This window comes from Ochotona curzoniae, unplaced genomic scaffold (genome assembly GCF_017591425.1).
Source record: "Ochotona curzoniae isolate NIBS_2020 unplaced genomic scaffold, NIBS_Ocur_1.0 scaffold_4506, whole genome shotgun sequence".
Classification (NCBI taxonomy): Eukaryota; Metazoa; Chordata; class Mammalia; order Lagomorpha; family Ochotonidae; genus Ochotona; species Ochotona curzoniae.
Window position 1 is genome coordinate 57,708,828 of NW_024467119.1, and position 72,089 is coordinate 57,780,916.

The following is a 72,089-nucleotide window of genomic DNA, read 5'->3' on the forward strand; positions in this document are numbered from 1 at the left end:
GGCAGAGGGAGAAGCTGACGTTCAGGCAGTCCCGCAGGAGCTCCAGTAGATAGCACGCAAGGAAGGACAGTGTTAGACGTCACATGACCTTATGGAGGTAGAACCTGAGGGATACTGGGTCTGTGCTTTCTGACCGTGATTCGTTATTTCATGAATTCTGTTCCTACAAGGAAGGATGAAGCTGGGCAGTGACTCACACAGGCATGCCTAGCTGAGGACAGCCGTGTAGCAGTATTCTCAGCTACGAGGGAATGAGTGCTGTATTCTAGGAGGATTATCTGGAAGGTATAATACCTACACTATATATATATATATATATGTGTGTGTATATATACATACAGCCTTCACTACAGAGGGCAGGCAGTCAACACAGCAAAAAAGTGTTAAGTACTGGATTAGATAACTCTATATTTCTGCGCTAGGACACTCTCATAAGGCATATTTGCATCTTGCAAGTTGTTTTATCATTTGGCAGCACCTAATATGACTTCACTATGCACTTACAGATTCATCATCCAAACCTAAGCTTTAAAATAGTATTCTCTTGGAAACAGAACAATTATTTTTCTTCCAAAGAGAATTTGTTATAAAGCAATATTAGACTAATTTTCAAAACATTTGCTTTCCTAGGTTTATGAACGTGAATGCGTTCGTATTTTTAAATACTGAATGCGTGCTTGCCCCTTTCATTAAGAACAAGCGTGTATGAAAATGAGCCGTGTTATTTTTACTTTGAAACATCTCTAGATTTCAACAAGTCTGACATTTTTAAAAAGGAGAATGCCACTTGACCAGAGCCCAATCTATTGGATGTCCCAAACATTTTCCTTTTGTCTACCTAGAAGTGATTAAACAGTGAATGATATGTTTATTTTTTTCATGATTTGCTTATCTTTATGGAAAGTCAGATTTGTAGAGTGAAAGAGAGAAAGAAAAATTTTTTCATACAGTTCTTCACTCCCTAAGTGGCCACTACAGCTGAGTTGAGCTGGTCCAGAGCCTGGAGCCAGGAGTCAGGAGCCAGGAGCCAGGAGATTCTTCTGGGTCACCCACATGAGTGCAAGGTCCCAAGGCTTTGGGCCATCCTGGACTGCTTTCCCAGGCCACAAGCAGGGAGCTGGATGGAAAGCAAGACCACAGGGATTAGAACTAGCACCTATATGAGATCCTGAGGCGTGCAAGGATGGGATTTTAGCCGCTAGGCTACCACGCTGGGCTTGATATTATCTGCTTTTGAAAGATTCATTGATTCATTCATTCATTGATTCATTCATTCATTCATTCATTCCTTATGGGATCCCAGCTCATGAAAGTCAAGAACTTTAGCCACTAGGCTACTACACCAGGCCTAATATTTATTTTAGTACCCAGAGTACATGGAGCCAAGTATTCGAGCAAAATTAGGGCTCATTGTTAAAAAGAGCATGGATATAAAGCACATGACGTGTTACATGTTCTATGTTTGTAGTTGAAGATAAAATCAACTTTTTTGTTTGCTTTCACTTTTTAAAAAAAGATTTATTTATTTTTATTGGAAAGGCAAATATACAGAGAGAAGGAGAGGCGGAGGGGAAGATTTTCTGTCCAATGGTTCACTCCCCAAGCAGCCGCAGTGGCTGGAGCTGACCCAATCCGAAGCCAGGAGCCAGGAGCTCTTCTGGGTGTCCCACACGGGTGCAGGGTCCCAAAGCTTTGGGCCATCCTCAACTGCTTTCCCAGGCCACAGGCAGGGAGCTGGATGGGAAGTGGGGCTGTCGGGATTAGAATCGGTGCCCATATGGGATACTGGGCACATGCAGGGTGAGGACTTTAACCATTACACTATTGCACCAGGGTGCTTTTATTTCTTAATACTGCCCTAAACTTAGCTATCAGAATAAAATAGATATTCAAATCTAAAGGATTATGAATTTAAACTAGAGTGTTCTAGCTGGGAATATATTGTCTTCTGAATTATCTCATGATTTCAGTGTTTTAGTGTTATTGCCACCAATTCTACCAACACAAATAATTGATGGATTGGCATCGTTGCCTATCGTAGTGGGGACAAACATAGCCTCATAGAATTTTGATAAAGTTTTGAAGAGAGAAAACATGCCAGATTTTTTTTTCTTTTTGACTTTTTAAGGTCACATTTTTGATGGTAGAACTTGGGGAACACGTGTAATGCAGTGGTTGAGATGCTGATTAAATGCCCAAATGCCATCCTTGAGTGGCTAGTGTGAGGGTCAGGTCTTCCTTTGGTATCACTTCCTGCTCATGGAACCTTGAGAGACAGGAAAGAGTAGTTGAGTGTCTGACACCTATGTGGAAGACACAGATTGCATTCCTGCCTTCTGAGTTAGATCACAACCCTATGGTGATCATTTTGGGGGATGACTCAGTGAGTGGAAGACTTTTGTTCCCCTTTGTCTGCCTCTCTACCTTTCCACTATTGTGAAAATAACTATATGCCAACTTTTACAATTTCTGTGTAGGGACTTGAGAATCTTGAGGAAAGAGCATGAAAGATTCTTGGATCGTAAAATGTCACTCTGTGTTAGCCTCCGTGAAATTCTGCTGGGCTTTTACAAAAGTGTTCACATGGATCTTCAAGTCCTGTGGGTAGAAAGTGTTTTGAAATTTTAGAAAAGTCAAGTTTATAGATGGTAAGCTGTATTTGAGAGTACCAACTTGTCCCAGAATGGCAGCCCTGGGATGTTAGCCCCTCCATTGACTGCCTGTCGACTTGCAAATGCTTGCTGATTTTTGTGGAACTCAGCCTTTTTTCTTGTGCTCACTGTGCTTCATGAGTCTGTAGGAAGGATGAAATAAATGTGATGACAAAGACAATTTAAACAGACTCTGACACATAGGAAATAGGTTATGATTTTCCTCATACTGTTTACCAAATGTTTGCACAATAAGCACCATTCCACATGCACCTGCCTCTTAGGCGAAGGTCAGAGGTTAGTGAAGAAGAAATGATGAATTTGACTTTGTGTTTTATTGAAGCATTCCCACAACTGACTGCTTATGCTTCTTTTATGTTTGTGTATATATGTATATGTATCAAGATAATTATTCTTCACGGATCACTTGACTACTTCAAAGTAAAATGATACATAAACAGTTTGCTAAAAAGGAGACAGCTTTGGAAAGTACCTAAGATTCTATTTAATACAGATGTTGAAAATTATACTAGTCACATAGTATTCTCAATTAACTCATGATTGCTAGGGTTTTTTTTTTCTACTTTTCATGTGAAAATATGGCAATAAAATATCTGTATGATTATCTGAGTAACAAAAAACCAAGTTACAGCAGAACATGTAAACAATGCTCATAATTTCCAGATTGTTTATCTGTATAAATAAATAAATATTTGGCACCTACTACATGTCATCGCTGTTCATATATTATGAAGAAAATGGCAAGTAAAAGTAGATGATGTCTTTGTGTAGATTTTGGTCTGGTTCTATACAGAAATATAATCACACCAAGAAGGAGTTTTTGTGCTCTGAATAATATTGTGTTCCAGGTGGACTTCTTGGAGGAAATGCCATGTGATTAATGGAATAGGTGGAGAAATATCTACCACGTGGGAAGGATTGAGGTTCCAGACATGAGTGTTTTGAGTACAAAGCTGGCCTTTGTTCTTGCTTTGGTAAAAGCAATAGTATCTAATCCATGACCTGAGAAGAGTTAAATGGGATGAGATGGCGAGTTAGGGAGAGTGCTCAATAGAGTCAAACCCTAAAACTACAGACATAAGCCCTACAAGAATCTTAAACTCTCCTGTGAAGTCTAATTATCAATTCATGTTAGAGGGTTTTGAATTTACTCAGACACTCTTTAGAGAGGATCGCATGTAGTTCAGAGGAGGACTATGAAGCTGAAGAATCCACAAGACATCCAGTCACAATTAAGGTAAACCCTCAATTATTCATTTTTGGGAGAAGTTCTTGACACAAATAACAAATTTATTAAAGGGCAGAGTTTATTCTCCTGTGCACTTAGACTTTTTATTGTATTATTGTGCTTTGATCTCTGGTGTATAGATTTTAGGCAGAGGAAGTAGCAAGAATTATGCCTGATATGGGACCAAAAGGATAATTTTTACAAAATGATGCAAAATTGAATTTGTAAGCAAATGATGAGAGAGTAAGTCCATGTTAAAGAAGTAGTCAGTCAGGGAAGGTAGAATCTTGCTGACCATGGTGCAGAAGGTGAATTTCACTCTAAAGGAAACGGAAAACATTGAAAGTACTTAAATATGATAATCATTCATTTTAGCAGTAACCCTGTCAAAGAACATGGAAAGTGTATACGCACTTTTTCTGCCCAAAAGTATTTAGAAATATATAATAATGGCTCAGTGAAGGATGCTATTGAAGGAGATATGAATTAACTCTAAGTTTTCTTGCAAATCAGTGTTTTTGGATTTGCTAAAGAGATGTGGGTGGTAAGGAAAGGACATATCTGCTGTTTTTGATAATCTGGAAAAATGTACATGTGATACACACATAAATATAATTTTCTGATAAATATTAAAAATTTTCAGGCTGAATATTGATTTTTTTTTCAAAATCCTTCCTATGTGCAAGTAAAAATTTGATTACTCTGTGGAAGTGTTTTCAAAGAAACCACACTAGGAAGTAGAGGACCTCCAAAGCAAGTCCTTAGACTCAAAACCAAACATTGGTAATAAAAATCATAATCAAATCTATAGAAGAAAATGTGTATCAAGGACTATTCTACATTTCTTTCATTATTTTAATAACATTTTATATTCTTATTTGAAATGTGACTTTTAAGGTAAATGCTAGAATGAGGCACAATTAACCTAAGAGATGTTGAAATATATAATGCTAATTAATGTTCGATCAGTTCTCCTGGAGAAATGGCAACACAAAAAATCTCACCCACAGAGACTATAAATGCATCCTGAATTCTTTTGCAGAAATTTCGAAGGATAGTTCTCAAAAGAACATACACATGTTAGTTTGACACATTATATGCACACACGTGCATATACATGCATGTATACACACATATATCACATATATGATAAAAATAAGCATATTTTTTCAGAAAAGATAATGATTTGTTCCTATGTAGATACAAATACTAATACATCAGTTTTGAGACAAATTAACAATAAAGAGCTTGTTTTTTTCTGTTGTGATTGCAATTTCACAAATTAAAAGAATATTATTGGGATTGTCACAACTATGAAAGTATACATTACTTTATTTTTTTTAACACAAATATCAGAGAAATGTCGAATTCTGCATCTCTCTTCTTGAATTGAAACACTATCTTGTACACTTAAAACTCATGCTCCTGACTCAGACTTTCTGGCATTTGGAATTCCAGTATCTTCTTTACCCACATTTTCCAGCCTTTCACATCCAACCTAAATAGAACCACCAAGTTTCCTGGTTTTCCAGCTTGTAGGTGGCATCTTAGTCTCTCTATCACATGATTCATATTCCATAATGTTTTCTGCATGTAATTGTCCATATTCACTAATTCTTTTTTCCCCCTAGAGAACCCTTATTAATGTATATAGGAAATGAGTACAAGGAAAGATATTCAACACCAGTAGCTATTTAGAAAATACAAATTAGAACTACATCAAAATAATTTATCAAAATGAGTAAAGTAAAAAGAAGTGATAATGACAAACATTGGCAATGCAGAGGAACTAGAGAATCACTGAGTGAATTACAAGTGAATATTGCTGTTGAGAATGTAAATGCTCTTGCCATTCTGGAAAGCTGTTCATTTCCTGTAAAACTAAGCAAGCAACTATTGCAAGTTGCATGGATTCTTTAGATTGTTTTCCCAGAATGATTAAAACAAATGTATTAAAAAAAATCCGTTTACTATTGGTCTACCATTTTTATTCAATCAGTCTAAAGTTGGAGACATCATAGCTGTATTTATACAGTTGAATGGTTAACAAACTTGGTAATTAGTTAGTCACACTGGAATGACTTCAATAAATTTCAAAGGTGTTACGTTGAGTGAAAACTCAGTCCTCAAAGATTGACTAGTGCATGTTCCATTTATGTAGCACTCTTAGCAGGAACAACTTGTAGAAAGAATAGAGGTTTCAATGGTTTTGAAATTGGAGGGAGGGGAAAGGGATGCACATGCATAAAAAAAGTTTGTTTTGCTGATAATTGTTTTCATTATGTTGATTTTATCAGTGTCCATTATCTGGTTGTTACATTGTATTATAATTTTGCAATAGTTGCCTTTGGAGAGAACCGAGCAACACATAGTATATTTGTATTATTTTTTAAATTGCGATAATAATCTATATACTGAAGAAATTAATTTCTCATCAATTATTGTATTTTTTTGCTAGAGATGAAGATTCTTTATTAACATTGTTAGTAACACACATATCAAGCTTAAAAAACATGTATTTGCCAGATGTGCCTTTGATATGATTATTTTGAATTTTATTTTTGATGATATTTACATAGTTGATTAGGGTGGGAAGGTCAAGGATTAGTGGAAAGTGGATGAGACCGGTGTTTCCAATGTTCTTTTTCTTCTTCCTGTATCTGGGGAAAGAGGAGGGGGAAAGGGAGAAGCCACACCCAGCCTCTGTTCACCCTCAGTACCTGGTATTGGGGAATGGTCAGTGTCAAACCAGGGTATCTTATGTGGAGCATGCGCTGAAGGTATCTGCTCAGGTGGCTTCAAGAAATCTGAAAAGCTGTCGACCTCACTGACCCAAGGATGAGGAAATCCTTCTGAGATCCGTTGGCTGACAGTCTGTCTTAGAATCTCCATCTGCCCAAATTTTTTCTGTCAAGTTTGGCTGGGGTAGATGACCAATTTTTTCTGCTCTCTGCAGGTCCCAGTGGACTGCCAAATCCTCCATGTGCATCAGGGCACGCCATCCACTGCTCCATCTAAGCTACTTAGCAGGCCCAGCTACGACACATGCACTCCACTCTACGGTTTGACTGGAGATCCTGCAGTTCTTCCCATGGTTGGAGTCCTATGCCCAGCAGTTCAGTCTGAGGTATCTCCAAATTTTTCCATTTAAGTATATTTTCAGCAAGCAAATTTTGTATGCATATGTATATACACATATTATTAGGTTTATATTTCAATATTTGCATGAATTGACATGATAGCACACAGCATTTTTATTTTTACTTTTGGCTTCCACATTAATTGAATTTTGTGTCTTGAAATATATTTTGGTTTTGTATGTTGATATTATAAAAGTACAATTGATGGTGTGATAATTTATGAATTGCAAAATCTGTTTATTTCTAGGAGAGTCTATTGATTTGCTTTTTATTTTTTAATGTTTTTTTAGATCCATCCTAATGTTTTAAAGATTTATTTTTATTATTATTTTATTGGAAAGGCGGATATACAGAGAGGAGAGACAGAGAGGAAGATCTTCCGTCCAATGATTCACTCCCCAAGTGAGCGCAACAGCAGATGCTATGCCGGTCCGAAGCCAGGAGCCTCTTCCAGGTCTCCCACGCGGGTGCAGGGTCCCAAAGCTTTGGGCTGTCCTCAACTGCTTTCCCGGGCCACAGGCAGGGAGCTGGAAGGGAAGCGGGGCTGCTGGGATAGAACCTGCGCCCATATGGGATCCCGGGCGTGCAAGGCGAGGACCTTAACCACTTGCGCCACCGCGCCGGGCTCCATCCTAATGTTTTAAACCTGATTAGATTTTACCAATATTGTTTCAGAATCAATTATCATAAGATTTTTCTCATTAAGCCTTACGATGAACTGGAGTATAAAGATGATTTTTCAAGTGGTAAATATTCTGAATAAATCCATTTGGTCATACTTTATAAATTTTTATATATCTTAAAAATATTTTAGAATATTTAAAAAATATTTTTGATGATTTTAACAATGAGTTTATAGAAATCTTTATCTGATATTTTGTGATTTTAGTTTGTTTTTGCATAGTTAATATATCATCATGATGTTTGAGAATATTTTTATTTTCTAGTTCCTGGTGGAGTCTATAAATTTGTATTCAGATACAATATTTCTTCTTTTAGGAAGAGTGAATAATAAAGACAGGCCCTTAAACAGTCTCTACCCTCTCTCTTAGAGTAGAATACAGATCATCACAAATCTAGGGTTCACTATAATTAGCTAAAATCTATTTTAATTATTATTTCCACTTTTACACTGCTAATATGTAGGAATGAGATTCTTCATTGTTTGCAAGTGTAGAGCTCTTCAAAATTGCTTATCATTAACATGCGTGTAATCCAAAAAGTTGTATGTAATATTCCTTGACTTATCTCATTAAGTTACTTCTAACTTTTCTTCTAGTGTAAACTGTCTTTTTGTAAAATTCCTTTTTACTGTGTTTGCAAATTTTTACTGAATTGAGAGGAGCATACTTCATGTTTTTGATAGTAAAAGTCAAAGAAGATAACCATACTGCCCTCCATCCCTTTAATCTTTGCATTGGCACTTTCAATTTACTTTATACATACAGGATTGATGCACCACTAAGTATGATGTTCACTAAGAAAAAAAAAATAGAAAAACTGCTCCACAGGAATATAGACAATGTGGAAATCCATTTTCTTCTCTACTTGTCCCCTTTTGACTATTCTCAAGAAACATTTTGTACATACAGATGACGCTTCCACCTTTGCAATCATAGTTCTCAAAATACAACATGCTTCTGATTTCCTCTTGGTTACATCTTTGGAGTTGGTACAAATTCTTTTTGATTCAGTAAATTAGAGGTTTACTTGAAATAATCTTGACTCTTGCTAATACTGACCAGCAGCCATAAAGAAGGTTTGATTGTGAAAAATAGTCTTTATCATTCCTTATTATATATCTATGTTGGTAATAAAATAATAGGGCCAAATCAATAGAAAATGAATATGAAACTTTAAATCAAAAAGAAATAATGGTAAAGCAAAATAAGAAATTAGAAGTTGATAGCAGCTGGTGTTTAGCCTATTGTTCAGGATTCCTCTGTCCCATATATCCATCAGTTCCATCTTCAGATGGCACCTTACCATCAGTTCACAGCAGGGAAAGTTGGGACCTGAACTATGTTTTTGCCTCCTTGTTTTAATTGCAAGCCTTGGTCACTGCAGGCATTAACAAATAAGGGTTCTCTATCATATTTCTCTCTCTCTTTCTCTCTCTCAATTGCTTGCTCTATTTCTATCTTTATCCCTTTGTCTATCTCTTTTTCTCAAGTAAGTAAGTTTTTAATATATCAAATGAAACAAATTTGGGCAAATTAAATCTTGTATAACTGGGTCATATCTACCATGATTTCAATATCTGAGACGTACTAGATGCTCAATAAATATTTGCTCTCCCAAGTGATAAGGATTAGAGTTAGCAGGAAACAATGATAAGGAAACTAATAATATATGCTGCTTGGAGATGAGAGTCTGAAGCAAGTTTGGAAGTCAAAATGGAGAGTGAAAGACAATGGTTTCTAAAGATGACAGTGAGATGTTGAGTCTTGGAACTGTACTATGCCCAGAAAAAAAAAACTATAAAAAAGAATGAAAAGAAATTTAAAAAATTGTTTTAAAATAACAGTGCTTTGGCAAGCTTAAAGCATAAATTGCTCATTAATACAAGGATAGCTGTTATGTTCACATGCTAATACATGTTTTGTAAGTGAAATAGTGAGCAGCTATGGAGCAAATGCATAGCCAACCTCAAACAAGGCTGGTAAAGGTACACAGCAATTAGAGTTTACTTGGCATATTTTCCATATTTGACCCAGATCTCTGTTGTCAGTCTCTGGACAGACTCTGCTCCGTTTCCCTGGTAGCATTAATTGCAAAGTCTTTCTAGTTTCTCTAATCAAAACCTATCTATGCATCTGAGTCCTGATGCTTTGGCAGGACTAAAACCTCTGTTTAAGCCTGCGCTATTAGGATTCTGGAGAGGACAGTGTGAAGGGTGCCACTCTCCGGTGTTGCCTTGATCAACCCTAATTGAAAGTGAAACTTCGCATATATTGGGAATGACTTCAGCTAGCAATGGGAGAACTATTCCAGACAGCAGGGAGCTGGAGGCAAATTGCTCTGGGGAATATCTTCCCCCACAATTATACTGAACCAGCCCAGGTTACAACTTTCTGTCACCTTGCATGTTGTTACTTGTTAAAGGGGGATGGGGGGTCGATGTCCCTTGATAAGCCATGCATAATTTGTCACAAATTATTTAGACTTTTCCAGTTCATATATAAAAGTTATATAAGTTTTAACATAGGGAAAAGTGGAGCAAAAACCACTGGAGCAAATGTGATAGAAAATGTCAAAAGATGCCACAGCCCTGCAGGGCTCTGGGCTTTGTGATGGTGAAAAGGTGCTTCTGTATGACACAGTGCATCGTACAGATGGAGCTTTCTGAGGGAAATAAGAATGTGACATGTATGGTACACAGATAATGAATTCTCCTGATGGGGTAGAGCAATAAATGGTACTGTAGAAAAAAGTGCTCCATTAAAAAAAATTTCCAGAATTTTGATACAATGTTATGCAAATTCTCTACAGAAAAGACATAAGAACTGTGTAGTGAGGTTTGCTAGGCAGTTTTAAAAATGTTGGTATATTCATGTGTCTAAATCTCATAGTAACTAATAAAGCACAAGGTCATATATTTTAATGTGTTTTTCTGCAATCCAGTTTTGGACTTGGGGATCTTTCTCTAGCTCTCCCTCCCTTTCTCTCTCTTTCTCCCTCTCTCTCTCTCTCTCTCTCTATATATATATATATATGTATATATATGCATACATCTATCTAGTATTTAACCTTTATATAAACATTATACATACATGTATACATATACACACAGATATGTATTTGTATATAAACATATATTTTGCATACACAGATCTACATTTGTCTGTATATAAAGTGTATGTTCTATTGCTGCATACATTATCCATATACAAGTACAATGCTGAGAGATCATTTTTTAGAAGATAATCATGCTGGGCCCTGCACGGTGGCACAGTGGTTAAGGTCCTCACCTTGCATGGATCCCATATGGGCGCCGGTTCTATCCCAGCAGCCCCGCTTCCCTTCCAGCTCCCTGCCTGTGGCCCGGGAAAGCAGTCGAGGACGGCCCAAAGCTTTGGGAACCTGTACCCGCGTGGGAGACCCGGAAGAGGCTCCTGGCTTCGGACCGGCATAGCATCGGCTGTTGCGCTCACTTGGGGAGTGAATCATCGGACGGAAGATCTTCTTCTCTGTCTCTCCTCTCTGTATATCCGCCTTTCCAATAAAAAAATAATAAAAATAAATCTTAAAAAAAAGAAGATAATCATGCTAACTGAGATGGAGTTAAACCTCATTTTGGTTGCATTTTCCTGATGGCTAGTGATCCTGAGCATCTTTTCATGTGCCTATTGGCCATTTGTATTACCTTATTTTTATATTTTATATTACCTTATTTTTATATTACATTTGGAAAATGCCTGTTCATATGCTTAACACTTTTCTCAACTGGATCATTTAATTTGTTGTTCAAGAAACTCAGCAATAACAAATTAAGTGGTCCAGTTGAGGAAAGCGTTAGTTATATGAATAAGTGGGCTAAAAGTTACTGTAGTATACTCTCAATAGGAATGAAAACTACCACAACCAACAACTATTATGAAAAACAGTATTGAGACTACTCAGAAATCTGAAAACTTACCTATCATATTATACAGCCATTATACTCATGAGCAATTGAAAATTAGAAGATGAAAGAGGATCTTTACTTCCATATTTATAGAAGCTCAATTCACAACAGCTAAGCTATGAAATCAACTCAGATGCTCATTAGCTGAGAACTCAATAAAGAATATGTGTCTGCATACTTCTGCCACAGGCTACTCCTTCACCCTGTGGCACAGACATTCCATTTGGAAACTGGCTCTAGTCCCAGATGCTGTACTTGCAATACAGCTTTCTGCTTATGGACTGGGAAAGGATGGTTCAAGTCCCTGGGCCCCAGGACCCACTTAAGAGACCCAGAAGCTCCTGGTTCTTGACTTTGGATCAGCTGAGCTCCTAGCCGCTTGGGATGTAAACCAATGGATAGACCTTATGTTTACTTCTTCTCTCTAAAATCTGACTTCCAAATAAAAGTTAAAAAAAAATTTAAATGTTGCATACACACACACACGTAATGGGATACTATTTAGTCATAAAAAGAGTGAGATCCTTCTTTGCAATGACATATATGCAATTGGAAATGATTACACGTAATGAAATATATCAGTTCCAAAAAAACGTATTTCCCCTGATTTGTGATTGCTAATATACAGAATCCAAACAGTGTAATGTATAGGAGTGGAATTGACATCTTGAGATTTGATTATTCTTTATAGTCCTTTTCTATATTCTTGATGAATTGTAGTCTTTCTATTTTTTAACTTACTGAATTCTTTGTTTGGTGGAGGATTAAGTCTGTGATTATGAAGGAAATCAGACGTATGTCATTTCAAAAATTAAACAAAAGAAAGAAAAATTAATGGAGGATGGGAAACCTCACATTCTTTAAACTATATATATAAAATACATGAAACATGTTCCTACCTTATAACTAAATAAAGCTGGAAAAAAATCACCAAAAGAAAAATTCTGATACAACAATGTAAAAATGGTTTTATAGTCAGAGCATCTGTTATAGCACCATAAACAGATAAATCAGTATCACACATTTTTCATAATAAAAATCAGCTGCTTACTTAAAATACACAGGTGTATACATCATCTATTAGAAAAATAGCACCCTGTAACATCGTTGTAAAAATATTTACTTGATTCATACTATATGCTAAGCCTGTAGAAAAAACATGATTTTTAGTAACAGTTCATTTTCACGGCTCGAAATGTAAATAGGTTCATCTAATTGCTTTTCTGTTAAGTATATGATAAGGCTGTTTCTCAGGCTCCTTTTCTTTTTTGCTATTGATACTGCTATTAATACTCTTGCAAGCACACTACACAGACACAGCCAGACGCACATGTCTGCACGTAATTCTCTGCTCTCTGGTCACTGTTAGAAGCAGGAAGTTGTTTATACAAATGCTAGTTTTCGGAAGGCATTGTTTCTCTATTCTATACTAACCAATTTAAATTTTATTAGAGTCAGAGAATTTTTTTCAATTGGTATCACATCAATGATCGTCGTTACTCTCTAAGTATCAACTACAGAAAGGGTGCATCTTTACCTGCACAGAATCAATGTGACTAGAGTTCAACTACATTCCTGAAGGTTCATCTTGGATGTAAAAAGCAACTTCAAATAAATGACCCAGAGGTGATCAATACAGGATAACAGAGGCCTGTTTGGCAAGGTTCACAGCATTCTTTCTTTGGAGTAACTGCCAAAGGTCAAAGTGTAAACACAAATGGAAAATACTGAGGGCATTGAAGTTGAGTTGCTCAAGCGTTTAGTCCAGAACCTATTTTATAAACGTCTTAAGCAATCAGTGACCTGATGCTCCTAGCTTGTCAAATGTGAAAAATGTAGCATCTCTCTCTCTCTTTTTTTTATGGCAATCAATTTTAACCAAAAAAATTTCTTTCTACAAATCTGTCTTACATGCCTGCAAAAATGTGTATATAAATTTTTATAAATATTACCTTCAATGTAGTTTTCTTACCATTTCTTTTACTACAAACACTGGAAATCACCTTATCTATATTAAAAATAAGCAGCCATGTTTATATGATATCAAGCTTAAAAACAGTAGAACTGTTAACATTAGGGAAAGGTAGGTTGTACTGGTCATAGATAATTAGACTGCAATAACAAAAGAAAGAAAACACACAATTGCATCTCACATTAAGAAGAAATGTGTTATTCAGCATTCCAATTTGGAATAGAATTCAAGTTCCAGAGTTGAGAAAAATGCTTAACCTTATGAATATTCTGAGGTGTCACTGAGTTATTGCATGAGTTATAGAAAACAGCCCAACAGAATGAGCAGCTCAAGGCCTGGCGTGATTACCTATTGGCGAAATACCTGCCCTGCATGCTCGGGATCCCACATGGGCATCCGTGTCCTGGCTGCTCCATTTCCCTTCCAGCTCCCTGCTTGTGGCCTGGGAGAGCAGCAGAAGATGGCCAATAAGGCTTGTGACCTGACATCCATGTGGGAGACCTGGAAGCGTCTCCTGGTTCCTGGCTTTGGATCAGCTCAATCCATTGCGAACACTTGAGAAGTGAACAGCAGATGGAGGATCTTCCTGTATCTCCTCTCTGTATATCTATCTTTCCGGTGAAAATGAAGTAAGAAAAAAAATGAGAAATTCAGCAATGGATTCTTGAAGCACATCAACTCACACTTATCCTTGTTGTTGTTCTAATCTATTTCAAAGCTTCTATGCTGATGGTGTTATTTAGCAGAGACAGTAATGGACTCCCCAAGTGGCTAACCAAATTAGAGCCTGCTGCCAAAGCTGCTGCTGAAGTTCAGTGCAGAGATATCTGAACCGACAAAGCTTGCACTAAGATTCCTGAAGGTTTATTTATTTTTCCAATGTGGCCTTGATGACACTATTCCTAAAACATGACCTGCTTCCAGGACTTGCAATTGGAACATGCTAAGCAATTTGCTTGGGGAGTCAGTCCAATATCTGAGCTTCCTGAGTTGAGTGTGCATTAAACTAAGTCCCAGAGACAGCACAGGCCCTGAGCTACCAGCTTTTGCTGCTAAGTATGAAGATTTGGCACTGGCTCTTTCCCGTGCATGTTGCTAAAAGGTTGGTCTCTCTCAAAACTTTGTATCCTGCCACTTCTTGCCTCTCCTGGTCCAAGTTCAAACATTTCTACATTCTCTAAGTGTTTTCCTGTGGAAAAGTTAATGTTGAACATCTTTACATTGCCTTGGAAACTGAAGTTACATTGGCAAAACTACAGATGTTCTTTTTTCTGCATAGACCTGTCGGCTGAGTGGAAGTGGAGTTTTTTTGTTGTTTATTTTGTTTTTGTTTCTTAGTTCTTAAACTTGCTGTTAGGGATCGACATTTGGTTTAATAGTGAAGATGCTCTCATGGCACATGAAAGTGTCTTGGGTTGAGTCCCAGCTCTATTCCCCATTTCAGCTTTGTGTTAATGTGACCCCTGGGGGACAGCTGGGATCTGTCAGATTGGTAATGGTCACCCACAGCACATGAAAATCTGGACTGAGTTCTTAGCTTCTGCTTCCAAACCCAATCCTTATGGGCTTCTGAGGGATGAAGCAGTGGATTTTCTCACTTTCTTTATGTTAACCTGTATACTATTCTTCCTTCCTCTCTCTGTCCCTCCTGTTTCTCAAAGAATCAGTCATCAATCAATCTGAAAAATCTACTGTCTGGCTTGTGAAGCTATACTTGAGCTGATGAGTTTTGTTAATGCAAGGTCTCCAGAAGGTGTATTTTCAGTTTGAAGTCCTGACAGTTGTATCCAGGTTAAAGAGCCATGTTCACTTTAATTCCTGGGCAATTTCTGTTTTCCAGCTACTAGTTGGCAGTTGGAGGTGTTTCCTGAAAGACTTTGTGTCCTCATAATCCAAATAATGTTTAATAATTTTTTGGTACTTATTCTTATTATTTTACAAATTTTGAAAGATTTTCTGTGTTATAAAAATATGTGAAAAAGTTGGTTGCCCTTCCGTGCTTTACTCTGGTTACATTCCTGTTTTCTGGGTCTTTTTTCCTGTGTCCTACTGCAGTCTATAGCACTGCAGTCTTCATTGGCTATAGTTGAAGTAGCTGCAGTTGTTACCAACACCATGCCTATAGATCTTTATTCTCATCTTAATTGTGCTTTGAAAAAGCAAATGATCCTAAAGTTGCTAAGGCTGTTAGAAAAATGGTTAAGGAAAGAGTTGTAGTTGCTGCTCTTCTGCCACCCACATTACTAGGAGGAAATCACATGCAAGGAGCTCAAATAGATGAAATACGGTGAGATCACCAGCTGTGTAGAAGTAATAGACAAAGTAAATAGTGCAACATTTACTACATGCTTAGTGATTCCTAAGCTGCAAACTGTTACAGCTGTAGATGCTGTTGCTGGAATTCCCAGAGTTAAGCCAGTATTTATAGTTATTGCCATGACTGGGTCTGTTTATTCTAAACTGAATCTGGTGACAGGCTTATGTCCAAAAGAGTTAAGTTCCCAAATCTTCTGATTACACATGGTGAATTTCCAGTGAGACCCCAGAAAGAGCTGAAATCAGAACCTCAAACAAAGCCTGGCACATAAGTGTCTGTTCAGTAGATAGTTATTCTTTAACAATTTTAATAAAAGGAAGAGCCGCTGACAGTGCCTTTGAGTTGTGTCTATTCTACCAGTGGCTGTGGTAGTACAGCCTAGAGTTCAAGACCTGACTCAGATTCCTTTGGAATTAGCTCTATTCTGGGGCTGATGTTGTTAGCCAACTTCAAGTGGGCCGGGGTGTTTGCAGCCCTCAAAACTGAAGAATCACCCATATCCAGGTGGGATAGATTTCCTTCAAATTAAAATATTTCCTTTGCAAAAAGCTCTGTTAAAAGAAAAAACAAACAAAAGACTATGAAAAAATTAACAAAACGTCTTTATGTTCATGGATTTGTATCTGAAACACATGAAGGATCTTTGAATTAAGCAACATGTAAAGAATAATTAGATTAAAGAAAGGGTAAATTACTAAACCAGATACTTCACCAAAGAAGTTTCTTAGAATATTGTCAAAATCAACTTTCAGAAGAAATCGCAAATTAAAATAAAAATATTTTTATCACTGCATGTTTGTTAGAGTGAATCAATCTAAAACATTGACAGTTACCAATCAGTGGTAGAGACAGGAACCACAGACGCTCACAGACACATTTCCCTGTGTCCCAGGGTTACCGGAGCCAGTTAGTAACGCTCCAATGGACAAAGGCAGACATATTTAGGAAACAAGACAAAATAAAATTGCATTGAACCAGAATCGTGCATATAAAATGAATGATGATGAGTTCACAAGACACAAAGGAATGGATGGATGAACGAATTAAAAGGGGAGAAAAGACTGTCAAGAACATTTTCAAATGACTTTGGTAAATAATATGCCTTCAGGAATGGAGAGCATGATTCCCCGGCTTCTTAGTACAAACTGCACATGATGAAAGCAAGAGCGAAACTTGAAACACACTGCATAAATCAGTGATTGTTGATGTCCCTCAATAGTAATAAGTCAATGTTTAGTATGTTCATCAGTTGTAACAAATGTACCACACCCATAGAACGTGTTAATAAGGTTAAATTGTTAGAGAAAGTAAAAGTTGTGTGCACCAGCTTTATAAGTTTTGCTATATATTTAAAATTGTTCGAAAATAAAATGTTTACTTAAAACAATTTAAAAGACTATTATGAATATGATGAAGTAAAAGAATACAGAATATTATTTGCCTTTTAGATGTGAACCAGGGGCTACAAGTTCTTTCACTGCAAGTTCATATTAAAAGAGTGCACTGTACAAACAGTTTGTCTCTCTAATCCAAAATTAATTTAAGAATCTAGGACAGGCTGTCTTAATGGCAAGTCAGCAAAAACCTTGGAATGTAGAAGCATCTGTTTGGTCATTTTATTATAATTCTGCCTCTGAAAATATATAACTTTGACGATTTCCAAGCAAGTAGCATTGAAATGTTTTTAATCAAAATGCATACATAACATTTTAAAATGAAAGAGTTATAATTCTAAAGGCATAAAAAGAATTTGTCATCAACATAGCAATTGTAATTTTTATTGTCGAAACCCAATCTTCAATGATGAAAAACACTGTTACAGTTCAATTCTGTAGATATTTCCTCCAGGAGTGAAATCCTTTGAATGCCCTAAATAATTGGGTGTTCAAAAGCCAGCAACTGAAACTGAAGCTAGAAGTGTTGTTTGTACAGGTGGCTTGCCTACTGGGAGCCTAAATTCTTACTACTGTTGTCCATATCAATTATTCTGAAACTTTGTCTGTTTAGTGTCTGTCAGATTTTATAACAGAGGGTCCTTTAAAAAAAAAAAACTGCTGACACAACATTTGTCAAATGATCTGGAGTGAAATCCTGGTTCCAAATGAAAGAATTGAGGGTGGAAAAAAAAAATGCCTAGATGGCAAAATAGTTTTAGCTATATGCACCCCTTGACTTAAACACTTAAAAATGTATTACATAAGATTAAGTACAGCATTTAAAAAATAAGATTTAGATTTTGGTGGCACTGGTTTAGAAAAACTTGTTGCATTAGAATCCCAGATTACAAATAAAAAACAAAGAAAAATCCAGTTTTTTGCAATTTACATACATCATTTGTGTTTTAGCATTATTGAAAACCTAGGTTACATACAAGTAATAACACAAAAATAAAGATTTTGAGAGAATTTTGAACATATCTCACACAGAGGTCCTATGAAACTTGAATTTGTGGCCAAAATAGAAATTCATTATGTCATTTTGATTTTCAAGTCTTAAAAGTATTTTTGATATAATAAATTGAAAATCTCATTATAGGCTTTCTGTATTGAGACCCAATAAGTAATTTTTAGCATAGTTAAATGTTATTTCACAAAAGAAGAATACTGTTATATTTAGTTATAATTACACCGTGAAATTTGTATTCAATCTAAGAATTTTAGAGTAGAGATATTTTAATGATTGATATAATTTTTTATTTTTTATTAGGTCAAAACATAAGGAGGTTATTTTAGCTCTTTTGAACCAATAAATATTGATTTATTTTAATTTGGATCATTTCATATTATAATACTAAATATACTTAATCACAATTCTGATATTTTATAAAGATTGAATTCACTTACATTATAAGTGTAAGATAGATTTTAAATATAACTTCGGCATATTACCATTTAAAATTCTCTTAATCTTTAAGGAAAAGTTATTTTTATTTTCAGATATTACAAAAATTCACATAAAGTAAAAAAGCAATTTTAATGCATCACAAATGTGTAAAGAAAAAATCGCAAATAATACTGTTTTGCATTTTGCCACAAATATAGTTTTGGAACACTCTAAAAACATTGTGAATTTTTTGTGTAAAACCTTTAAAATGTCTTATGTTAGTAATTCATCACAAATAAAATCTATAGGAAGGTAACAGAGAATATGAGTTGCACAAAAAAGAGAGAAAAATATTGTCTGCTTTAATATTCAATAATGAGCAAGACCTCAACATCTTAATATCAGCATAAAATGGATCAATTTGAACACTTACAAATAATGTTTCCATCATGGCGCTAGAATTTCTGGATAGGCAAAAGAAACACTTTTAGAGAAACAGCAGATCATTTGGTTAGAGTTCAAGGGTAGAGTGAATACTGTTCTGCAAACAAGGTGTCAGAATTAAAACAAAGACAGTTTCAAGAGGAGCCCTGGACAGCACCCATCTGCTCTGAGCATCAGTAGATCAGAAGCGCTCTTCACATACTACTCTTAGGTGTTAAATCAGTTGTGAGCCTAATGGTCAGCATTTACCTTCAGGAGCACATGTTTTCATCACAGTTGCTCCTATAGCTCTGAAACAGGAACTTGGAAGAGAATGCAAAGAAAGTACAATAGACCTCAGGAACCGTAGCCAGACATTGTCTGAGTCAGAATGGAAGGAAAGCATCTGATGAGAGAGGTCACGGCAGGAGAACCCAAACAGGGCTTACAAATTCTTGTTTCTTTTTGTTTGCTTGTATTTAAATTGACAGCTTAAAATTCAGCACTGGCCATACTCTAATTGAGTTCTATAACAATAATAATTGTACACAGAGTTTTGCTAGAGTGAAGAAGTTCACGGGATCCATTTCTTGGAGCTGGAGTTTTCATAGTGCTTTCTAATTGGTGGGAAGTTGACTCGTTCTAAAGAGTCAAAGTACAGGGTCACTTCACTACAGAAAAAGTGGTGAAGCTAGATCATACACTATAGGAGGAACTGCAGACACCTAATTTTTCTTGTTCTAAAATCATGTTCATTGAACAAGCTTATGAATATAGTGTGGCTTCCCCAAAGGAATAGCAGCAGAAAGAACCTTCTGGCCAAAGACTCAAGTGCCTGGTCCTCTCATTGTAAACTAATAAATCAGGGCTTTGCTTTTTCAAATCAGTCCCTTGAGTTTATTTAACATCAGCTGGCCCGTTAGAAATAGACAGCTAGCTTTCACAGTCTGGAAAGTCAGAAGGCCAGACTGGGGAGCCCGGCAAATTTACCAAGGTAATGATAGTCTAAGAGGTCTTTTGGATGGCAGCCTGCTGGCATCCTTAGCAACACTCTCTCTTCTTCATGATTTGAGCCAAGCCTGCTCATTTTTCCAAAGTGAACTCCTCAATAGGTATTTTGGAGTGACATAAAATTTCTATAATATTGTACAATCTTACTGCCCAGGAAACGTGTTTTCTTAGAGGTTGTCACCAGAAATATACTTTTTTTTCTGTACTCTGATTATTGTACTCATTTGTAAATGAATAAAATAAAATTTAGAGGGTGTATTATGCACTCCCACATTTTTCCCAAGTTCTGTTTTCTTTCAAAATTGATAGCTTCCAGAAGAGAGCATGAGCTCTTAGTGTTGTGTTAATTGATATGGATACTGATTTTCCAGGTACATCTAACTTGTGAAAATTTATCAAGCTGTAGGCTAATATATAATTTTTGTAGATTTATCATGTGTCGCAAAAGTTAATAAACTTAATTAACATTGACAAAACAATGCTTCTACTTTTCATTACTTTATTTCTGTAAAATTCTTAAGCTTAATACAGTGAAGGCCCCTATATATATTTAACTGAAAGTGAATGCTATTTGATAACTCCTTTCTTCTAATCCAGTTTTAAACCTTTTGCTATAACAGTGCTACTAAGTAACACATTGCTGGCTGTTTAAACATCCATTAAAAATCGGAATAATGAATGTTGTGGTGTTTCCCCAACAACAACCAAAACACACATTTGAAGAATTTGTCAAACCTTTAAAATCAATGGAGAGTGTAAATCAAGATAAAATCCTTAGGATTCCATTGGAATGGATAAATTATACTGGAGGTGATAAATGAATTATTCAAAGAAATATTTACCAAGAGTTAGATGACCTTGCAAGTTAAGGTTTGTATATGAGCATGGGAAGGGGGAGAGTAAGTGGGATGACATGATTATTTTCCTATGTGACTACACTTCACTAGGCTAAGAACATGATGTTATTACAGGGAGATCAATCCACACATCTATTTTCCATGCACAAAGAATAAGTATAAATATTCACATTATAATTATTTACAATTATGAATTTATAAAATAATTATAAATATTCACAGTATTTCAATTTCATTGGAAAACAACTAGTTTGGAAATAATTGACCTGGAGAAGAAATCTGGCCTTAGATATTGGGAATTCAAATGTGTCTTCTGAGTGTTTTTTTTTTTTATTTATTACGTTGCATTATGTGATACAGCTTTTTAGGTACTGGAATTCCCTCCTCTCCTCCCCAATCCTCCCCCATGGTGGATTCCTCCACCTTGTTGCATGTCCATAGGTCAAGTTCAGTTGAGATTCCATCCCTGCCAGCCTATACCTAGCATAGAGTCCAGCATCTCATCGTCCGGATAAGTTCAACAGCTTCTTGGGGAGACCCTCTCTAGTCCAGTGTTAGAGCAAACAAAGTAAAATCCCGGTCGTTTACAAGCCCCAACATAACATCAGCAACAATATACAATTTTGTGGAACTAATTGACATAGTATTGAGTAAGCAATATATTAAGATTAAATGCAAGTTCTTAACCACATCCTGTGACTACTTCGATGACATTTCAACAATTGAGGTGCGAAACAGTTTAGGAGGGGTGATGTGTAGAGAAATTCTCAATACCTTGGTGAGGAGTACTTAATCTTCGTGTCCTCTCTAGTGAAGTGTGTATGAGTTTATGCCGATCAGGCTTTCCTTTTTGTTCTCTGCCTATCCATTCTAATTTGTGTGTGTGTGTTTGGAGGGAGGGCGCTCTGGAGCAACCCTAATGGTCATTGCAGAGAGGGTGAGGACCCAAAGTTGGAACCAAGCAAGGACTAGAGAAGGCTCCTCTCCCCAATTCCGAAGGAGGCTTACTGTTCTGGTTCTGAGGACCACTCAGGGTTCCTGTCTGTTGTTCTGATGACCCTGGGTCCCACGATGAAGGACTCGGGCTTCTTCCATTCCGTGTGGTAGGTCCAGAGAAAAGGAGGAGGGGGGCGGATGTCCTCTGAGTTCTCGGCCTCCGAAGGCATTCCAGTTCCCTGTGGTCTCTTTGGCAGTTGGGATGCAGTCCTTGGTGCCCGTATTGACAGTCTTTGGTGGGGATCCGGGAGTCTTCAGGGTTGGGACACGAGCCTCCTCCTGTTCACCTGCTCCACTCTGGGTGCCTCCCCTGCTCTGTGCATGTGATCACCTGTTAATAGGTTGCAAGGATCTCTTTTGATTCCCCCTGTATGTCTTTGTGTTTTTACCATTGTCTAATTCTGTTTTGAGTCTATTGTCAATAGGTTACCTGCTATGCTCCTGATAGGTTACTCTACACGTCTTCCTCACACCTTCAAGGGGAATGGAAGACTTCCCTGCTCTCCCACTCCATTTCTGAGTAGCACAAGGTTTTGACAGTATATTAGGTATTGCAATTTTTCACAACACATGGTTTGAGACAGTATTAATTACAGGTTCATCTGAGGAAGATTAACTGTCATTGGGGATCGTTAGGATTGAATCACGTTCACAAAGCACTGTGGGTTCAAAATGGAGCTATCTAAGCAGCAAACAAAGTACAGAATTCCCAAGGCTCCCTGGCCGGGAGGCCAGCAGGGGAAGCCTAGCGCCAAACGGCACACTGGTCGCCCGGGTGGCAGCTCACCGCTTGCGCGTGGCATCCGCCGTGTGCGATCCAGGCGTGAGGCTTTGCTGAAAGCCCCAGGAGCTCACGGCCGCCATGCCATGAAGTCATTCTCCCCGGCCCTCCTGAGTGTTTTTTTTTTTTTTAAGATTTATTTTTTATTATTTTTTTTTATTGGAAAGGTGAATATACAGAGAGGAGAGACAGAGAGGAAGATCTTCCCTCCGATGATTCACTCCCCAAGTGAGCGCAATGGGCCGATGCCATGCCGATCCGAAGCCAGGAGCCTCTTCCAGGTCTCCCACGTGGGTGCAGGGTCCCAAAGCTTTGGGCTGTCCTCAACTGCCTTCCCGGGCCACAGGCAGGGAGCTGGAAGGGAAGCGGGGCTGCTGGGATAGAACCGGCGCCCATATGGGATCCCAGGCGTGCAAGGTGAGGACCCCAACCACTTGCGCCACCGCGCCAGGCCCCTGAGTGTTTTCAAAATGAACAAGGGATACCAGGTTATGGAGGTAGCAGGAAGTAGGATTCTTACAGTAAGAAGTTGTAAAACACACACGTGAGAATCATTTGAGATTGCATTGATTTTAGGCATATGTTTAGAAATGGAGTCAACCTATATCATTTTATAGACTAATACACCTTTTGTGTATTTTCATCATTTCTGAAATTTTGACTAACATTATAATGATTCCTTCTTTACATATTTTATAATTATCCCACAAAGAAGGTTTTTTTGAAAATTCATAATGTATTATCTTTTCTTTTCGGAAGTGAAGAGATGTTGCAAAAATAGTCTTGGGGAAACTTGATTCTGTTGCCATACATGACAATCAGTTGTTCAGGAGATGCTCTAACTACAGACTCCAGAGAGATCCAAAGACAGAAGACTTGGAATACCAAAGACAGTTTTGGGTTATCCTACTTCTTCCTTCTCTCAGCTCTCTTAGCCTTACCACTGATTCATAAGTGGATGCAATTTTGTCACCCGGACAGAGAACATTTAGTAGTGAATGGCAAAGTTTTTGGTTACCATTGTGTTGTGGGAGTGTTGTTATTAGTACACAGCCAAGAAGCAAAGGATGTTGGTACATATATTTAAGGCACCATCATGAGCAAAAATTACCTAACATTAAATTTTAATGATACTGAAGCTGAGAAATAAAATTTAGCCTAACACGCAGGAATATTTTTGAGTAGGGGACTAATCAAGGCTTCTTATGTTAAAGAGATATGTTTGTTTATTCAAGAGAAATTTACAGGAATCTATTTTGTGACACATGTTGTACTAAGGATGTGAATATAGTAATGCCTAAAAATAACCATCACCATCCCATCCAATAAAGCTTATGGTCTCATTACACAGTATTAAAGCTGGCAGAGATGTACAGATAAACGTTTATAGACACCATAATTTCTAAGGATTACATTTTGCATGTGGTTCAGAATAAACCCAAGAAAAAAGGTTTCTCAAAGTAGAATTATTTTTTCTCATACAATTAGACTTGCTGCGGTGAATGGTTCCTCATATCAGTGAAGAGATGAAAACAAGATCAAAATATTGTGACCAGGGCTTTATTTCATCATTGCAACACATAGTCTCAGTATTTGAATTCAGATTCAGGTCTGGAAGAAGAAAACATAAGAATTCTTCTGCTGCCAGATACATTTATTTTCCCCACATCTTCTGTTTAGAAGGAATAATTGCCTTTTACTTGCAAATGGTTTTTTACCCACCCAAATATATATATATATATTTATAAAGCATATATACATTTATAAAGCAAATATAAATATATATATATATTTTTTTAAAGCAGAGAGAGAGAGAGAAGAGAGAGTGTGTCCACATATTAGTTTACTTCTTAATACAGAAACCAGGACTGGGTAAGACTGACCCATTTCTGCCTAGAGGTTTTCTCACGAGTGGGAAGAACGCCAGGACTCGTCATCGGCTGTTTGCCAAGCACATCAACATGCGGCTGGTCATAAGTGGAGTAGTCTGGACGTGAGCCAGCACTTTAATACAAAAGTGTGACTGATACAAACAGTGACCTAAGATACTTTAGTACAACACTTGTCCCTCATGCACATGAAAAAAGAAACAAAACTAACCATATCTGTTTTGGGGATGGGAATTAATTCTTCTGTTTTGGGGAACAGTTCATAGACGAAGAAAATAATGTCATGAGAAGCTACCGTCATAAACCATGTAATGCCCTAAGACCAAACACTGACAGGTGTCTGTGGCATGCATCTGCTGTTCACCCCAAGTCCCTGATTCGGCTTTGTAAATCAGACCTTAACCACACAAAATCCATAAAATCATAAAATCCATATTTTGTCACCTCTTTTTCCTAAGCAGCTAATCAGATCAGAATATTCTTTCTCTCATATTTCATCAGATAAAACCAAAGATAATGTGTGTGCATGAACCACTATTTTATTTCACCACAAGGTATTAGTTGATGTAGTTTTTTTTATTTTTGTACAAACCTTCAATTCCAAGTAATAACTAGTTGAATGATAGAGCAAAATGATGCTATCAGTACCAATATATTTTTACTGATATTGTAAAGAATACAGAGACAATATCAGTAAAATTAAATGTGACCTCATTCCTGTGACATCTATAAAAGACCACAGAATCTTTAAAAATTAGTATAATGAGTAAAAGCCACCACCTACAATGTTGACATACCAAATAGGTGTGGGTTTCAGTCCCAGCTGCTACACATCCAATATTGCCTCCTGCTAAAGCAGCTGGGCAAGCAGTGGAAGATGCTCTTGTACTTGGGCCCCTGTACTCACATGGTATTTCAGACTCCTGGCTTCATTATGGTGCCTCCCTGGCCACTGCAGCCATTTAGAAAGTGAACCAAGAGATGGAAGATCTCTTTCATTCTCTGTCTCTGTCTCTCTCTTACTCTGTGTGTGTGTTTGTGTGTGTGTGTCCATAAATATAATTCTGGCTTTCAAATAAGCTATTTTTTTTTTAAATAAAACAAGGTAGAGTACATTGTAAGTCATGCAAGGAATAATTAGCAACAGAATAAGAAAAACTCAACCAACCAAATAAAACTCCACAAAATACAAACAAACAAAACATAAAAACAAAGGTAAAGGGGAGTATCTCAAAATAAAAAAGGAGCATCTTTCTGTGGATCACTTAGCATAGATTTGGGGGAGTGCAACCTCTTTCCTAATGTATATTGACAAAGGATGTCCTTTGAGTTGCTAAGGCTTTATTGCTTTGATTATTTTATATGCTTTCTCCAGTCTTCTAGCTGAAATAGCTCTTTCACTAGTATAAACAAGGTGTTGGAAATATTTCACCTTTTACTCGCCATCATCACAATGCTAAGACTGGAAAAGATAGACAGTTCCTTTGTGAGCAATATATTCAGAATTGAACACTAGTAGCAAGTATGACTCCAGTTGTAGGCTCTACATACCTGAATACTCTGCACATCAACAGTCTCTCAAAATAGTACTGAATGTTTCATGATTAGCCCATCAAGAGGAAGAATTTATGTTTCTACTCATTAAATTTGGGGTAGACTGTTGCTTTAACATACTGTGGAAAACATTATGAAGTGTTACTTCCTAGACTACACCTCAAGAAACCTTTCTTCTTCCATTCATTCTTTTGGGACCCACTGCCTTCATTTGGTCAGGCCCAGGGTCAGCTGTTTAAAGAAAGCAGGCCCATGGCCCAGCAATTCTTGCTACGCCAGCCAACAGTCAAATTACAGACCTGTGAAACAGTTCATTTTAGCCAATTCATTCTGCGTACAGATTAAATCTGATGCAAGACCAAAGTTAGGCAAATGCAGCAGCATCATTGCTTTAACTCAAAAGTAATAAAAAATGATTACCATTTTAAAACACAGCTTTAAGCTTATTTCTTAGAGTGAAAACAATTGATACAGACATTGGTATGTGGAAGTGAAATACCACTGAACAAAACCGTGAGACTCTGATTTAAATGTAAAACTGCAGGCAAATAATGGAAATTTGGTGACCATAGATTTAGTAGTGGCTGGAGAAAAATGAAAGTTGATATTGGAAGATGAAAAAACAGTTTCATAGAAACTATACTCTTTACAATTGGTTGGGAAACATACTTGCAACATACTTGTTCCAACATGTATGTTCCCTGTTAAGATACAGACTTAGACGATACAATTTCTAGAAAAGTTGAAAGTATCACTTGATTTTTTTTAGCTATATATCATTTTTTAATTAAAGATTATTTCTTTTGTTTTTTTTTTTAAAGAGTTACAGAAAGAAGGAGAGATAGGGGGAAACAGATATTTCACCTGCTAGTTCACTCTCCAAATGAGAGCTACAACTTGAGCTGGTCCAATCCAAAGCCAGGAGATTCTTCCATGTATCCAACATGTGTGCTGGGGCGCAAGGAGTTGAACTATCCTGTTTTTTCAGGCCAGTCTAGTGGAGTAAGGTTCACCACAGACACTAGACCATGTGCTTACTATGTAATTTTCCAGCCAATGATACCTGCATTCTACTACAAAACAATCTATATAATAAGTTCATAATAATTGAGTTCATGGGCATGGCGGGATAGCCTCGCGGTTGAAGTTCTCGCCTTGAATGCACCAGAATCCTATATAGGCATCAGTTTTAATCCCGGCAGCCCTGCTTCCCATCAAGCTCCCTGCCTGTGGCCTGGGAAAGCACTGGAGGACAGCCCAAGGCTTTGGGACCCTGCACCCATGTGGGAGACTCGGAGGAAGCTCCTGGCTCTGGGCTTCTGGTTAGCTCAGCTCCAGCCGTTGCAGCTACTTGGGGAGTGAACCGTTGGATGGAAGATCTTCCTCTCTGTCTCTGCTCCTCTCTGCATATCTGCCTTTCCAATAAAAATAAATAAATCTTTAAAAAAACAATTGAGTTCATAAATTGCTAATGAAACGAAATAATTGGTATACTATCCACCAGAATTAATTTTGTATGTAGATATCTCTTCTAAATACACACAGTCAATTTAGCCACATTTCTTATAATCAAAAAAGAAAAGAGTATTAGCTAGGCACAGCCAATCAACTGATTGATTTACAACTAAGAGCCACCACCCCTAAAATAATATCCAATTAAGGCAAATATCTAGTTGTAGCTAATCTGGTCATTACTTCCTCTTCTGGTTGTTTTATAAAAGCTCTCTGTTTATGCTTTAGAATTGTCTACATTTCTGCTGATTCTGAAGCCTGTCTTTTGATGAATCATTCTTTGCTCAAACAAATATTTATTTTAGTTTGAAGATTTTACTTCAACTTTACCTTTGAGTGCTAATATCTATTTTTGTCTTACAACATAAAGTCTAAAACAAGGTAGAACACAAATACACATCCATAAGAATACAAAATGCAAATACTAAAGTAACAATAGACAGACCATTCATTGAAAGAAGAGTGCCTTCACCAAAAGCAGTGGAAGTGATGGCCAGTCTGTGATTACAGCAGTTATGGAGGGATATGAATGATGATATTTTCAGACACATTATGAGGAGGTGTTTGCTGACATTATAGGCTTTGTAGGTAAAGCCTGGGAAACTCAGAATTGCCTCAGCAGCTCCACAGTTAAACAATGCCTGATTAATCTTTCATTCTTACCTTTATTTTAACCTTAAATGATGGAGAGAAAGAGACTAGTGAATCATTTGCTCATTAAATATCAAATTCAGAGATGTATGTGTCTGTGGGTCCTTTACAAGCACTGTCAACACTAGCAAAGGAGTGCAGTGTTCTTAGATTCTTGGTAAGCTTGTAAAGTTGGTGAATGTGAAGCAGTTTCTCTAAAATAAGCAGAACCAATGAAAAGGGAAATTTGTTTTAGATGATCAAACTGGAAAAAGTGACCAGAAAACACTTTTAGCTATAGAAAGAAAGACAGGAAGGAAGAAAGAAAGAAAGAAAGAAAAAGAAAGAGAAAAAAAAAGCTATGTTCCTCCAGCCATCATTTATGGGTCACTTGAGAGAAGAAAGAAAGGATGTTAAAAGCCCTGGAGATACTATAGCTGCCTTAGCAAGGTAGCAGAACACATGTAAAAGGCTTGTACAGCACTTGGCACTAGAACTCTGATATATAAACTGTGCTGCGATTGTCTTCATTTCCTCTTGTCTCTGACTCATTCATGGTTTCAAATTCTGATGATACAAGTGCTGACCAGAAGGAAAATTAGAAAATGTGGAAATTCCTGCACTTTGAATTAGCAGCACAAATTGCACTTGGTCATAGCCAAAACCTAAGAAGTGATAGCTGCACAAATTGAAATTCGAAACTACAAAATAAAGCGACTAGAGTTTGGCACAGCCAGTTAAGCCACTGATTTCAGGGTCTGTATCCCATATGAGTGCTGGCTCACCTTCTGGTACTCTATTTCCTATTAAACTCTCTGCTAATGTGCAGGGGAAAGCAGCAAAAGAAAGCCCAAATGGTTGGGCCTTTGCCCCTCACAGGGCAGACCTGGATCAACCTCTCCACGCCTTCCTTCTGCCTGCCTCAGTCCTGGCCATTGTCTTATTTAGGCAGTGGCCCAGCAGTTGGAAAAGTCTTTGTCTTGCAGTTTCTATACTGTCTTTTGAACAAATAAACACATCTTTTAAAAAATGCAAAGTGTGTTGTGCATATTCATAGGTGTTCCTGGGTGTAATATTTTGATGCTTCAATTGTTTCAATTACAATTTTTGTATTGTTACAAGATTTTCTGCAGAAGAGATTGTCCTTTTTTAATGCCTAGAAGGAAGTTGACAACTTCAGTTGTGTTCTGTGTGAATGGGATTCTAACGAATTATGGTAACAGCAATATATTATGTATCTACATCCTGACATACATATATGTGTGTGTGTGTATGTATATATATGTGTACATATATATTTATATTTAGTAGACACAAGTCTTTTATAACCTATTGTCCCCAAATATATCTTGTTTCAGCATTTTAATATCATTCAAATGAATTTTGAAACTTTGGTTGTTTAAGTTCTTACAAATTTAATATATTCAACTGTGTATATGAGAATTAAGAAACAGTTTTTTGGAGAAAATTTTATTATTGATTGTAGAATTGTACATAAATAAACTGATGACCAAATTTAATAGATATACATCACAAATATTTTCACAAGGATTTTCCAAGATTGTTTTTGGGAAATTACTGTCTTATAATCTTGCAAATCTCTCAGAGACCTGAATTTTCTCTCAGTAAATTTTGTAAACTATCAGATACCATTGAGGTAGCCTGAAATTTTTCATAGTGTTGCTAGTTTAGTTTCTAAATATTTGTACTTACTTAGAAATCAATATCAACATAAAATACATATTATAAATCTTTATAGCAAACACACTTAAGAGGCTTTATAGATCAATTGCATTCATTGTAAACTAACAAATAGAACTGGTCTTGTGTCACAGTCTATTAAAATGCTGAGGGGATGCATGTATTCCACACCTGAATGGCTAGTCCACTGCTGATCCAGTTTCCTGCTAATGCATCCTCAGAGGCAGCAGAAGAAGGTGAAAGTACTAACGTCTCTGCCCTCTACAGGAGAGACTGAGATGGAGTTTTGGGCTCTTGTTGTTGTCCTGGTCTAGTCTTGGGAAATGAGTTTCTCTCTCTCTCTCCTTCTCTCTCTCCTTCTGTCACTCTACCTTTCTAATAAATAAACATCTAGAAATTCACAAATGATTGCTTTGAACATGATACAAGTCTAAGCATTTGTTTCAGGAAAACAATCTTTTAGCAATCATTCCAGAATATCGTGTTATCAAACAGTGATCTAGCTGACAACATGAATGAATGATACGTAGTGTGGAATGCATTTCAAAGTACAACATATGAAGATTTAAAAATTGTCGTATCTCAACCATTCTAGAATAAAATGAAGACTGATGACATTAAATCTAACTAAAAGAAAATTTGAGATCATTTGTGACAAGTATAGAAATCAGATGTTTAGGAAAGAGTTATTTTTTTTGAAAGGCAGAGTGACAGAGAAAGACAAAACAGATGGAGGAAGAGAGATCACTTCCCAAATGATAAGAACAGATAGACCTGGACTGACTCAACTGTGCAGCCAGAAACTCATCCTGGTCTCTCACATTGTTACCACTATGTTAAACACTTGGGCCATCTTCTATTGCTTTTCCCAGAAATGTTTAGGAGCAGAAATTCCAATACTGAATTCCAACATTACAAGTGGCAGCTTATCTGACACCTCTTTAGTGGCCGGTTCTGCAAGTCAAAATTTGAATAGGTTCATAAAATGTAAGTATAATTAATAAGTGATAGTTAATGTAGTATTTTACATAATCCATATATTTTAAATTTTTACTTTATTTTTATTGTAAAGTCAGATATACAGAGAGACTGATCTGGCATCCATCGTTTCACTCCCCAAGTGGCCACAACAGCTGGAGTTGGACCATCCAAAACCAGGAGGCAGGAGCCTCTTTTGGGTCTTCCACACAGTGCAGGGTCCCAAGGCATTGGGCCATCTTCGACTGCTTTCCTAGTCCACAGGCAGGGAGCTCGATGAGACATGGAGCAGCTGTGACACAAACTGATGTCCATATGAGATCCTGGCACATGCAAAGCAAGGATTTAGCCACTGGGCTATTGTGCCAGACCCTCCATAACATATAATTTTAGAAATTGGAAAATGAATTAACACACCTAAATTTTTCATTAGTCCTTTTGGGGGAAATGAATAATGGTCATAGTCTGATCTTGTCATAAATAGTATTGTTACATGGTTAAGTGGTTATGGTCAAGATATTATAATGAAGAATGCAGTGCAAAATAAATTTACAGAACAGTGCTGATATGAAAAATGGCTTTGATATTCTGGGAAGTAGGCACACATAATGGAAAAAATGCACCTTTTTGAGTTAGGAAAAGTAAATCCCAGAAATAAAGATCAGGGAAAATTGAAATTACATGAGAAGAGTATATATAGATGATCTTATGGATAAAGCATTAGGAAAATTGTGAGTCTTTGATATCTTTATCACTAAAACAGAAATTAAAGATGCTGCATTTTTGTATTCTGTAATCGCTTAAGTAAGTGAAACATTAATTTTTTGACATAAGTTTGAAAACCTAGTAAATTATAACTTTCTATCCTATAATGTTTGGATAAACATATGATTTATCCAATGAACTCTGAGGAAAAAGTCTCCAAATTTAAAACTCTTGAATAATTTGGTCTCTTTGCCTTCATGATCACTGAAAGTAAAGGTGAAAAAAAAGGTGTTTTACTGCCCAGTTAGACAAAATATGTCTGGTTTGTAAGCAAAAGGTGAGAGTAAAGAGGTCCAGACAGATCTAAACAGGGAAAAACCCCAACAAACAAAAGCTTTGGTTAAGAAACTAGCATACATATTAGTTATATTGTAGAATGGGTAAGAAAGTAGCATACATATTAGTTATATTGTTGAATAGGCTTTAAAAATATAATTTTAAAACATATTAAAAACAGTTAAACATTTGCACAAACCAAGTATAATATTGATTAATTTCCTCTTTTAAAAATAAAAGAAAAAAACTTTCTAAAATCGTTGATTTATTTGGAAGATGGAGAAAGAGAGAGGGCTCCCTTCTGCTGGATCACTCCCCAAACTGCTGAAATTGCTAGTTCTTGGCTGGGTTGAAACTGAAGAGACAGGAATTTAATCTAGATCTCCCACGCAGGAAACAGGAGCTCCACCATTGGAGTTCCCACCTGCTGCAGGAAGTTAAGCCAAGAATTGGAGCCCAACTCGAGAATCAGGTATTCAGATACACAGCTTGGATGTCTCAACCAGCACTTCAACACTTGTTCTTTTATTTTCTTACTTTTTAAGCTTGCATGTTGCTGTTCTATCCCAAGTCTTTACCACACCGTTGTTTTCTTTCTGACAGAAGAGCAATGTTTCAGAAGGCAGAAACTATGGACGGATGATGCTAAAAGTACCTGGTAAATGTCGGTGACCTTCAAAGACATGCATTGTTGCAAACACTGACTGCAACTACTGGAAGTCTGAAATAGATGTGCCTGCCTTGCACTTTCTCTTTTTAAAAGTATTTTGTTCTAATAATCTACATAGTTAATTAGGGCACAAAGGGTCAAGGGCTATAGGAAAGTGGGTAAGACCATTTTTTCCACCTTATTATTATTTCTGTATCTGGGGTAAGGGGGGAAATAAAGGCAGAAGCCCCAGCCAGCCTCTCACCCATCCCAGGTCCCCAGTATGGGGCATGCTCCAAGGGCGCTACCCAAGTGTTTGTTATAGTTCAAGAGCTCTGAATTGCTGCCAATCTCATCATGCCAAGCACGATGAAATCTCTCCAGAATCCCCTGGCTGTCATAATCCACTTTAGAGTCACCATTTGCCCACATATTAACTGATAACACTTGGCTGGGATAGTTGATTGATTTCTTCTGTCCTCTTTCTTCTGTTGTAGTACCAAATGTCCTATGCAGGTTCCACTGGACTGCCACATGCTCCATGTGCATCTGGATATACTGTCCACTGCTCCATCTGATCCTCTGAGGAGACTCAGCTTTGACAAATGCATCGCATGGTCAGACCACGGAACCTGCACTTCTCTTCATGATTGGGGTTCTGAGATCAGCAGTTGGGTTAGAGGGATCTCCCCAAAATATTTTATCTGAAGTGATCCCAGTCCTGAGGGGCTATGCCAAGCTGGGTCAGAGCTGCCTTGCACTTTCAAAGCCTTTATTCTGCCAGCACCAAAGGACTCAGCATGTGGAGGAGACCCATCTTTCTCTACATTCCAGCTTATTCTGGGGATTGGCTCTCATTAAATGCTGGTAACGCAAAAGCAGCAGTATTTATTCTTCTCTATCACGATCAGGAATAATTTTTACAAAGTCCTCCCATAATTCCTAGGACAAGCCTAAAACAATGTCGTATAAACATTCAATTGTAGTCTTTGTAAATTGAGTTCCTCTGCTAAAAAAGTAGTAGAGCAAACAAAACAGTTCTCTTAATTTGTGTATTATTAAAATATAACTTAAAATAATGGAAAGTAAAAAATATATATATACAGGATCTAAAAGGTGGGTAACTTTATGCCAAACAATGTGTTAACCCTTTATAAACATCACGTCATTCAATCCATGAAAAATCCACTTGGATAACTCATAGTTGTTTCACTTCTAATCCAGCATCCTGCAAATGGCCTGGAAAAAGCAATAAAAAACGGCTGCACTGCTTTTGACCCTGCACAAGTGGAAGCTCCTGATGAGGCTCCTGAGTCCTGACTTTGGGCGTTGCGGCCATCTGGAGAATGAACCAGCAGATGGAAGATTCATTCTCTCTCTCTTTCTCTCTTGCTCTCTCGCTCTCTGTCTTTCGTTCTCTCTATATAAATGACTGTTGAGCCTAATATTTAGGAGTTCAAATAATTAGAATGACTCCTTATCAGCTTAAGAAGAGAGGGGTTTTTGAAATCTTAAGTATGAAAAATACATTCAGTGAAGTATTTTTGCTCCTACTGCAGTGTGAATGAAACAATCACAAAAAATAATGCATTTTATAGACAATAACACATTTGAATATTGTGTTTACTGTCCCAAACATTCACTCTTATCGCTTCCTCCTGCTATTCTTCCATTTATCTCCCAACCTAAATTTCCTCTACAACTTCTTAGACACACCTAGTTTGAGAAACTCTCCCTACCCAAACCAAACACATTTCCTTTGAGCTGTGTTGCAAAAATGCATTTATCCACATAATTAAATTGGTCTTTTACAAAGTAGCCTAAACTCTTACCGTCAAGACTTCTCCAATTTAATACAGATTAAAACCATTCTTTAAAAAAAAAAAAGAACTTTAATTTTACTGCTGAAAATGTCCTTCAGTGGACAGTATATATATTTAGGTGTAATTGCTTCCTTCTAAATGCTGCTCATTTTTTATTTTCTGCATTAAAGATTGCCTGAATTAATAGTTGATTTCAATTTTTAGACAATAATCTTTTCAACACTTACATACTATGATGAGTAGGGTAATCACTGACGTGAAAAAGCCTTTGTTAATCATGATGAGTTCTGCATTTTGTGAAGTACGTCTGTATCTCTGAATGAAGGGCAAAGGGAAATTCCTCACATGCAAGAGATTTGAAAAATCATCTGTATGTACTTGCAAGTGATAACAATTTGATAGGATTTGCAAATTCCATTTTTTTCTTTTCATCTCAAGACACAACAATAAATTTGTTTGCTGTAACAGTGGATTATTTTCAATTTTGTAAGATGTTCAGGAAAAAATGTCAGCTTGATTAGACTAGTCAGTTAAAAATCTTGAAATGTGAGTGAAATGGAAATTTTAGAGTAGGCTTTTTTTTTGGCCTTTCATGTTTCATTTGCTAGTTAATTGAACGCCTTAGCTACTATCTTTGACTATCTGTTAATTCTTTTAAGCATTTAACTTATATCTCTGTTATGAGCTGAATTGATTTTTATTGAAATGCATACATTTTTCTTAAAATATTTTGGTTTTAAAATTTCTGATTAATATGGTTGCTGCAACAGCACAAATATTGAAATCAGAAAGATACAGAGACTACCATGCTCCTACACAGGAATGATATGCAAATTCTTGAAGCATTCCTACATTTAAAAAAAATCTGATTAACATATGATACTTGCACATGTTAAAGAATGTAGTACAATATCTTAACACATTTGTGTAGCATAATGCAATCGAAGCAGGTAAGCTGATTTGCATTTTCTTTAGCTTTCCTTTGTGGTTAGAGGCTCCTATCTCTTCCAGTTCTTATGTACACTGTGTGTGAACTATCATCTCACCAAGCTATGGAAAACTAGATCTTTTTACTGTTATGTTTGACTACATGTTAGCTTCTGTTATTCAAGTTTTCACTACCGTACCTTCTGCTTCCTACCCTAACCTCTTTAGCTCACCCTTCAGAGTCTGTGCATTGCTGTGTGTGTGGTGTGTGTGTGTGTGTGTGTGTGTGTGTGTATTTGTGTTAGTACAGATTAAGCATCACAATAACATCTGCTGAATGAAATATACTGTAAAATAGTTTTCTTTCATTGTGACCCACCAAAAAACCCGATTCTCAGGTCAAGATGATTGGCAATATGCTCATCTGATAAATCATTTTAAATCCTAATGTTTAATTTACCATATTACAATACAGTAAAAGTAATTCATTGCTTTTCTCTTGGAAAAAAAACAGCAAAAATTCCCCCACATTCTTGATACATGGATAAAGGAATAAATCCCTAAAATAATTTAACCAGAGAAAAGAATAAAAAACAATAATAAATGAATTTCCAGACCTCAAAACAACTTTTTTCCCCAGAAATATTTGCTGAATTCTCATTAGTTTAGGGGGTTTTTCAGAGTGATAGACTGACAGTTGCCATTTGCGACATGTGATATGTGAGCCAGTAATAAAAGTTTGGAACTGTTAAAAAAATATATACAAGAGACCCTTTTGCAAAGGGTCAAAGAAAGTTCAAGAAAAAGATTAATTTAGTAGGGTCCAAAGAATTTTGACATCCGTGAGTATGAAAGATCTTGAAAGCATTTTTGGAAATGTAATTTTGTAAAAACTATGCAAGGATTTTAATTGCATCAGAATGAACATCTTTTACTTTCATTTATTTTTGTGAGCCTTTAGAAGTACTCTTATGTAGTGGTCTTGTGTGTGAGCAACTTCAGATTAACAAGCTTCATTTTCATTTCCAAGTATTACCTTCTGTTCCTAAAATGCTCTAGCTTAAAATGAGTAGAGCATATTTGAATAAACCTACCATGCAATTTTAAACCAGCATGATCCCTGACATACTGTGCAATAAAGTATATTTACTGATTTTAGCACTGATAAGTAGATGCTAATTAAAAAAAACCTTAAATTTTGACAAGACTTTTAATTAAACATTCCATTTTATATTTTCTTTCTTTCTTTCTCTTTCTTTCTTTCTCTTTCTTTCTTTCTTTCTTTTTTTCTTTCTCTCTTTCTTTCTCTCTTTCTTTCTTTCTTTCTTTCTTTCTTTCTTTCTCTTTCTCTCTTTCTTTCTCTCTTTCTTTCTTTCTTTCTTTCTTTCTTTCTTTCTTTCTTTCTTTTTCTTTCTTTCTTTCTTTCTTTCTTTCTTTCTTTCTTTCTTTCTTTCTTTCTTTCTTTCTTTCTTTCTTTCTTTCTTTCTTTCTTTCTTTCTTTCTTTCTTTCTTTCTTTCTTTCTTTCTTTCTTTCTTTCTTTCTTTCCTAGTCAGTAACAGATAGTAAAGGAGACACAAGTCTTGCATCCATTGATATACTACACAGTGACTGCAATGCCCAGGAATCGGGGCTTCATTCAGTCCTCCCACATGGGTAGCAGAGGCCCAAGAACTTGGGCCATATGCCACTGCTTTTCCCAGGCCATTTACATGGAGATGGATTGGAAGTGGAGCAGCTAGGACCTGAACTGAACCATTTGAATGGTGGTGTTGGAGCAGGAGATTTTACCTACTGTATCACAATGTCAACCCTTAAAATTCCATTTGCTATCTTTAATTTTAACAGGCTATTTTATGAACATAGCATCCTTAAGTTTTCCAAAAATTCTGTATATTTTTACCAATATATAAGTGTATATAAACAAGTCCCATAAGGGGCTTGTGCTGTGGGTCAACAGGCTAATCCTTCAACTTTCAGTATCAGCATCCCATTTGGACACAGGTTTGTGTTTTGGCTATTGCACTTCAAATCTAGCTTCCTGCTCATGACCTGGGGATTTAATGGAAGATAGGCCACTGTGTGTGCCTGTGCACCCAATTACAAGACCTGGAAGAAGTCCAGAGTTTTGATTGAACCATCTCTGGTCATTGCTGCCATTTGGGTAGTGAACCAGCAGATGGAAAATCTCTTTCTGGGGCCCAGTGTCATGGCCTAGTGGCTAAAGTCCTAGCCTTGAATGTGCCGGGATCCCATGTGGGCGTCAGTTCTAATCCTGGCAGCTCCATTTCCCATCCAACTTGTGACCTGGGAAGGCAGTTGAGAAGGGCCCAAGGCTTTGGGACCCTGCACCCACATGAGAGACCCGGAAGAGGCTCCTGGCTTTGGATGGGCCTAGCATCGGCTGTTGCGCTCACTTGAGGAGTGATTCATCAGACAGAGATCTTCCTCTCTATCTTTCCTCCTCTCTGTATATCTGACTTTGTAATAAAAATAAATAAATCTTTTTTTTAAAAGAAAATCTCTTTCTTTCCTTTAAGTAAATATTTTGAATAAAAATAAATGAATATTTTTTTAATAAGAAGAATATGAGCATTTGTTAACTATTCATTATTATTATTATTGCCTCACTTCCTTCATTCTTTGTCAATGCTTTTCGTCATTTGGTATTTTTCTCTCATTTGGTGACACCTTATTAAATATATGTTAGAATTCTGCTGATTGGAACTCTAACAGACTTATAATGCACATGCTTTTTACTACTATGCATAAACCTATACCAACCAGACAGCATTTGCTTTAACTAATTGTGTATTGCAACTGTGCTGGGCTGCTGAGTTATGGTTAACTGTTAGATTCATGATTTAGTGAAGATATATTCAGATGAACTGAGTCAGAGAGGATTATGCAACTTTCAGGGTCAGTAACCCTCGCTAAAGACCTAGATGACTAGATAAGAAGAAGCTGCTTTCAGTTATTATGGCCTACAATCTGCCAAAAGACATGGGACTCATTCGAAGAAACCCTTGATTTTTAAAAGATTTATTTATTTTTAATTACAAAGTTAGATATACAAAGAGGAGGAAAGACAGAGGGGAAGATCTTCTGTCTGATGATTCACTCCCCAAGCAGCCACAATGGCTGGAACTGAGCCAATCCGAATTCAGAAACCAGGAGCCTCTTTCGAGTCTCCCATGTGGGTGCAGGGTCCCAAGGCTTTGGACCATCCTTGATGACTTTTCCAGGCCACAAGCAGGGAGTTGGATGAGAAGCATGGCCGCTAGGGTTAGAATTGGTGCCCCTATGGGATTCCGGTGTGTTCAGGTGAGGACTTTAGCTGCTAGGTTATCGCTTGGGCCTGAAACTCACAATTTTTGAGCATTTGTTTTACAGTTGAACCCATTCCATTTGCTGAGGCTAAAGAGATGATGATAAAAACATGAAATTCCAAGCACGTATTAATTCTAATCAGAGCTTAGGGAGATGACTTAGATCTTGAAACAGATGCATTTTCTTTGTATGACAGGGGACAAAACATGCCACCTTTCTTCATATATTTGAAACTTGCTATGAAGTTTTGAAGATTAAGTAAGTTCACTGCTTGTGAATAGCTTAGAATAGTGTCTAATGTCTATTATAATTATGCCATTAATCATTGCTGCTATTATTGATAATACATTCTGAATTATTAATTTTATGCACAAGTTATTTTAGAGTAAAATAAGCCTATATGTAAAAACAAGTATTATTTTGCATTTATCTCATTTCTTCTACTTACAACTTACTTGAGAATTGCTTATTTGCTTAAAAATAGCCATTTTCACCTTGAGTTGGAAGAATTGTCTGGTGCATGTCTCTGTACTGTGAAAATGGAACAGATGACTCTAGAAGCGTGGGCGTGTGTAAAGTGGCTAAGGAATGCCTAAGGGGTAGGCCTGTGACTCTCAGTTCTACCACCTTCCGGAGAGTTCCCTGTTAGTTTAAGAAGTGACAAAACTGCAGAACTCCCTGGATGTGTGTGAACACAAGCTTGCAGCCTGGGTGTGAGCATCCCTGTTATGATTCATCGATATCAGAACAAATGATCTCATTAAGCTCTGCACTTTCTTGATATGGAGTCAGAGAACTTTCTTTTTATTTGTGTGTGTCACAGCCCGACAAAAGCCCTCAGAATTTTTAGTTGCTTCAGGGAAGCAAGCTTCCTGCAGCAGTTTGATTGAAACTATTAAACAATTGCTTTTTTTTAAAGATTTATTATTATTATTATTATTATTATTATTATTTTGGAAAGGCGGATATACAGAGAAGGAGATACAGAGAGGAAGATCTTCCATCCGATGATTCACTCCCCAAGTGAGCGCAACGGCCGGTGCTATGCCGGTCCGAAGCCAGGAGCCTCTTCCGGGTCTCCCACATGGGTGCAGGGTCCCAAAGCTTTGGGCCATCCTGGACTGCTTTCCCGGGCCACAGGCAGGGAGCTGGAAGGGAAGCGGGCCTGCTGGGATAGAACCGGCGCCCACATGGGATCCTGGGCCTGCAAGGCGAGGACCTTAACCACTTGCGCCACCGCGCCGGGCCCAACAATTGATGTTTAGAATACAATTTTTTCATGCTTCACATTTTGTTTTCTAAATGTATAAAATAAGTAAATAAAATCCTGTGCCTGTGATTTTAATATTTCAAAAGGATTTGGTTGCTGGACTAAATTTAACAAGATGTCAGACAGATCCCTCTTTCTTGTTACTTTTTCTCTTGTACACTACTGTCAATGTGACACAACTGTGAATAATAGTTAAATGAGAAAAAGTTCAATTAAATCAGAGGAGTTAAATGAGAAAAAGTTCAATTAAATCAGAGGTTACTATTGACTTACACAGCTTATAAATGATGTTTAAATGTTAAGAAACCTTTTCAATCTTTTCCTAGGAATAACATAATCAAGGTATGTGAAACAAAGATTTAACATTTTTTAAGCTTATATTTACACTTCTATGCCTATATCAGCAGAAATAAAAGTGTATTGGGGTTAACATCCCTTCTGAGGGGCAAAACATGTAAGTGACAAAATCCCTCAGATTGGAGGTGATCTGCATTCTTTGTTCTGCTACTTTAGGCCTGAGCTTGGGTCTGAAACACAGTAGTTGTGGGAGAGTGGATGAGAGAAGACAACTTCTGCTTTTGCTTTTAAGTAAGAAAACAGATACCAGGCAGTAATCTGTAGGATTCTTACAGTCTTTCCACAAACATATTGACTTTTGTCTTTGCTTTTAGTTTAAAAACAGTAGCTTGGGGACAAGCACATAGAGTAGGAAAGAAAAAAGTCTCCTGTCTTAATAAAAATAGCAGGGGGATAGGGAGGAATGAGCCCAGTAAGGGCAGAATGCCATGGCTCATGGTAAAGGGATTCCCTAGGATACCACAAGGAATTCCACAAGTATAGGCATGCTAGAGAAGATGACTCTACTACATCTTGAAGCATTTAATGCAATTTAATGAAAATAAGCAGATACTATATACCGAAATGCACATATGTGTTACAGATTGGAGCTTTTCATCAGTAACATAATAACTCCCTTAGGTTTCACAGGCCTTTCCTAAAGCAGCAGACAGACCCATGTGATACTTTGCTTTTGAGAGATATGTAGTTGGATTAAGCTGATCAAAACAGAGGTTGTCTATTTTATTTCTACTAGGGAATGTTTGGTCTCCTGACAAATTTAATTTCCTTTTTCCATTTTTTTTTAAACTGAAGAGTATCTCAATTATATGAACAACCTATTGTGTTTGTCCATTAAGCAAATTAAACATTTTCTTCATGTAAGTGGAATCTGCTTTGTTATACAACAGGTCTATTTTGTTGCCCACATATTGACTAAGCAAAAATAAAGCGTGTGGTTTATGTTTGCACACACACCCTGAAAGATATTACTACCTTTGATGAATAGATATCTTGGACCCCAGAGGACTGTGTGGTAATTGATACTGATGGAGAAACCAGACTCAGGATTTTCTTGAGCAGACATTTCAAAACAAGTTTGACTTTGGTGATCCAACTTACCATAGGTGGCACTATACACTTGCAACATCCACTGGTTGAAAATAATTCAGCATGTTTAGCACAGTATTCTAAACCTGGAGTCAGAAAAGGTTTTCAGTGATGATCCAAATAGTAAATGTTTTAGGATGTTTAGGCCACTGCTACCAGGTGTCAGTCTACAGTGTGGACTAAACACCGCTGCCACAAACATTATTAAATAAACGATGGCAGTTTTGTTCCAATAAAACTTTAGTCAAAACTGATCGACTTAACTAATGTAGACATTACAAAGTTTTTGAAAAAAAAATTAAAGCATTTTGTAAGAATTTAGCAAAAAAATTTTGTCGGTTTTTAATTTATTATTTTTTGTTTTTTAAACTGCTGAAGTAATTGCATTTCAATGTTTATGATTGTTGCTCTACCTTACTTTTAGCAATGAGGGAGAAACCTTCCGTCCATGGGCTCACTCTAAATGCCCACACCACTCAGGACAGCAACAACAAAAATTCAGGTTCTGGGAGATGATCCAGGTCTCTGACGTGGTAGCGGGGATTCAAATACTGAGTCATCACTTGCTTCTTCCCAAGGTATGCATGAAAAGGAAGCTTCAATTGAAAGCAGAGATTGAGCTAGAACCTACAGCCTCTGGGATGTGGCTCAGGTGTCTGGGTGATGTAGCCACTACATCAAATTCCCACCGCAAATTCTGGGAAGACTTAACAAATGCTGACAAGCACAGCCGTAGGACAAAATAAAGTTAGAATAGTTGAACAAAATGACAAGTTGGATTCCATGGGGAAAAAAAAAAAAGAAAAAAGACAACTAAGTAGAAAGAAAATTTCTATTGTCAACTATTAATATACAATTTAATCAGAAAATGTATTTCATTGCAAAAAACATGTACAGATTTATAGTGTTTATTTTCTATAGGGGATCGTGGCACCCACATGGGATCTTGGCAGCCACATAAGGCTTTTAGCGAATAGGATATCACGCTGGGCCCAAGAATTATTTTCCAAGAGAAAGGGAGTGTGTGTGAGTGTGTGTGAGCATGTGTGTGTGTGTGTGTGTGTGTGTGTGTGTGTGTATTAATTCTCTGACATAAGGATTTGGTTCATCTATCCCTAACAACTTCCCCAAAGTCCCATCTCTACATACATACATTAAGTTTTACTTACATACATACATACATTGTTTTCTTTCTATGGAAAGTATGTTTCAGCATACAAAAGCTCTTGGACTCTCAGCTATGCCCAAACAATAGAATCCATCATGATTTTTGCCTCTATCTAAATGTTTTTCTGGAGGAAAGTGGCGTAAGTGTGGGGCTTCCATGCTGATCACCACAACAGGACAGCCCATCCCTAACTCAACAGCAGCTAACACAGAAGACAAAGCAGGTAAGAAGAGGCTCAGAGCTCATTTCAATGGTTTTTGTTTGTTTTTAAATATTTGTTTCACAGGTAGCAACCCTCCCACCATTCACGCACATGGGATCTCTATTCTACTGACTTAGTTCCCAGATGGCAGCAATTGTTGGAGCCAGGCCAGGATTGCCCACATGGTTTACAGGGACTCAAATATGGATTGTCTTCTGATTTTCATGGCGGATTAGCAGGGAGCTGAATCAGAAGCAGGGCAGCTAAGACTTGAATTACAATTCTGAAATGGAATGCTGGCATTTCTGGCATTGTTTTAAGCTACTGTGCCATATTTCTGTTTCCTAATTTTAAGTGTGTTTATTAATAAGCTTGCTTTACTGTTTATATAGCTATAAAATAAAAAGCACTTTGACTTTTGAAATATGAAAAGCTTATTTAATATATATACATGTTTTATATGTACTTTGATGTACTCAATGCAAGTATGTAACTCATTACATGTTTTATATATGTAGATAGCTTTTTACTCTCCTCTGCTTATCTGAAAGTTATGTTTTTAAAGTTTTATTAATTTGAGATTTATTTATTTTTATTGGAAAGGCAGCTCAGATTTAAGGAGAGGAGAGCTGAAGAGAAAAGTCTTCCATCCTCTTTTCACTCCGCAGATGACCACAATGGCACAAACTGAGTCTATCAAAAGCCAGGAACCAGAGCTTTTTCTGGGTCTCCCATGCAGGTGCAGGATCCCAAGATTTAGGCCATCCTCCACTAACTTACTAGGATATGATCAGGGAGCTAGATAGGAAGTGGAGCAGTCCGGATGTGAGCTGTTGCCTGTATGGAATCCCAGCACTTGTGAGTTTGAGGGTTTTAGTCACTGAGCCATCTCAGAAAGCCCTGGGGGTTATTTTGTATTATTGGTACAGAAGTGCTCTTAAGATCTGTTTTTTAATGCTTTGATGCTGCCATCATTTTTTATACCTATAAAAACTCTAGGAATTCACTCCAAATGCATTCCATTATGAAATCCTTTTGCAACCCTTGCATCATTGCCTGAGATGAGTTAATCATTGTCTCCTAAGAATAACTTTTGAACATTTCCCATATTATTCTAATGCAATGCTCATACTTTGCAACAATTATAAAGACCTTGTGTTCTTTTTGCCTAGAAAAATCTCTGCTGCCTAGGAGAGAGTCTATGTTTATTTAATATATTGAAGCCAATGAGACACATTACTGGTTTGATTTTTTCAGATGCTAATTTTTATAAACAGTTATTTTGCAATTGGTTTGTCATAAAATGAACAAAACTATACTAATACAGATGGATACAAGGCACAAGTGAGCAATATTCATGACTGATCTTGCAGAAAATAATCATGTGCATTTTATTTTTAAAATAGAGGGAAATTAAAAGAATTTTAACAAAATTGCTATTTTTATACTAATAGCAATAGCATCATTTTAATCCAACTGGTATAAGACTTGCTGTGGGTGAGTTGGAAACTTAGCATCTGGCTATTTTATAAGTATGTATGTGTGTGCACACACACATCAATAGACAGAATGCAATTAATTCTTGCTTGCGTTATGAGAAGTGCACTAGATAACAACCACCAGCAGCAATCATATACTTTTAAGTTAAATGGAGACATGCTAAGCATGAACCTGATGCAAGAATCCACAGCAACGATTGTACTCTAAGCAATGGAAATGAACGATTCTGTCATTAGCCATTGTTTATTCTATCTCAGCTTCGTTAACTGAAAGTATGAGATTTTTTTTCATTGACATCTCTAAACTGCTGTAAAAATAATTCAGGAATACATTAGGAAACACTGGTTTCAAAATATTTCTTTGTGATTCAATTCATTCTGCTTACAACAATTTCAAAAGCATGCTTGATTTTATAAAGAAAAAGCCCTCCAAACTGGCTTTGTGTTTATGAAACACATAAGCAAAACTACAACTATCAATCTTTTTTTAAAAATTTTCAAGAGATTCTTGAAATTCTCTTGGATATATTTGGTTCATTTACTAAAATCATATGGTGAAAATTACATACAAATAGCAATGTTGCCTTTATGTATTTTTCTATTATCACATAATAATTTGGCATTAGGACTTAGCACAATCTAGGTTTCTGTAGGCTTGATTTTAAGCATAACTGAATCCTTCATTCTGGGCACTGATGGGAGTGTGAATCCCTCCTATCTCTGAAAGTCTGTGTGAGCATACCGGCACTTAGGTAGAGCTGAAGCAGGTTAATGAAGACAGAGATGTGTGGAGTAGATTATTCTCTAAGACTTCATTAGGATGGGGTGGATAATAATAAAGTATTCCATAAATGTAGTAACATGTCCACATTGGTGATATAGAGTCTGGCAGCACTTTCTGGAGAGTTCAATTGAGTTTAAGAGCTGCCTCTCAAAATAATTTTTTTGGAGATTTTATTAACTTGGTTTGATTTTTTTAAATATGTCTGCAAAAAAAATATGTAACTCTTACGATTCCCTATCACTGCCATAACCATGACTGTAAATAGCAAAACTATGGAAATGGGATAACATGGCCTTTTATTTACATTGTTTTTGTGTAAAATCTCTCTCTCTCTTTCTCTTTTCTTTCTCCCTTCTGTCCGTTTTATTTCCTGCAGATTAGTTATTGCCCTTGGAGTTAAACTATATGCAATGTGTGGTGTCTTTTAAATTCATGCTGGAGAGGAGGAAAATGTCTCCTTCTGCAGATGAAATTTTTGGCAGCATCTTAGGATGGAACTGGTGGCTGTGATACTGGAAAGCTACTGTAGAAGAAATAACATCGTTTAGGGTTTGCAACCCAACATCAGAGTATGCCAAACTCCTTGTCTTCATAAATATTTATGAATGATCATCTCTGCCATCTCATTAGAATTTAATTCAGAAACAACAGGTGCAAGCAATGATTGCTCAAGCTAGGCCAACTAACTTTGCTAATGTATTCCAAGTTCCACATTTAGAAGAATCTGGAGAGGGTAGAGTCTGACTTCTTTAGTTTATTCATTTAATTTCAGAAAGGGTTTTTTTGGGTACGCCTAAGTGTCAGTGACTTGCTTTGAGAGTTAAGACATAGATTGGAAAAATCTACATCAAAGGAAAAATTATATGCATAATCATTGAATTACATTTGTAAAAGCTGATGAGAGAACTAGCAGGTGCATTCTGGGAGAATCTGGCAGGGAGACATGCTCCATGAGGATGACTCAGTTAGTGACTCTGAGGCTTTAGACCTAGTGCTAGTTCACTGGGTCAAACGGAGTTGCACACAGATGGAGCTGAATCACTTGTAACGGCTTGAGGTGCCTGGAATAGGATCTTGAGGCTGGATGATATTGTCTCCTTTTGCAAACAGAGAGAAGACAAGACTATTTTAATGGTGCTACAGTATGTCAAGGGCAAAGAAATGGGCTAAGGGTAGGGACAGGCATTTTCAGAAGATGAAATATAAATAGTCAATAGTCACCTGGGAAGATATTCAAAATCACTAGCCATCAGGCAAATGCAGATAATGTGAGATTTCAACTCAGTCAACTTAGAATTGCTATCATTAACAATAATAATAATACCTAAAGCTAATAACTAATATAGAGAAAATGCTACTCTAAAGTATTGTGATGGGATGTAAACTAGTACATCCATTGTGAAAGACAGTATCTGTTTCCTTAGAAATCTGAAAATAGATCTATCATATGACTAGCCATTCCACTCCTGGAAATTTATACAAAGGAAAAGAGATCAGCATATGAAAGAGTAGTCTACAAACTCACAATCAACTGATGACTGGATTAAGAAATTGTGATATATATACACACACAAATACACATATACATTATATATAAACTGATATATTCTATCACACACACATATGTCAGTCATAAAAAATAATGAAATCCAGTATTTCACAACCAAAGTGGATACAAACAGAAATCAGCGAAAACAGCAGTTGCCAAAAGACAGATATCACTGGTTTCCTGATTTGTAATAGCTAATATGTAGAATATAAAAATGTGATGTATATTGAGTGAAATTAACATTTTGAAATTTGATCATTGCTAATTGTCCTCATCTATACTCTTCAAGAATGGTGGTTTCTCTACTTACGACTTGTCAAATTCTTTTTTTTTAATTGGAGAATTAAACTTGTGATTATGAAACAACTTCAAAGAATGTCATTGTAAAAATTAAAGGAACAATGAAAAAGGAAATGGGAAAGGAGAGAGGCTAGGAATGAGAGAGAGAGGGATGTTAGGGACGTTAGAATCATTGTGCACTGGAGACCTTATATAGGAGATCCATAAAATTCGTCCTTGTTATCTAAATTAAAAGGTTGAGCACTTAAAAATAAATAGGAAAAGGAAAAAAAAAGATAAGGACAGAAATGTTGTCACAAATGAGATTCTGAAGAATTTTGTAAACCAAGGAAATACTATTTATTCATTCAATGTTTTCAACCCATATTTCTTGTAGGATTTATTTCTGTCATGTAAGCTTCTTTGGGCTTTAGTAGGGCTACGATTAAAATCCAGGTCACACACAGCGTAAATATCAGTGGGAAAACAGGAAATAAACAAATGAATCATATGAATCATACCTGATAGGGCAATATGTCATATGGAGAAATAAATGAACAATAATATAGACATAAAATAAGGCACTGGGGAGTGATGTCTTGTAGGGTTCCTAGAGAAAATGGTCAGAAAATGAAGTATGTCAAGAACTGAAGGGTATTATATAGGCATACAGAATGTAAACAGGAAAATAATATTTTATTGGGTGGCAAGTTGTTATTTAATTTCCACCTAGGTATCTCATAAATTTGAATTTGCAAAAAAAAAAAAAACAGTCACAAGTCCATCAGTCTGCCATTTAAGTGTATCCTGATATTGTAAAAATAGACAATGGTAGACAGGACAGCATCTTTTTGTCAAAATTGGGAGCCCATTTTTGTCCGGGAGTAGAGATACATCTTGCAATGTCTTTTCACTTCTCAGTATGCTAGTCTCCATTATACAGTTCTTCTAGATGAACATATATACATGTATGTTTTATTATATGTACTGTTAGATCTCATTATTTTGATGACTTAAAAAGAAGCATGCCTGTAAGAGAACATATTTAATTTTAATATACTTGTAGGATTACTTGGTTTAACTGGGTTTATTTGTGGTGCTGTGAATTTTTCTTTATAAGCCTATGGAACATCATTTTGAGAAGTGTATATGTGCTTTATTGAATTGTGAAATTTGCTCTGTGGAGGAGTCAAGATGTGAGTCCGTTCCTGTCCAAGAGAGAGCTCAGCATCAGCGAGGAGGAAGTGGAGCAATCACGAGGAACTTTGAAGCGAAGGATCAGAGAGCTGCGCAGCAGGAGCTGCACATGACAGCTGAATTGGGGTCGCACAGGCTCAGTGCTACAGTATTGAAGGGCACTAAGTTAGGAGTTTCAATGAAGAAAATTTCAGAAAGCTTACGAGTAAAAATTAGAGATAAATTAATGCTTAGAAAATTTTACCTAAGTGAATCTCCCTGCTTGCTATGACAGCTATAGAGTTACTTTGCCTTCCAGGAAAGCTACTTTTCTATTAAATTAAGTGCTTCAGGGGTTAGCACTGTATTGAACTTTATCAGCTAGAAATTGAGCCTTGTTAATTGGGATACTACACAGTACTTCCTTCACTGCTTTCAATTATTGATATGCTGAGCTTTCCAAATTTACACTAATACTTTTTTTGCAACAAATTTGCCTCCTTTAGTCTTTTTTTTTTTTGTAATTTTTTGTCCTGCGTTATTACGTTTTTTTAACTGCTCTATTTGTGATTTTAAGAGAATATATATATAATTTTTAAAATTTACTTGAAAGGCAAAATGGGGCCCAGCATGATAGCCTAGCAGTTAAGGTCCTCACCTTGAACTCGCTGGGATCCCATATGAGCACCGGTTCTAATCCCAGCAGCCCTGCTTCCCATCCAGCTTCCTGCCTGTGGCCTGGGAATGTAGTTGAGGATGGCCCAAAGCTTTGGGACTCTGGACCCATGTGGGAGATCCCAAACAATCCCCTCCTCCAGGTTTCGGATTGGCTCAGTTCTAGCCATTGCAGACACCTGGGGAGAGAACCATTGGACGGAAGACCTTCCTCTCTGTCTCTCTCCCCCTCTTTGTATATCTGCCTTTCCAATAAAAATATTACAGCTGCAGAATCAAATTTTTAGGGTAAAAGTCAAATTTAGATAACAGCATCTTTTTCCTCTGCTCAGGTAGAGTGCATGTGTTTTTAGCAATCCTGCCATTTGTGGTTTTTGTAAACACAGTGTCTGCGCAGCCAATCCTGCTTCATATCACAGCACTGCTCTATTGAGTTTCATTCTCCAGCTCAGTGTTCCTCCTGAGAAACTTCTCACACACAGTGCAGATTCCACTGAATGTGGCTTCCTTGTGACAGGTGGAAAATATATTCTGTAATTATTTTCAAAACCTTTCTAACTTAGCTTTCTCAGGTTTCTTAACTGACTTGTTTTTCTCAATCAGGCACATGCTGAATTTAATTTTTTAAAGCCATTAAATTTACTCTTCATTTACCTTCTATTCCAACAGGACATGTATTCTTTTACGTAGATTAAAAATTGTTTTTGGACAAAGAAGATTTTGTTTTTGGCTTGAGACATTGAGTTTGAGGTGTTGATAAGATGTCAAGTGGTTAGTTGTAACTGAAAATTTGTTGGAGTGGGGCTAAGACAGCAGGAAAACACAACATATAAAGATGGTAAGTGAAAAATGCCAAAACTTTGTGTACAGCAAGCTATCCAAAGGGGCCAGAATGAATATGTGGTTGCACAAAAATCTATTCATGTTTTTTTTTTTCAGATTCCAATCAAATCTGGCTTTATTTAGGACTACCTGATACAGACCAGGAAATGTGACTTTGTGATAGATGAAGACTGACTTTATCTTGTCAGGTGCAGTAAGTTCTTGACTTGGTACAAATGTTATCTCGAGAATAAACTTGATCTTGTGCTTGTTCCATTCAAGCCACATGACAGTATCAGACCCTAGAGATTCAATTCTGTGTAGAGAAGATCCAGATGTGGTTGTCCGTGTTAAAATGTGGAAGCTTGCCCCATTGCTGGAAACTTTCTTCCTACTGAATGTCTGATTTGGTTAAGTCTTCTACAAGCCTCTAACTCCACAAAGCAGAAAAAAAAAATGCACTGTGTGACATGCAATAGAACAACAGCAGCAACAATCTCTTAGTCTTCCCTGGGGATGCACACTACATTCAATCAGGTCTTATCTTGATGTCCATGGCAGAGCCACCGGAGGCAACTCATGTATAACCCAGCCTTGACCATGAAATAAGCGAAATCGTATCAGAAAATTGTCCAATTGCTCTTTCCCTTACACTTCGAACACAGATGCTAAATTTTAAATTTAAGTAAAAGCATATTTTTAACAAAATGGTGACTCTTTGATAGTTATTTTTCATTTCTGCATTTTTCTTAAGCTTTAAATGAAGGTCTCTTTTTTATAGTGGCAGTTACGCATATACACGGAGGTTAAGAATGGAGGCGAAGGGCCCAAGACTGTAGCCTACCGACTAAAGTCCTTGCCTTAAAAGTGCTGGGATCCCATATGAGTGCACTTTCTAGTCCCAGCAGGCCCACTTTCCATTTAGCTTCCTGCTTGTGGCCTGGGGAAGCATTCAAAGAGAGCTCAAAGCCTTGGTACCCTAAATCCACGTGGGAGACCCTGAAGAAGCTCCTGGCTCCTGACTTTGGATTGGCTCAGCTCCAGTTGTTGTGACCACTTGGGGAATGAATCATTGGACAGAAGATCTTCTTCTCTGTCTTTCCTCCTCTCTGCATATCTAACATCTCAATAAAATTAAATAAATCTTAAAAAAAGGAGAGGGGAGAGAGACAGTGAGCTCCCATCTTGTGGTTCGTTTCCCAGATGGTCACAACTCTTAGGGCTGGGACAGGGGTAAAGTGCCAACGAGGAAGACTCCATGTCTGCTACATGAGTGGCAGTGTCCCAGTACGTGGGCCATCTCCTGCTGCTTTCTCAGTCATGGTAACAGGAAGCTGGAACAGAACAATGTGACTAAACCTGGCACTAATATGGGATGCCAGCTTGATGGACAGCTGCCCCATAGTGACTGATCCATTTTGTTTCTAAAGATATTGTCAATGCATTAAGCATTGGCTGAAAGGAGAGCTATTAGAGATATTCTAAATACAAATCAACTTGGAATCCATGAGTAGTTATTGTTGAGTGCTGGAAGAAAGAATGAATAGCAGTGCCAACAAATGTATGTATATGCCTACAATAGAGACAGGGGGATTTTAGCACAGTTTGTAGAGTTAGAAGGGTGCTGCAATTTAATGTGCAGATTTAAGTATTTGCATATGATTGTTTGATACTAATTGGTTATATAAAACAAGACCAGACTAAAGGAAGATAATAATAATAATACTAAATTAATTTCACCTTAGCTCCTTTTGTGTCTTTCAGTAAATGGTAAAAATTCCTGGTTTCCTTTTCCTGTAGTAATAATATAAATTTTCATTATAATCAAAATATGTTATCATAGTGTAAATTATTTGAACTATCTGAACATATAAAAAGAGTGAGATAACTAGAATCAAGTATATATATCATTATGGCTAAATGAATAATTTCCTAGAAATTGCTGTGTTCAGCAATTCCCAGCTTGGCTGGTTATCTAGCAATACTCATGACTGGGACTTTCTTTGTGCTCAAGATATCACAGTGAATAAAATAATACCTCTGCTTGCATAGGTATTTATGAGGAGAAATTTTTAATACACAGAAGCAAGTATGTGTGTATGGTATTTCAACAATCACATGATTAAATTATTTAGTTGTTTGAAAGGAAGAATGACACAGAGGATGAGCGAGTAGAGACAGCGCTCTGCTTTCAGTCCCCAAATGACTACGACCTACAGATTTTGATCAAGCAGTGACAAGTTCATTCCTGTTTCCCCTAGGGGTGGCAGGGGCTGAAACACTTGGACCATTAATCTACAGCTGCATCAGATGTGGGACAGTTGGGATCGGCCCTTCATTATGGCAGGATGTAGTAGGTGCTGAATTAACCTACTGCACCACAATGCAATGTTTCAGTGATAAAGAGACAATTATCAACATAAAATGAGAAAGGCAATGGAGATAGAGTAGATGTGCTATTTTATAATCACCCAAAGTTGAATTTCTGTGGCTGGCATTGTAATGTAGCAAATAAAGCCCCTAACAGCAACATCGGCATCCCATATGGGTACTGGTTCTAGTCCCAGCTAGACCAATTCCAATTCAGCTCCCTGCTAATGGCTAGGGAAGGCACCAGAGGATGGTCCAAGTGTTTGTGTGCCTTCATGGGTGACTCTGATGAAACTCATGGCTGATCATCTGGGCTCAGTCCTGGGTATTGTGGCCATCTGGATGTTAAACCAAAAGATGGAAGAGGTTTTCTGTTTCTATGTGCCAGTTCCTCTCTCTCGTTATAACTCTGACTTTCAAATAAATAAATAAATCTTTTACAAAGTCACTCTGAAGCCATGGTCTGATTAAGGCAGAGAGGGCTTTGCTGCCTGGAGGCAGTGTTCTGTTTGAGAGAACTGCGTAATCAAAGGATCTACTCCTGGAACAAACTTTATTTAGGCAGAACAAGGAAAGGAGCTTTTCATACTGTGTGTGTGCTGTTGGCCATGTTTCTTAGAACTGTCTATTTTTTAAAGCAAACTGTCCTGGTGGAAAAAATATTAAAACGTTTAAGTAACACAAGAGGTTTAATTCTATTGAAATGATGGGTTGAATGCATATTACTTTTAACCTATTTGAATATGGTAGATCATGTTTTTGTAAATTATGCCGTCCATTTACAGTGGTCCTTAAAATAATACATGCAATATTAGTTGAACATTCACTCATCATCATGAAGCAACATGTGTCTGTTTCTGTAGTTTTCTCCAAAGTTTGAGAACAGATTCTGTTCAAAGAAGCAGGTTTTATGCTTCGTAGGCACTGGCAGTGAAGATCCTTGCAACTTCAGTGCAATTTGTGCCTTGATTTTTAGTGAGCTGAAGCCTGCACAGAGGATTGGGTCTTGGAATGGAGAACTTGCATTGATTTAAGCTCAGGCTGGTGATTTCCGTCAGCTCTGTGACTTGATACCCAGCAAGTGACTTTGAGGTGTGATTAGCCCCCAGTTACTAAAACCCAGTTTCTTGCCTCACTACTTTCCTAGCTGCCTGGTCACATGAAAAGAAATAACTTTCTTTTCCTGTTAGCCTAGCTGCTTAAAAATAACACATTCCAGCAAGGAGGGAGGGAGATTACAAGCAATGGGACATGTGAGCCTTGCCAAGGGGCCTGCATTTCCTGGCTCACAATTGCAGGAAAAGCTTTGCTCCATTATCAATGGGACCTGGATGCTTTGATAGGCAATTGTTTTAAAAGCTAAACAACATTTGCAGTCAGAATATTGTGTGTGTGTGTTATACACGGTTTGTGTGGAGGAAATAAAGCTCCAGATGGATCAGACAATGCAGACAATAGCCTTGTCTGATGTTTTGTTCTTTTACTAGTAATAAAATAAAAACTCAAAAAACTGGTCATACACAGCATTGCTCTTAAGAAAGCTTCTGTTGTTTTAGTAAGGATAATGGGGCTGTCATAAACAATACATATTTCCTTTTCAATAACTGCCGATTTTGAATGTACTGAGCTAAAATAGGCATTGATGAGAAACAATAGAACTGCTGTAATATCACAATCACAAGCCTGTGTAAGGACATTCTTTACTCAGCACAAGGATTCTATCATATCTCTCAAAAACAATACTAGTGGCTAACTGGTTACAAATACGAAGCACTTCAAATGCTCATGGGGAAATATACTTAAACAAATACATGTTTTTACTTTGACTTTTTGGAGAGTCTCACTTGCCTTCCTATAGAAAAAATAAAATTATGATTTCCAATGATTCCTATTATTTAAGAAATTTCTTGAACAAGAGTGATTTATTGCTTGATTTAGCTCTTACGAGGAATATATTAAAGTATGGCATGTATTTTATGATATATATTTAAAAATTCTATGATCTGATACATTTGTATGATAAATAAATTGTAATGCTATTTAAATGCTACACACAGACACTGTAAATTCTAAATAATAGTGTTTAAACATATGAAGTATATGTATATATGTATATGTATACATCTGTTCTACCATTCTTGGATAAATCATAAATTTTGAAGTGTGGGTGAAAGAAAATGAATTGCATGTATGGGAAATAGAATGTTCTCAGTAAGCTTCTCATCTTCTACTGCCTCTTCATTAAAGGTAGATAAGCTGAAGACTCCAACAGAGAGACTGCTTCATGATAAGTGTATATAATGCATAATATATAAGAGTGTAAGGAGACGTTTTCTGGCCTGGCACCAAGGTTTAACAGGCTAATTCTCCTCATTCAAGTGCTGAGATCCCATATGGGCAACTGTTCGTGTCCCAGCTGCTTCATTTCTCATCCAACTCCCTGCTTGTGGCCTGGGAAAGCAGAGAAGGACCAGGCCAGAGCCTTAGGACTCTGCCTTCATGTGGGGATCTGGAAGCTCCTGGCTCCTGGTTTCAGATATGCTCAGCTCTGACCTTTATAGTCACTTGGGTAGTAAACCAGTTGATGGAAGATCTTTCTTTTTGTCTCTCCTCTCTGTAAATAAATATGAGAGAGTGAGAACGAGAGCAAAAGCAAGCGAGCGAGCGAGAGATGCTTTCATGTCCTAAAATATAACAAATCACCGGGTAAGATTCTTGGAGAAAGTCTGTCTTCCTTTCTGGGTTTTGAAATCTGAATTGATATGAACATTAATCTGCTTTGTTCAAATCTTTGACACCATCCTCAAAGTTTAGGATCTTACTGAAGCAGCAAAATTTCAGTTTTTTTTTTTATAACATGGTTAAATAAACTTATAGAAATGCAATCTGCATCCTAGCCAGACACTTTTAGAAGATATCTTGGAGTTCTTGGAGAGCGAAATCATGAGCAGACTGAGCATCCACAGGATCTGATTCCCACGGAGACATATATTATTTGACCTAACACAAAGAGTAGGGAAAATATTTTACAATCAAGTTTAAGAAGCTAAAATTCAAAAAGATAATCAACTGAAGTATTTTTTTAAAAAAATTAATGGTAATATTTATAAAATAGAATTAGGTTCAGACTTAATATTTACTTTTATTTTAATACTGACTCCTAATGGAACTTAAAAACAGCTGGCTTTGTTGATCTAATGGTTCCATGTTACTGAATAGGCAGAGTCAGAACCATTAAAGTTCCACTCTCATCAGACTTATGCTTGAGAAAACTTGGTATCTTACAGTAATTTATGATAGACACTACTTTGTTTGTCTTAGATATATTATTGGAATGACGGGAGGGAATGGAAACAATAGTACAGCAGTTAGATTAAAAATTTTAGCAATATAGAAGCATTCAACTCCATTTCATCACCGCCATCTGTGTTGTATGTAGCATTTTAAGATTAATAAGCAGACAAAGCTTTGTTTGTTTCTTTGTTTATGGGGAATTCAGATAGAGATAGGGTTTTCCCATCTCCGAAGCCTAAAGCACAAAGGAAGATGGCTATGTGTGATAGAAGGCAGGGACACTCTCAAGGGCTTCTCTGGACAATTTCTCCCCTAAATAGCTCACAGTAGTGTTTCAATGCCCACATATTTTTATTCAAAATAAAAAAGCACATTATCTCCTCATCTAACAGTGAAAGGAAAAAAATTTTTTTGATAATGACCTATTTTCATCTTCTGGAACACCAATGACAATCTTGGTTTAAATTTCAGGGTGGAGAAAAGCTGTCATTTGCGGTTTCCCAGCAATAATTTAATGTTCTGAATCGCATCTCCTCCTAGTGGCTCCATGGAGTAATCACAAGCTCCAGTGTGGATACCTCATTTGATTCACTTCACTTCCCCTCAATACACTTTGCTCAATTTAATCTCAGAAGTATTTGCTGAACATTTATTGAATATGGATACTAGAAACTAAATTAAAAACTACATGGAACTGCAATAATTTCTCCAAATGAGCTAATTTGATGAGTCAATGATAATAATTACCAGTTGTAATATTCTTACAACTTCTGGTTTTTTAACTAAATTGTATTAACATAATGTATTCTAACATTAATGGGTACTAAACTTCTCTTCAAAGAGGGCAGACTTACTGAAACTGAACAAGTGTTTGATAGACCGAATCAACATGACAAAATATGGAAATGCAAAAAAAAATCTCATAAATGTGGGGGTTATACTTGAAGGTATTAGAATATATGAGCAAGAGGTCGGCTCTAGGAGGACATAACTTTGTATGGAAAACATGATCATTTGTTCACCTGGAGCCAGAATAGTGTTTTTTTTTTTTCCCTCTCCTGTCTCTGATAATATATATATATATATATATATATATATATGTAATGTTTATTCATTTAAAACGAGAGTTACTGAGAGAGAAGTTACAGGAAGGGAGCTGCATCCACCCAACATATCACTTCCCCAGTGGCTGCAGTGGTTAGGGCAAGGCTATGCTAATTGCAGGAACTGGAACTCGCTCTAACTCTGCCACACAGTGCTCAAAGGCGTGAAAACTCAGGTCATCTGCTGCCGCTTTCTCATGTGAATTAGCAAGATACTGGATCTGAAGTGGAGGAGCTGGAACTGGAAGATGCACACATATGGGATGCTGGCATCATTACAGAGGCTTAAAACTGAGCCATTATGCCTTCCTATCTTGTTTCCCTTTTGTATCTGAAACAGACACCCAGCCTTCTCAGTCTTCCCTAGTCATAAAGTGACAGAGCAGTCTAAGTAGTGCTTAGAACCCACACCTGCAATAGAGTTCCAGAATTCTAGGTTTTAAACTACAATGTGATAAAATCCAACTGATTTTGGCAAGTCTTAGCAGATTTCAACTAATTTTTTGAATTTTTAAATTACTTATTTGGCCCACAAACCCATTCCTAAACTGTGCTATGCAACTCTCTTTTTATTTTTAACAACTTAAAATGAAAAATAAATTGATTTACAATATAAAAATAGTTATGTGAATATATGGAGAAAATATACAATACACGCCAACTGGTTCAGCTATTCACTTCTAAATGGTCATATATTTAAAATCAACAATGAACAGAAACAGCCTATATTTAATCAATATAAACACTTAAATGGTACTTGCTTAAATTACAAGTTCTAACTTAAGTCATCATCTTAAAAACATGACTGCGTTTGTTATTATTGTTTTTAAGATGTTAACCTTGTCAAGGGCTGAGGCAACTAAATGAGTAGAATTTGAAGCAAGCAAGTGCTGCCGTAGAGTTTGTTTTCAAAGCTTCACAACATGCTGCCTGGATGTGCACATCTAGTTCATGGTTGAGTATGTGCAGCACTATCCGTTACCAAGTGAACCGGTGTGTCCCGTACCACAGCTAACCAATCAGTTTCTGGCTCAGGAAGTTAAAAATGACTTACAGAGAGCCACACAGTCTTCGGGACCAATTAGGTTCATGCAACTAGGAGGACAAATACTTGAATAGCTTTCAAGGAGGCTTGTCATGTTTCTCTGGAACTTAATCATTAAGCTCTTCCTTCATGCCTGTCAGGTAATGTTCTATCTTTTATTTGTTAATGGGTCATGTAGTTTCTATTGCTCATCCTCCAAAAACATGAACTAATACAGATTAAAATCTTGAAATAAGTATGTTGATCATAGCTTACCACCATAAAAATATTATGTGCTCATCAAAATACTTACTAAATATTGTTTTAGATTTTACGGGGCAATCTAGTAGAAAAGTGCTGTCATTTATTACATTAACTTTCATATTCTCTTCATTCAACTTTAAGAAAATGATACAAATGCAAATATTGCAAATGCAAATTATTGCAAGACAGTAAGATGGTAGAATAGAATGAGGACACGTTAAAAGGTACTGGGAAGGGGGCCAGGCACTGTAGCCTAGTGGCTAAAGCCCTTGCCTTTCTTTTTTTTTTAGTATTTATATATATATATATATATATTAAATTTTGACAATCTTTACATAGTTAATTAGGATAAAAAGGTTCAAGGGCTACAGTAAAGTGGGTAAGACTATTCTTTTTCCATATTGTTTCCGTCGTGTTTAAAGGGGGGTATTAAGGGAGAAGGCCCACCCAATTTCCTACCCTCCCAAGGTCCCGAATGTAGGGTATGCTCTGAGGTTCTTGCTCAAGTGGTTTTGATATTTCAACAGTTATGAATCGCTGCCAATCTTGCCTTCTTACTGTTCCTACTATGACAGGAGGTGGACTTAGTAGGGCTGGCTCATGGACCCACTGGTATGCACAAAATCTGGCTTTGGGAGAAGTTCTGATGGAGGAGCCTGGGCAACTACTCTGGCAGGACACAGACCCGGCAGGTAAGCGCAAGAAACATGATAGGAAACAGCCCAGAACAGGCCATGGAAAGTTACCCACTGGCATACAATTGGCAGGGGTCAGGGGAAGACCAGGCTGAATCTGTTCATGTCATCCACTGGCAAATCCAAGCACCAGAACAGTGTGGGTCGAGCCAGGTTTGGTTGCACAAAGACTAGTGCACAATACGGAATGCCAAGGTGAGGTTGCCTGTACTGGAAGGGACCACAGCGCCCAACCAGCAAGCAAGTGTGAGAACAAGGAAGGGAGGGGGCAGAGGCAGCAGGGGAATAAGGGAGGGTTCCTTTGCTGGACAGCTATTCCCGCTGGAGAGCATGAACTGGGATGTGGGCAGACCAGACTAGGCAGGGCTATTACACCTGTGAGCCTCATGTGCACTAGATCAGGGAAAAGCCGGGCTGGGCTGATTATTCCTACTGGTGCAAACAAAATTAGAGTGGGTGAGGGTTGTTTAGGCTTAGCCACAGCATCAGCTGGCAGAAGCTGGCACTGGGGGCTAGTTCTGTCAAGTCAAACCACAGAACCATTTGGAGAGCGCATAATCTGGGAGTGGGAGAGACCTGGGAGGGAAATAGTGGGCTCCTCCCTCTTGGGTTACCACTTCCACGGGAGGGCATAAAACCAGGACAGTGGCTGGGGTGGAATGGGATGTGGGACAGACTGGATTACTGCTACACATACTGACAAACCAGGGTAGGGGGCGAGCCTGGTGGGGGTTATTGTGGGTTGCTCCAACTAGGCTGCAACTCCCACTGGTTTATGCGAGGGATAAGTATGTGCTGGGCAGAACCAGGCTGGACTGCAAAACCCATTGGTTCCAGTGGAAGTCGGGAGTGAAAACAGAACCAACCCAGCAATCGCAACCACAAGCTGATCAGGGCCATGGACTGAGCTGGGCCCTGTACTTGCTAGTACATATAAGAATCTGGTCTGAGAACACCTCAGACAAAGTTTCTTTGGAGATCTCCCCAATCAAAATGTTGGACTGAGAACCCTATCCAAGAAAAGAGAGAAGACAGAACAGGTCAACCAACCATCTCAGCTATATCTTGGCAGTGAAATACAGAGCAAACAGAGACATTATGATGGACTATGTCAATCAGTGGATTCTTCAAAGCCCTTGCCTTTCAAGCATCAGGATCCCTTATGGGCATCAATTCTTATTCCAGTGGTCCCACTTCCCATCCAGCTCCCTGCTTGTGGCCTGGGAAAGCAGTCGAGGACAGCCCAAAACTTTGGGACCCTGCACTCTCATGGGAGACCTGGAGGAGGCTGTGCTTTGATAGCATTAGTGCAAATGTGAACACAATGAAATAAAAACTTTTTGCCTTAAAAATAATTTTTATGATTCCAAGCCCTTATAAGCCTTCTGGGGACACCGGACCTTCATTACCTATACTGTGAGAACTGGTGACAAAGAAGGACCTAACCAGTGTCTGACAATTTTCCATTATAGACACATGACTTTCTTCTTCATAAATATGCTGTGTGTAAAACTTACATTAGGAAAAACAACCCTTTAAATTGTTCTCATTGTTTAGATGCTTTTGTCTCAATAAAGAAAGCAAAAAGATGCCATTTTCCCCTAAAAAAAGATAAGTGATAGATTGCATTATTCATTGTTGTCAAAATAGTCACTCTTTCAGGCGCGGCAAGGTGTATTGTGGTTAAGGTCCTTGCCTTGAACGCGCCCAGTATCCCATATGGGTGCCAGTTCTAATCCCCGTGGTCCTGCTTCCCATCCAGCTCCATGCTCGTGGCCTGGGAAAGCAGTCGAGGACAGCTCAGAGCCTTGGGACCCTGCACCCTTATGGGAGACCTGGAAGAGCTCCTGGCTCCTGGCTTCAGATTGACTCAGCTTCAGCTATTGCGGCCGCTCAGGGAGTGAACCTGTTAGACGGAAGATCTTCCTCTCTGTCTCTCCTCTCAGTACATCTGCCTTTCCAACAAAAAATAAATAAATATTCACTCTTCTCTGTTGGAGAATTCTATTTGTTAGTACCAGTCTTAACTGCATGATTTGTTTCACCTAATGAAGTACGAATAAATGCAAAGTTACCACTTCTGAAAATAACCTTTAAATGCTATTTCAAAATTGCAGCTTCAGGCCTGGCGCGGTGGCGCAAGTGGTTAAGGTCCTCACCTTGCATGCCCGGGATCCCATATGGGCGCCGGTTCTATCCCAGCAGCCCCGCTTCCCTTCCAGCTTCCTGCCTGTGGCCCGGGAAAGCAGTCGAGGACTGCCCAAAGCTTTGGGAACCTGCACCCGCGTGGGAGACCTGGAAGAGGCTCCTGGCGTTGGATTGGCACAGCATCGGCCTTTGCGCTCACTTGGGGAGTGTATCATCGGATGGAAGATCTTCCTCTCTGTCTCTCCTCTCTGTATATCCGCCTTTCCAATTAAAAAAAAATAATAAAAAAAAATCGCAGCTTCCTCTTTTCTTTTAAGCTCAGTTGTTTCTCAAGGTGAAAAGTATGGGAACTCAAGGAGAGTCGGTTGGTTTTGTACCATGAGCATAACCAAACATTTAGTAATTGAAGCAATTTCTAGTTTGGGAATGCTTTTTACTGTTACATACCTCAATCTGAACATATGTAAATTCTATAAATACGATGTCATATCACAAAAAATGCAAACTAACACTGAAATGTAAGCATAAGACCAAGATCTCAGATAAGGAGACAGCAACAGCTTCTGATGTGGGAATGCTGTATGAATATTAAAACTGAAAAGTTTAATTTGAATTAATACTGAGATAGAGAATTGAATTCATACAGCTAAAAATAAAGAAGGAAAAATAAATAATATAAGTTGTAATTGACATTCTTGACTGAATAAGTTATAATTGACATTCTTACCTGGATGTACTGTATCTATGCTGACTGTAATTTTAGAATGTTAGTGACACTATTATCATCCACCTCAAGACTACAGGTTTATAGAGAGGCTATTTCTTAATTTGATGCATGGTTTAATCACATCTAGTCAGAATTAGAACATTGCCCTTTAACCACTGTGCTTTTTAAATTGGACATTTGCCCTTTCTCTTTTGCTTTTGTTTATTCAGGAACCATTTCGTTTTTTACAATTCAAAAAAAAAAAAAACTCCTTTGAATACATCCTTTGAATACATCCTCCTCTCCTTTGTAACCATTTCACTAGAGTAGAATTTCCAAGTGGCTATACGAAATTACAGTAGTTGATTCAGTGAAGTGCCTATTTAAATTATCTTGCAGTCTTGATGGCACGAGGCACATCCAATACGTGAGAAACATTATCCAAGTTCACAGTTGGGGGAAAACTAGCCAAGGCACATTATTGAGCCTTAATGCAAGCTGTCTCTGAAATTAGACTGCCATGAATACTTTGTGAAACCACAAATTCTATTTTCTTTGTACATTGATGTAATTCAGTTCTCTTTATTTTCCATCTGGATTTTTCATATTGCAAGTCTTCAGTCTTTTTGTGTATGAATCTCTCTCAATATATTGTGAACTCTTTGATTAGAGACTCATTTATACTTTGTTCTTCCTAAGATTTGAACAAGTTAATGACTATATTGAAATCTTAATAAATAGTGTAAAGATTTTCCAAGGAACAAAACTATTCAATGGTAGTAAATTGAATGCAAATGTTTAATTCAATGATTGGGTATTTTATTAGAATGGCATCCATCCTAATATTATGAGGGTTATGGAATAATTTCTAATTTAGCCACGATTAATCTAAATACTTCAGATGAATTTGGAATTGTTGAAAGTAAAATTGTATGTTTGTATAAATACTTCCTTTCATTTCAATATTAAAATGACTCTACCATGCTGTTGCTTAAATAATTAGGTTGAGGGGCCTATATCATTCTTATTATTAACTGCTCACTGGGGTGCAGTTGGATAGAATTCCATAAAATGATGTACAAATGTTATTTGGCACTAAGTTTTATATATTTGTCCAAGAATTGTATTAAATTACAATTTTGATAACTGTTAGTCCTCATTCCCTGACATATCCTAAGTAAGAACAACTTCACAATACTCTATCCAAAAAGTTTCTTTTTAATTAATTCATTTTATGTTGGAAAGGCAGATACATAGATCTTCTGTCTGCTGATTCACATTCCCCAAGTGGCTGCAACGGCCAGAGCTAACGTAATCCAATAAGAAGCCAGGAGCCAGGAACATCTTCTGGGTCTCCCACGCAGGCGCACATCCAACTTGAACCATCTGCTACTGCTTTCCCCAGTCCACAAGCAGGGAACTGGAAAGGAAGTGGAGCAGTCAAGACATGAACTGATGCCCATGAACTGATGATCCAATATACGTAAGGCGAGGACTTTAACCAATAGGCTATTACTCCAGAACCCCAAACAGTTTTTACAGCGTTTCCTTGAGGTTTTAAATATTCTATTTGGAAAGATAAAAGTCAAAAGGCATGGTTTTGATTTCCATTATGTATCTTGGCTATTAAATTTAGAGTATAGTTTAAATTTGGTGTGCTATATATTGCTTTCCATAAATGGTAAGGAATTTGGCATCTTTGAAATGAATTCAGTTCATTCTTCCAATTTCCAAGGGTCATTTAGATAGAGTGAGAATGATCTCCAAAGCTTGTTTTGATACCACCCAGCTTAAAGATGCTACCGTTCTTATCTCCAACATGCATTTCCCAAGGGTTGTCTTCTAACTCCTTGGCAGAAGAAATTTTGCATAGTTTTATGAAAATTAGTTTATAGACATTGGGTAAAATTATTCCAGCCCCATTTTCTCATGATTGTAATCTTAGCATCTCACATTCGTAGTTATATACTCTCTTGAATCAAAGGCAAAGATACTTAATTCTTTTTTTTTTAAGATTTATTTATTTTATTGGAAAGGCAGATGTACAGAGAGGAGGAGAGACAGAGAAGAGTATCTTCTAACGATTCATTGCTCAAGTGAGCGCAACGGCCAGTGCTGCGCCTATCCCAGACCAGGAGCCAGGAGCTTCTTTTCGGGTCTCCCACATGGTGCAGGGTCCCAAGGCCTTGGGCTGTCCTCAACTGCTTTTTCAGGCCAGAAGCAGGGAGCTGGATGGGAAGCGGGGCTGCCGGGATTGGAACTGGCACCCTTATGGGATCCCGGGCTTGCAAGGTGAGGACCTTAACCATTACACTATCGCACTGGGGTCAAGATACTTAATTCTAACCAAAGACTTTGTTACATAAAATAATTTCATAAAAAACTAGGCTCTAAATATTGTATTGAAATGTATGGCTAACCAAATGACAATAGAGTAATTATTATTTCAAAATAAAATTTTAATTTACTAGCATATAATCTAGCAGAGCAATTCATGGGAAAAATATTACACTTGTTATTTAAAATTTTGAAGTCTTAAAGTTTATCACTCTGATTGTACAATGATAACTTTGTTATTGAAAAAGAAAACAAAGAAGTCAAACATGTATAAAACGTTTGAACTAGGACTTCGTTCAACAAAGGGGAGACTGATAATTATTTGCGTTTAATTCTGCTTCCCACATTTTTCATTAATCTGCAACTTTGCAATATCAGCACTTTTTCATGCTCATTAGTGTATGTGTGCCAGATATGTAACTCTTGCTGAAATTAGAAATTCAACAGAACATGTTTTTTTTTCTTTTTAAATGCATCTATAACAATTCTGGTTTTTCTCATGATTAGTTGCAAATAAAATATTACACTTAGTACATTTTGGTTTAAAACTTAATCAAATCCAACATGCTAACAGTTATTGAAGGAAATGCTCTGTCTTTGGAAACTGAAAGCATGAAGTAATGCTTTTGTTTCCATACTTTTCATGCCCTTGATATTCTCAAGATGATTTTAGGTTGAATGTGCTGATTAAGCAAATGGAGGGACTCAAGCTAAGGTAAGAGGGAAGGCTCCAGTTCTATTTGCCGCTTGCATCAACTGGGTGAACCTTTTCGACACACAATGGGGAGTTTTTAGATCCCTCTCTCGCTGGCTGGTTTGCAGATCATGAAGAATGAGTGTTCTCTGCTGTAGGATTTGCTTGGCCGGGTCTGTTCTCAGAATGTTCTGCTGGCATTTGCTGCAAACATCTGGACCTTATGAGCACAAAATATAACTTTCCTCAGCTCAGTCGATCGTTCTTTGCTGACTGACATCCTGTAGTTGGTCCGGGCTAAGAAGGAACCAAAAGAAGCTTCAGCGATTATTCCAGATCCTGGTTTTCTGTGGTAATTTTACTCCATTCAAAAACTGTGATGTTGAACCTTATGTAGATACATGGCTTTTGCCCAGTGTCTCTTCCATTTTCCAAATGGATGATGAATAAGAGCAGCTTATGCTCTGATTCTTTATCAAGTTCATTGGCACAAACATGCCTGAAAGCCAAACTAGAGAGGAATTCTTAGGTCATTGGCAGCTCTACTGCCTGTATTTTCCCAGTTACCACCCAAGGCCCAGAGTGTGCAATTATTATTATTTTTTTCCTAGGAGCCTAGAAATTCCCCTTATTTTTTTAATTTATAGAGCTTGCATTTTGAGTGCTTATAATGGGAGATGAAAAATTTAATACAAATTTGTTCCCTGGAGTTACTTAATGATTAAGCCTTTGACATCCCTTTGACATCCTCTCTATGATAGAGAATGATGGCATTTTATTTGCCTTTTGCATTTGTAGTCCAACGTTAGTACTGTGAGGCACACAGGTGCCTAGCGGTGACTAAAAATAAGGTCATAGAATGAAAATGTGGGTAATGATAGCTCTTCAACATTTTGCTCAGATTTGATTGTTACAGCATATATCAAACAATTGATACCCTTCCTATTTAGCTTGCTATTCCTATGATAGGATATCAACTGTTTAAGAATCTAGAACTCAAGTTAGGTTACATGATTTGCTCATTTTCTGCTTTTTTTTTTTGTCTCTGTAATTTAATTGAATGCTTTTCCTTGAAAGACAAATACTCCTCATCCAGATGCTCAAAGAGAATACCTCTTTTATACATCAAAACCCAAAAAATATCATTCCTTCAGTTGCTTGTGAAAATTACTGAATTTTACATTAGAATATATAATATTCTAAGTTATGTTAATTTTAGTGATAAAATTGAATGCGTTTAGGTGCTGATTGAATTAGTCACTATAAATGTTGGTGTAAATAGTTGGTGAGCACTCTACCTTCCTCTTGCTTTCAATCTTTTGGTACTTGGTTTTCTTTTCCTTTTTGTCTTTTCCTTTTCTATTTCCTGTTTCCATGGGTCCCAGCATTTATGCAAGCATAATCTTATACAAGAGGAAGGGAAACACAATGACAAAAACATCTAGGATTGTAGAACAAAGCCAGAGGGCCATTCTGAAAGGACTGTGTATTCTGTCATGAACAACTGTTGTATTTACTGATGAGCTACTCTCTTCTGTTATTATTTTTGTCCTCAAAGTACACATTCTTTCAAATATTTAAGAGTGAGCTTGTTATAAAGGCAAGCAAAGCTCTCTTTTTCTTTATCTCTCCCTCTGTGTTTAACTTCACTATTCAAATAAAAAATAAGCAATTAATTACAAACATTACCATAGAAATGTTTATTTCATTCTCAAAAGAATGTTGCAGAGGATGTGAGGGTAAACAATGCCCTATTATCCTTTTGGTGAGAATATAAACTAGTAAAGCCATTATGGAAGACAGAATTCAGGTTCCTCAGACGTGTGAAAATATCTCTCTCATAGATCTGGCCATCTCACTCCAGGGAATTTCCCTAAACAAAATGAAACCAATTTTTAAAAAAGTTATCAATGCTTCCTTATTTATATTAGCTCAGTTCACCACAGTTAAGACATGGAATCGATGCAAATGTCCATAAACTGATGACTGTGTAAAGAAAATAATGTATCTAATATTTTCACTAAATATATACATATGTGTATATAAAATATATGTACATATATGTGGCACATATACTACACAGTCATAAAAAAGAAGCTTTATCCTTTGCAATAAAATGGATGCAACTGGAAACCACTATGCTTAGTGAAATAAGCCAATCCCCAAAAGACAATGTATTTTTTCCCTGATTTGTGGTAATTAACATACAGAATACCAAAAATGCAAGGTATATGAGTGAAACAAAAATTTCAAATTGGATTATTTTCCACAACCATTGCTTATACTCTGAAGAATGATGCTTTTTTCTACTTACTACTCTTGAATTCTTCATTTAGTTGGAAATTAAGCTTGTTATTTTAAAAGAAACTAAAAATACATCATTATAAAGATTTTTAAAAAACATAAGAAAAGAATGGTGGGAGGATTGAGTATGCTCTTAAATCTGTATATATAAGATACATAAATTTTTTTCTCCTAACACTCATATAGAAATTTAAATTGAATAATTTGAAATATTGATTTTGTATTGGTATATAGATTCAACTTAAGTAATCCTAACTATTACATGAATTTTGCATGTTAAATAAATGTGTTAAAGCGTGATGATTATGAAAGCATATATTTGCAAATTAAATTAATACTAAATTTGCATTTTATTTTTTAATTAATAAGTGAGGTAATGAAAGAAAACAACTATAAAATGAGTGAATCAGAAATAGTAAAACAAATCATGCTAAAATTAAGCAAAATATGGAATTTTAGACAACGTTTAAGAAAATAAAACTGCTCGGGATGCTGTTTTTGTGTGTGAGCACATGGAAATATGAATTTGATGTATTAGTTTTCTGTTATTGTTTTCAAATTTTGCAAAATATATATTGAGTATTTTCCAAAAACAGACCATATGTGCTCTTTAAATATTGGCTAAGAATGCTCCCTTGGATAAAACAAATATTAACACTTGACAAGCTGTGCAAGTTTCAGTCATCTTTTATTCCAACTATCACATTATTTTCACATTAAAGAAGGAAAACTGTAACTGCTGAATTTAATTGTTAAAAAATTAACTGCAACTCTACACATGAGAAGCAAATGAGCTCTTTCTCTCACATCATGGCCTTAGTAGCTTTCTAAGTTCACCTGCTTTCAAAGGGTTATCTTCTTTTCAACATGTGGCCATAATGCTCTTAGAAGAGTTAAGGGATGGCCACTTTTGCTTGATTTCCAATGGAGAAAGATTAATTTATCCAAATTCCAGAGGGAAATGTGCTTCCAGTGTAAGTGGGAATCCATTGGATTTTGGAATGGCTTTACACCATAAAATTGCATAGGTAGATATTTTGAAATTTTGTACATATGAAAGCTTGTGGCCACATGTGAATGTTTTATATATACCTTTCATGTCTCTGCTATTTCAGTTCTTTGATGATTTCAGAATTTCAGAAGCTATTTATATCCCAGGAGATTTCACGGTTTTAGTCACATGTCATTTCTGAATCATAATTTCCTTTATTCAAATATTTTAAATCTTCTTCGAATATCTAACTAGTAGTTTATTTTATGTCTGACTGATGGTATACTTTTGTATTGAACTCTTGCCCTTGTCAACTCCATTCCACTCGATCTCACTTGCCCTTGGATTGTGTGTTCACATGGCCTTTCTCTCTGTGGAGCACATGCCGGCTTTGGCTTACACTCCAGACTCCTTCTTGACTTCAGGAATTCCCTCATACTCTCACTACCTCACCAACAGGAGGGATTGGCTCTGCCCATGATGCTTACTCTCAAAGGATCGCTGTTTTCCCAGTTACTGTAATATGCCTGGTTTGACTCCACAATGTCTCACCTAGATAATTCAATTAGCAATGAAACAGATCTGCTAACTTGTTTTATTACTGTTTCTCTTCAGAATGATCCTTCTCAGTCCTCTGCCAGAAATACTTGTGGAAGCATTCCATTTCACTGTTTGTATAAACAAATGATTTAGCATTGCCTGTAAAGTCAGGCACACTTTGCATCTACTTTACTTAGCCAGCATCATCAAGAGCAAAAGCACATACTGGTAGTGTTGTTGTACAAATCTGTGTTTTTACATCTTTTTGTATTAGGCCATTATTCCTTTTTAGGATTTTTAAAAATTTTAATGTGAAGGGCAGGGTTGCAGGGAGAGCAGGAGAAGCCGAGAAAGAGAGCGCTATTCTGTGGCCATTCTCCAACAGTTCAGACTGAGCTCTGCCAAACCCAGGAGCCGAGAGCTTTTTCTGAATCTTCTACTCGGATGCAAGGGTTTAAGCTGGTGAGTCATTTTCTGCTGCTTTCCCTGGCGCAATGGGAGCTGGAGAAGAGATAAAGGAGCTGAAACTCTTGAAATGGCACCCTTATGGGATACCAGTGTCATATTAAATATTATCACCTAGTGACAATACACTAATATATATTCCTGTTTATATATATGTATACATATATATAATCCATAAATTGATATTCCTGCCTATATATTATCATTTTATGTCCATTAGCTTTATTTAAATAATTTACGAAGTATATAAACTGATATATTCAAATATTACAATGTACATGATAATACAATGTAAATATAAATATATATTTTTGTTTTCTAATTTAAAAAGTTAAGGTTTAAATTGAAGTAGAGTAACTCAATCCATGCTCTGGGTGGAGTTTTTTATTTCATAGGACTCACTACAATGGGTTAGAGACAGACAGGAAATAAAGCAGGTTAATTTTTATTTTATCGCTAAATGTTTAGAATCTCTTATGTTCAGCATTACATTAGTTTTGGGTAGATTAATAATTATTATCTTTTGCATTGTGCTTTTTAGTTTACAGGAAAGTTTTAACTTCATTGTTCCACGTCCTTCTCACGTAAAATCAATAGGTAAGTAGCGAGTATTATTTTTTCATATGGTGAATGAGAATGTTGACAACCAAGGAGGATTCGATGAGGAGAGCAATTCATGCAATCAGTGTGGATCTGATCCAGAACTTCAACTGAGGAATGCCATCTGTCATGCATTTTCCACCCTTCAGGCTTTAGAAATTAGGTTCTATTGCTTATTGGGTCTCTCTCTCTCTCTCTCTCGTGTTTTTGTGTGTCTTCTCAAATGTGGATTGTGTGCAGGAACAAGTATTGCCCAATTTGGCTCTTTTTGGTGACCAGAGCACCTGTTTAGCTTTCATGGATTCATTTGTATGTAGCTGTCTGTGTTTCTTAAATGGATAAGACTTGACATGCTGCCCTTCTTTTTTACCCCTGTGAAGCATGATACATTAAGCTAAAATTCAAGGCAACTGCCCTGAACATGCTTGATTTTTATAAAAGTTCATCCCTTTCTTATTTTTATTTCAGTAAAACAGTTTAATAGTAAAATTACTTAGTGCTAAATTCAGTTACAGAATACATGGTAATCCCCAATTCCATCATTCCCATTCTTCTTCAGAAAAGATTATCAATTGTTCTCATGTAACTGATAAACATTTGGCTTTCACTAGTACATGTATTTGTTGTAATGATTTTTTGTTTCTTTCCTAACTTATGGTCCAAATTACTTTGCTTCGCTTGCTTTTTCTTCTTCTAGTTAACTTCAATGTGCTTTATTCTATGTACATTTTTCCCTCTAGTCCTGTCTCTGAGCGAAAGCTTGCTACATTCTTCCAAAAAGGATTATATACTTCCCTACTAGTATGTTTCCCCATTTTATTTATCATGTGGTATTATATAAAATGCTCCCATTACAATCTACTTTTAAAAGCTACATTTTTTCTAGGGTAGAAAATATTACTTGAAATTACTTGAAAATATACTGCAAAAAGGACAAGCACTACAATACATTTGATTTTTGCAAGAGTCTGTGCTTGTATTTCTTTAAGTAGTGTTAAGCTGGAAAAATACCAATCAGACGTCTTTAGGAAAGTGATGCATGCCCTGTAATACATCTAAGATTGGAGACAAGAACCCTCCATTGCTTCTGTTTCATGATGTTTTGCTTTCCACATCTTTTCTTTCTACCTGAAAAGTACTCACTATTCAGCTTTCGTTTGCTATTGCCTATGTTTTAAATGTTTGCTTTTTATTTACATGAAATAGGAGGTAAGAATTTTCTCCAGGACACCCAGGTAAATGGCAGGGACTTAAAACTGAGCCATCATCTGCTATCTCCCTGGCACAGAACCAGAAAAGTTAGATCATAAATGGGGGCTAAAGTTTGACTAGATGCCAGACCAGGGCTGAGTGCTCCCAAGCAGTGACCAGGGCAACAGTGCCACACTACCTCCCAACTGAAGTTTTAATCTATAATTTAAGAGAACTGCTCAGAGCACATGCAGAACTTTGTAAATTAAACTGAATCTTTGTAAATTCAACCCTAACCCTATCCTAATTGCTGCTAATTCTCCAAATTTGAAGGGAAAATAAAAATTACAAATACAAAATTGAAAATATGAAAAATAACTTTCTTAGCAATATCAACTCACAACTATAAAAGCGAGGGCATTTTGAAATATCACCCATGGAGGGCAGATCCTTGCATTTTTCAAACCATTATGGTGTTTACAGTAACAGCACGATGAGCTTGAAAACAGTAATGGAATACAATCCTCCCCAATTATTAACTCAATTAAATGCAGAAACATAGGTTTCGTTTAAGCTTCCAAATATATATATAACTGAATGTGTTATAATCTGGTTTACATTCAGTGAAAGGTACAAATTAAAGGTAAATTTGCTTTGTGGAAAAGGGGAATGAAGATAAATGCAGGGAAGAAGATACGATGTAAGAAACAAAGGGAATAATTTAAGTCTGAAAAATTTTCAGCTGTAAGCATCAGCCTTTCAAAAAACATCTCCAAAATGGAGGGGAGTGGTGTGGCTGGCAGCCTAGGACCTGTTTTAACCATGCTCTGCGGGGTTGCTGAGAAATCACAAATCATACCTATCAACTGTTATTGTGGCATTTTGCTGCATGCAGAAATTTGTAATCAAAGAAAATTAAATAGCATTTGAGAAAATAATGTGATTAGTGCTGATGTTGCTCTCAATAGTCCCTTGCCACTGATTTTTAGGGATGACATTTGAAGAATTACATGAGTTAGGCATTTGATTAGCACCTTACTGAACAACACATGGAAGGCACTGATGGGTTTTTCCCTTTGCCGTGTTAATTATTTTCACTGCTTCATTTTGCTATGGCTCTAAATGGTAAAAACCAGGTCTTCAGTGTTAGAGAAAACCCCCAATTTAGAAAACCCTAAGAGTTTTATGCCTGTGTGTGGTGGATAGACAGTAGGTGGTCTAAGGGTCATTTGACCGACCAAAGGGGCCAGTGAAAGAAAAACAGTATGTGAACCATTCATCTCGGGCTTGTTTATACAACTGTAATTTTGTGTTTCTTGTTTACTGAGGTACTGATGGCAGAAACAGTTCTTGCCTGTCTTAGCAGCAGGCCTCTCATGGTCTTTCTGAGATAGCAATGTGCTCATGTAATCTGATACTTGAGGAATGACCTCTGACTATTTTAAAGTATTGACAGCAAAGTTGACTAGAGTACCATTATAGTTCTTGTGTTGACTTTTCCATAAGAGCAGCAAAGTAAAGTTTAGGAGAGACATGCTTCTCTAAACAGGTGAGAAACATTTTGATGAAGAATAGACTTTTTGTCATAGCAGACTCTTGACTTCACCTGCCTCT